Raw genomic sequence first — 72,089 nt, 5'->3', positions numbered from 1 at the left:
TTTGCCTAAGAGGTTCGATACTCTAATTACGAATTCAGTAGACTCTACAAGCGAAGTCTTACTATGTACTAAATTTATACAGATATAAGAATACGTTGATCCAGGATCTATCAATGCAATCACAGAAGTATCATAAAGAGTAAAAGTACCAGTAATCACGTCTAGAGACGAGGCTTCCTCACGAGCTCGGATAGCATAGGCTCTGGCAGCTGCTCTGGCCTCAGATCTAACAATAGTATCTCCAGTATCTCTTTGACCACCACTTGCATTTCTTGCATTTCTGGAAGGTCTACCTCTAGTTGAAGTGTTGCTCAGTCTCAGATTCTGTACATTCTCTTGCTTAGTAGGTTCAGAACAATCTTTTACAAAATGGTTCAAAGATCCACATCGGAAACAGGCTCAATCATTCAATCTACAATTTCCTGGATGTCTTTTACCATAGTGTTTACATTCAGGTCTCTTAGATCGAACATTTTTGACACTTGCAACAGAAGTAACAGGGACTCTGAAGTTTGAATGCGATCTAGCTCGATCTCGGTTTGAATGTCCCACATTAGCATTTTGACGGCTTTGATCATCTCAGAATTTCTTTGCCATAGACTAAAATGATCTACTCGAAAATCTCTTTCTAGCATATCTAGCTTCACAGTCAGCTTTTCTTTTCTCTTTACTTAATTCTTCAGCTTTATAAGCTCGCTCAACGAGCACAACCATTTCTTTAATTTCCAGAATTCCAACTAACAGACGGATATATTCATTTATTCAATCTTCAAACCTTTTGCACATTATTGCTTCATTCGATACACATTCAAGGGCATACTGGCTCAATCTCACAAATTCACGTTCATATTTAGTAACAGACATACAGCCTTGATTAAGCTCAAGAAACTCTTTGCGTTTCTGATCAATGAATCTATGACTGATATATTTCTCCTGGAATTTAGATTGAAAGAAATCCCACATAACTCGTTTACTCGGAACCACAGATATTAAAGTTTTCCACCAATGGTATGTTGTATCTCTCAGAAGTGAAACAACACATTTTACATATTCCTCAAGACTCAGAGACATTTCATCAAACACTCTTATTGTATTTTCCAACCAGAATTTGGCTCTTCTAGCATCATCATTCATGGTAGCTCGGAGCTCTTCAGCCCCATACTTTCCAATCTTATCAACTAGTGGTCTACTGAACTGTACCGGATTTACTCGTGGCATATCAGGAATTTGAGAATGAATAACCGGGGGTGGCGGTTGTTGTACAGTCGGATTGGTTCTAATGTACTGGGTGAACCATTTATTCATCATCTGATAGAAGGCTTGCTTAGCCTCGCTATCATGGCTACTCATAGTCGGTCGTGAATCGTCTTGCACCATCCTTTGCGCGGGAGCAGGTGCATTGCTTTCAACATCGTCAGCTACAGCTCTATCGGGATCCATTTGCTATATAAAAGCACATTTCAATGTCAGGAGTCATCACATTATCACAGATTCAGATATATGGCATGTATAGCTAGACTCAAATACGCTATGGTAATCCTAGAACCGACTAAACCATAGCTTTGATACCAATAAAATGTAAAACCCCTAACCCGTAACCGACATCAGATTAGGGTTACAAGGCATTACCAGACAGACAAAACATTTTGGACCAATTCAGAATCACAAATACTATTTAACATCATCTCATAAACAACCATCTCTAATTATGGTCTACGAGACCTAAAATATACATTTAAAGAAAGGTCGGAACTAAACCGAACTTATTCAGAATTTTCAGAACATAACCAATTCTTTCAAACTATTAAAGTCACACGCCCGTGTGACTAGGCTGTGTGGTGCACATGGGCACTAGACACGCGCATGTGAACTAGCCATGCCAAAAATAGGTCCTCTACTAACTTTTTCACACGGCCAATAGGCACGCCCGTGTACTATAGCCGTGTGATACTTAGCTAGCTACTGACTTTAGCCCACGGCCATATGACACACCCGTGTGTCGAGACCGTGAGATTCTTAGAAGAATACTGCTTTTCTTACACGGCCACAAGGCATGCCCGTGTACCCATACCGTGTGGCACCAAGCAGGCTTGATTAAAGCCAATTTACCACCCCTTTTTGGGTCCAATCCTACAAGCAATAATATACAACATTCATACCAAAATTTCCAACCAATTCCATGCTTAAGAATGACCAAAACACATTAGAACTTAACACATTACAAACATACACCAAAAATATACACAACTCATCATTGTTAGCCAACTCCCATGGCATAATATATACACATCAAAACTTATATACATAGACCTTCTAGCCTTACATGCCATACTTTAAAATATTTACACTTTCAAAAGTACCAAAATGAGATCGATAGCGTGGTGATGATCCTCGACTATCCCCGAGCCTTCAGTAGCTACGATAACTGTAAAACAGACAGCAAACACACAGAGTAAGCTACAAAGAGCTTAGTAATCCAAATACAATTGGTCAACTACTAAATCATATATATACAATTCAACCATATAGATTCATAACCATTTCATAAAATAATTCATAAACTTAACCATGCTCCTTTGTTGGCATATATGTCATGCTTCATTTCCATACATATTTCACAGAGATAGAATTTTTTTCATATTTAGAAATTTAGTACGATACAAACGTACCTGCATAGGTTATACAATTCGTATACTCAATCACAGATTTTATAAGCTATAATCAGACGGGTCAGAAACGATACAGATGCATATAATCAAGTACAATGCCGACGTCCCAGATGTGGTCTTACATGTAATTCAATATCGATGCCTCTGTCCCAGACAGGGTCTTACATGAAATTAGATACGATGCCAATGTCCTAGACATGGTCTTATACGTAAATATCAATCGAGGCTTGTGTCCTAGACACGGTCTTACACGATGTCTCAGACAGATGTCAACTTTTCTTTAGAAACATACAGAGCTTTTCGGATACAATCATATTATTATAATTTATTCAAAATCCATTCATCAGGCTCTCATGAGCATCCAATACAGATTACAGTTTATTTGTGCAGAATTTATTTCAATTAAAACATAATTTTAATTTGACTTACCTCGGATGGATTTCGGATAAAAGGAGTCGACTATTCAACTATTTTGGACTTCCCCCGATCTAAGTCTGATATTCTTTATTCTTGATCTAATACAATACAAATTCAACCATTCAATCATTCATTTCATTCAATTTAATTCATATACACTTAGTTACGGCACTTTACATTTTAGCCCTTACATTTTCACACTTTGACAATTTAGTCCATTTTTCACAAAATCACTAATATGAAAAATTTCTTTACAACAAGGGCTAGCCGAATTTTCATGGCTTCTATATAAGCCCCTACAACATGTTCAATTCATAATTTAGTCCTTCAAAACCTCATTTTTAAAATTTAACCCAAATAACTCAATTTCATCAAAAGCTCAAAGATAAAACTTATGAACCATCTACCAAGCCTTCATAATTCATTCAAAAACATCACAACACTCATGATATCAACAATGGCATTTCATGAAATCTTTAACAGAAACAAAAATTCAGACATGGGCTTTGAAGTATACGAAGCAACGATCACAAAAACGTAGAAATTATAAAAAAAACAGACGAAAATTCATACCTTAATCAAGGATTAGGCTAATTGATTATCAAAACCCCAATTTGATTCTTTTTCTTGCTTCAATCGGCCAAGAGAATGGTAAAAATGAATACCATTTTATGTTATAATTATTTAACATATGTTTAATTTACAATTGACCAAAATACCCTTTAGTTATAATTTATTAAAACTTACCTAACTTGTCCATAATTGTCCACCATTAACATAACTGGTAAATTTGACATGCAAAGAACCATATTTTAAAATCCAAGACAATTAAGTGCTTTAACATTTAGCACTCAATTTTTACACTTTACGCGATTCAATCCTTTTTCATGATTAAGCATAGAAACAGACAATTAAATCACAGAAATTTCACAGATGTAAATTCACATATCATAGACACAGAAAATAATATTAAAATATTTTTTAAACTCGGATTTGTGGTGTCAAAACCACTATTCAGACTAGGGTCAAAACCGGACTGTTATAATTTTATGTAATTTTGACCTCAAGCGAATTGACAAAAGTTTCTGTTTGAGGAATTAAGGTAACAACAAGCTCAAACACTATTAATGAATTCTTTGAATTACCTAATTTTGTAGACGACGAATATTCTTCCTTGATGAGAAATATTATGGCTGAAAAATTGCAAGAAATTCTCAAGGAACTTACAATTTCAGGTTCTTAGTGGACTTTGTCAAAAGCAAGGCATTCACACTTGTTGTAGAGAATACTTGACAACACCAGCGAAGGTATGGTTCTATTTCATTCAATTCTGCCTTATGCCTAAGACCATTAGAGTGAATGGTCTTATTGTACTCTATTTTAATGACAAAGATCATTGATGTGAGAAAAATCATTCTGAGGGAAATGTGGAATTGTACCGCTAGACATTCTGGCCCAGCTTACTTTCCCTTTTTGATAACAATTTTGTGCTTCAAAGATAAAATTCTTGCAAACGTAAAGAAGACAGGTAACAACCATTTTAGTGAAATCGGAATAATGGTTTCGGGACCAAAATCCAAGTTAAAAAGAAAATTTTTTAAATATTACTGTATGGTCTGCATTATGATAGGAATGTTATATGAAAATTCTGATAAGAAAATTTTATCGATTTTGTGTTTAATTAGGGAAAGACCCAAATTACATAAAATGCAAAAGTTGAGTTTTAGGAGCTAAAAGGACCAAATAGCTGCAGAATTCAAAATGAGAGGCCCTTATATGGTAATTAGACCATTAAATAAAAGTTAGTAGATATTTTTGGTGATTCATCCATGGAAAATTAGAAAAAGAAAAGAATGAAATTGGAAATGAGAATAATTAAAAGATGATAAATAAATTAAAAAGAAATATCATATCATATATCATCTTCTTCCCCAAAATTTCTATGGAAACCCTAGGACAGAGAAAGCAAGCTTTCTTGGCTTAATTAGGTAAGTATCCTTGTCTCGTATTTAGTAATTTTTATATTTTTGAGATTGAAATAGTTTAATCTATCTATTTTGAGGATTAATTTGTAAAGATATCATAGTATTGAAATATTTTCATGGATGAATATGCTGAAATTTTGAAATTTATGGTAGAAAATGGAAGTTTGTTGATAGATAAACAACTTTTGTAAAGTGAATTTTGATGAAATTATGATTTAGGGACTAAATTGTAAAGATGTAAAAGTTATGGAAAAAATTATGAATTTTGTAAAATACAAGTGCTGTAAATGTTATATGAAAATTTTGGTTAGGCTTGGAATAAGGATTAAATTGCTTGAATTTCATTTTCCGAGCCTAGGGACGGAATTGTCATTTGTGAAAGTATAAGGGCAAAATGGTAATTTTACCTAGAATGTAAATTGAATCCAATTGAGTATTAAGTGGATTAAATTGATGATTAAATTCATTTATATAGATCCAAAAAGACCAAATACGAAATTGGATCAAGGAAAACAAAAAGTTTCTAATTAGTAGATTTCCGTATACGAACAAGTGTTGAGGTAATTTCGTGTAACTAAATTGTGTTTATTTTTATGCTTGATTTGAATGTGGTATTTGATTACATGAATTATATAAATGTTATAAATATATGAAATAATCACATATGTAACGCCCCAAAAGTTCAGTATTTATTTTTGTATGACGTGTTGCATAAATGCATGCTTACTTCAGTGGTTGAATGTCCTAAGGAGTGTTGGAGAGGTCCTGAGTTCAAGTCTTGGCTTGTACAAAACTTTGTCTTTCCTTGAATAAAACCATGTCTCCTGACAATAGGGTTCTTAAATAGATACGATTAGGTTGTGCCATAGAAAGCCTATTGGTCTAAGGGATAGTGGCGTGTTATTTCTGCAAGGAAATTTGAGTTCGAATCCTGTGGCACACAAAGGGGATTCGTTTTGCTGCTTTGTCATGCAAGAGATTGAATGATAGTGGGATACTTATGCTTGGGGTGGTTGAGAGTGTTGAGGGAAGTGGGAAGTATGTAGTCAAATTCTAGGAGGGTTTTGGGGAGAGATTTTAGGAGAAAATAAAAGAGGTTGAGGTGTGAGGTAGTAGCATGCCGAAAGTGGAAAGTCCATTGTGTGAATTCGATTACTTTTTCTTTTTGTTCCAAAATAGTGTTTGAGTTTTGGCTCTCCATTTATGAACGATTATCTCTTGTTGTTTCTTTTCGAGTATTGCTTATTGGTGGCCGAATATCACTTGTGTCCATTCGGGTACTTTGGTTTTGCGCTCCTATATAGTGTTTTTCTTAGTAGACTTCTTCCCTCATCCTCATCTTTTTCCTTTTGAACATTATTGTTATTCTTTTCCTTGCTCACATTCGGTTTTGTGTGCTAAACACTTCCTCTCTTGTAGCCTAACACTGTTTTGTTCCATCAACCTTCTTCCTAGTCCTCATTATCGTTCTCTTTTGCTTTTCCACTTTCTCAAGCCTTGGTGGTTTACCCTCCCATCTCTCTAGATTCGGTTCTCTCTCTCCCTTTCACTCAATTACTTTTGTGTTGGCTAAACATCAGTTGGTAAGTCTTTGTTGTCTCTACTCTTTTGATTAGTCTCTCCTCTTCTCCCTAATGCCGATTTAATCACCTCTCTCTTTGGTTATGGTGCTTTTTGTTTCGGGGTGTCGTATTACTCGTAGAGTGAGGGAGTTCGCTTAGATTCCAAGAACAATCAAAATCTTCCTCTCATTTCTCATTCTAAGGTAACGTTATTCGTTGACTTTTTGTTGAACTGAGGCACTTTGGTTTGGGGTTCTTGATCTTGGCTGGATATTCCTGTCTATGATTCTTTGGGTTGTTATGCGATGTTCAACCTTGTGTAAGCAATATTATTAATGGGTTCGCTTTTCTTGCAGATAATCATCAAGTGTCTGATATTAACTTTCATCAACGTTCTAATGGGGCTTAAACTACGCTTGTTCAAGCAAGGCGTTAGTAAGTAGTCTTTTGGTACAAGTTCCAGTTGGGTTGTTTTAAACGTGTATGTTAGATTTTAACTGAAGTTTCTGTTGTGTTAGGTGCAATGCACGTGGGCTAATTCACTCGCTTTTGCAACCAGGTGTCTAATCACACTGTAAAGATTATTAATCGGTAAAAGCTGAAAAGTATGCTCATAGACGCTACACGAGCGTGCGTTCGCTCATGTGGTGAATCGAAAGCATACTCATAAACGCTACACAAGTATGTGTTCACTCATGTGGCGAATCAAATGTATAAACATGTGCGTTTGACGGTAGAGGCCACCATGAGTTGTCTCATGGGTTTAGGCCGTTTTAGGCCACGTTGGGCAAAAATGGGCTATGTGGGCCCACGGGTTCGTGGGTCTCGCATGGGAAAATCGCACGAATGTATGGAGATAATTGGGCTGGCTATGTAGTTTGCATGGCCAAGGCCATTATTTGGGTTTAATTGGGCCATATAGGTCGTATTATGGGCTTTGGGCCCATTTTCACTGTTTGACTATTAAGGTCGCATGGGTCGCCTAAGACGACTATGGGCTTACTGATGGGTCAGTAAGTACACTTAGACCTCATACTGATGAAATGACTGTTATACCCTAAAGGTAAAATAACTGATATACCCCTATGCTATATTTGACTGTATTCGAGTATGACATTTTGCATACACGTATATATTATGACATGACATGTTGCATGGGGGTAGGTTTGATATACTTGGAGGAAGTGTACTATACTGGCAGCTCTACTGCATATACTGTTAGTGCTACAACCGGTGCTATATTCTGGAGTGTAAGGATGGGTGGGTCGATTTTATCCCCACATGGAGTGTAGGGTTGGACGGAGTGAAGTGTAGAGGATGGATGGGTAGGATCTCTGTATGCATTTCTGATACTATACTGAATTGGGCTAAGGCCCACACTGATACTGTTACCGTAATAGGCTAAGGCTAACACTGATAATACTACTATTAAGGGCTTAGGCCCAGACTGTTTGCACTGCATGAGTTATTACTTGGTAAATAGGGATTACACACTGAGTTTCCATAAACTCACTCTTCTGCTTATCTGCGCAGGTAATCCTTAGGTGGGTCGGTGCTGTGAGGGACTCGAAGATGGCCACACCACTATTTATGCTTTTAGTTTTTGATTTCTAGTAAAGGTAGTTTTATTTGGATAAATTTTATGTAATAAGGCCGTTTTAAGTTTTTATTTTTATTTGGGGATTTATTCAAATTGACTTAAATCTGTTAGCAGTAGGACTCGGGTTTTCAAAAAGGTAAATAATTTTCAACTACCACACTACATAACTTGTTTTAAAAGCTTCCGCAACGAACAAAGTTTTAAAGTGTAATAACGGTTTAGTATGAAACATGTTTTGCTAGATAAACCTATCACTTAACAAATGAATAAATTAATTTAGCTTCTCAAAAAGATCACAAATGAGGTTCTAACTCAAATGGACTTTTCTAATAGAACTACGTGTTTCCAAAACTTACTCCAATGTGACATCACAAATTCAGCCATAATGCCTAGGCTAGGTTTGGGGTGTTACAACATATTTGATTATGTCCAAAAGATGTTAAATTCCATTTAAATAATGAAATTTGATGGATACAAGATTTCTCGTACTGATTATAGTCTTGCATATGTTGCGGACATTATAGCTCAGACTAGCATCCTGTTAAAAGCCTTCTCGAGCTTGTTATACAGTTCCTGTCAGCATCCTGATCGGTAGTGATTCTGCATGTGTTGCGCACTACTACAGCTCTTTATGAGCGTCCTATTACATAATTCGATAGGTTGTGATCCAGCATATATTGCAGACACAAACACAGCTCTACGTGAGCGTCCTAATATAGGTTCTTATGAGCTTCCTAACATGGCTCGCTTGAACTCTCTATTCATTTATCCGATGCTCCCTGATAATAACTCTTTGGAGTTACATGTAAAGCTCTATGAGCTCCCTGATTCAAACTCTTATGGGTTTCCTATTTAGCCCGGATAGGTGTCTTGTTACATGGCTCATCTGAGCATCCTGATGTGTGGCTCGAGAGTGTGCTCCCTGATTATGTGCCCTAATGGGTACCCCTGATTATGAGTTGACAATTTGCAGTTTTGTATACCTTGTGTGTACTACTTGAGTATCCATCGTTATTTCAATAATTCAACTGATAAAACTCCTGGCACGAGAAATTATGAGATTAAAAGAATTATGTCTTTAATGCTTCTGAAATACTTGAAAATGTGAAACATGATGAACTCATCCATGTTTATTTGATGTACATGTGAATTATGTAACTAACTTGCTTAATTAAGTCTATGTGATTAGGCAAATTGCCAATTTGTTGGAAAGCATGTTATTGTTATGCTTATTTAATTGAAAATGATTGGTAAGTTTAATTTTTGTTATACGAACTTACTAAGCATTAAATGCTTACTAGGTTTTCTTTTCTTGATTTTATAGTGCTCGAAAGCTCGCAAAGGTTGGAAATCGGTCAGAGTATCATCACACTATCTACCAGCTCATTTTGGTATAAATAGTAAACTTATTTTGGTATAATGGCATGTATCGGTTAACTTGGCCAATTGTTGGCTTGTAAATGGTTGTTTGTAATCTAGCCATTGGAATGGCTAGTGATGGTTTGATTTCGTATATTTATAAGGTTATATTATGGTAATTACATATGTGTTTAGTATGGCTTGATTGAGTTATGTTAAACATGAATGTCTATAAAAGGGTAAGATTATAAACATGAATGCTTGTGATGATATATCAAGTTAGATGTTAAAGTTGCTTGGTTATACTGTTTGAATTGGTTGGTATATGTTTGCAATTATTGATGTAGGTTGTTGGAAAATTTGGGTGAGAAATAAAGCTAGGAAATGGCTTTATTTTGTCCACACGGGTTGACACACAGGCATGTATCTTGACCGTGTGTGACACATCGCTTGGCACAGGGGCGTGTGGTTTGGCCTTGTGTCCCTTGGATCTTAAAATTTAAAAAAATGCTCAGAATTAGACACACGGGCAGAGACACGAGCATGTGTCTCAGTCGTGTGTGACACACGGCCTAGAACACGAGCGTGTGTCTTGGCCGTATGAATCTTGCATTTGATTTTCGAAAATTAAAATTAACCACATAGCCTAGCACAGGGACATGTGGCTGGCCGTATGGCACAAGTCAAAGAGTTACACGGATAAGGACATGGGCTGGGACACGATCGTGTGCCTCACATTGAATGCCCACACGGCCTACTCACACAAGCGTGTGATCGTTGTATATAAGAAAATTTTGACATTTATCGAAAAAAATTTTGAGATTTCGATTTAGTCCTAACTCGATTCTAATATGTAATTTGTAACGCCCCAAAATTTTTATTTTTGTTATTGTAAAAAGATGACACAATTGTGTATCTACTTCAATGGTTATGTGTTCTGGGTGTGTGTATGAGGTCCCAAGTTCAAGCCATGTCTTTGGCAAAATTCTAGTATTTTTTTGAATAAAGCCTAAACCCCGCCCAGTAGGCTTAAGTTTATGTATTTGTAAGTACATGTCAGAATTGGCCTATTGGTCCGGTGGTTAAGTGCAGTATTAGTATGCTGGAGGTCTAGTGTTCGAATCCTTACGTGGGCAAGGGGGAATATTTTTGCTCGGTTTGATGGCTGGGAGTTTGAGTTGTACTGAAAATCTGAATAGTGGGTGGTTGAGATAGAGTAGGTAGTGGGATTTGAGTTATCAATTTCCCAAAATTCTCCCCACAGAAAAACTGATCATCTCCCTTTTCACCCCTTTTTCCTTTTTCTTCTTTTTTTTGTTTTCCTCCTTTCGGTTGTCGAAACTCTACCTTTCTTCCACTCTCCGTTCGCGTCTGATAGGTAAGTTTTGGTAGGTACAGTTTTCATTTGTTTGACGAATCGTTTTGCTAAGGGTCTCTTTTGGTGTTTAAGAGATATTCGAGGGGCTGAAGGTCTAGAATCGTTGTTGTAGGTGCGTGGAATTTCCATATACAGCGTGGAATTTCCATTGTTCGAGTAAAGGTAATGCTTTTCGTTGGTTTAGGAATTGGTTTTCATCTCGTGTTTTCATTTATGAATCAGGTTGAATGAGTAATTGATAAGTTACTGGTCAATTTTAGGTTCTAGAGTGCCCAGGGGACGTTTTAGCATCAAATGATACCAGGTGTGTACCCGTAACACATTAAACAGGGTTCGATGAAAAGCTAAAAAACCCTACTTTAACGCCACACAGTGTGTGCTCACCCGTGTAGTAGGCCGTGTGCCTTAACACGAGCGTGTGATCGACGAGGCCAGGCCCTGCATGCAAGACACAGCCGTGTGCGACACACGGGCTAGATGATTTGGGCCGTGTGGGCTACACAAGCGTGTGGGTCCACACGGGTAGTCCACATGGGCATGTAGAATTCTGGGACATGCCATGTGATCCACACGGCCAATCCAAATTTGGGCCATGTGGGCCCACACAGGTAGGCCACATGGGCATGTGAGCCCATTTTCATTGAATTGATTGCTAAGGTTTCACGGGTTGCCCAAGTTGACTGTGAACCTACTGTAGGGTCGGTAAGCATTCCTTAGACCCCTAATTGTTTGAACTGACTGATTGATGGATATATATTGAGTATGATGATAGTATGCATGCATACATTTACTGATTATATGTACTGATATCATGAGATAGCATGTCATGTATTGTATGTTGCATTGCATGGGGTTGGGTTGATTTTATTTGGATGAAGTGTACTGAAAGGCTCTTCAATCTAATATATTGGTAGCTCAGTTGCATACTACTATTTGGTGCCGCGTTCGGTACTACTTGGAATGTAGGTGACGCGAACCTAGCCGCGTCATGTTACAAATCATCTCGACAACAACGAGCATAGCCTAAGCTCGAGGGGCTTAAGTGCAAAATGAGGCTTAATCTTAGCTTGTTGAGCTCAATTTTTCTCATCTCCATCTCAATGAGTTCGTGTGCTCATTCAATGAGCCTGATTCAGCTCAAATAAGCTCGTTTGAGCTCATTTCCATTTTTTTTTGTGATGGAATAAATTTAATAAGTTGTGTTAGTTAATTAGTTAATTGTCAGCTCAAATAATTAATTAATTTAATAGTGTCTTAAATCTGGACATTTTTAATTTAGTATATTAAATATGTCTCATATTAATATGTGTTTAATGTGTCTAGCTTAGGACATAATTTAATGTGTCTAATTTAGAACAAATTCATTAGCAGCTACTAATTTAATTTGCCCAGCCCTTATTTATTTTGTCCTAGCCTAGACATGTTTTTAAATGTGTCTTGGAGTCAGCAAAATTTAATTATGACCAGAATGGGACAAATTTAATTGATTTTGTCCAGCCAAAATTAATTTGTCTTGGCTGCTGCTGATTTTAATGTGTGTGTGTTTGTTAAATATGTCTTAACTGAATTTAATGTGTAGGTATTAGAAGAGCTGCTGGTACAGGAAACAGCATTAAAGAAGCTGTTGGTGCATTGTTTGGGACGCTACTGGTGCAGGAAACAGCATTAACAGAGCTACTGGTGCATTGTTTAGGATAGCATAAATAAGCTGATGGTTCAGCTCTTCAAGGCAACATTTCGTAGACTTCAATAACCAAAGTCCAGCTATTGTTCAGCCTTCCCAACAAGCTGATTAGCTTCCCAAAGCATCCTTAAAATGTTTCACATTGCTGGAAAAAAATTCCTTCTTCACTAAGTTGTCCATTCGGCTGGAGCATTCACATCCTTGGGTTGTTCGGTTTTATTTGTTCACACATAGGGGTTGTTTGCATTCGGTTTCACACTTTAAGTCTATTGCAATACTCAAGCTGATCACTAAATGTTCACAAACTTTCTAGCTGATCATGGCAGCTTATTTCCAGCACATTAAAACTACTTGGCTGAACATAGACAAGGCTATTCAGCTCACCGCCTTTTCAATTAATGTCCAGCTGAATGATCATCATCTAGAAGCTGTCCATTTGTGTTTTTCATGCTAGGAAACTTCAAGGAAGCTTGCAAGGACGTTCAAGAAACTTCAAGGAAATTTCCAGCCTCTTTTAGCTTTAATTTGCTGTCCATTCAACATCCCTAATAGTCCATTCAGTTACACCATTTTTTAGGCTATAAATACTTGTTTTTAGATGGTTGAAAAGGTTACTCAATTTTTAGACTGTCATTTTATGAACTTTACTGTTCTAGTGAGAATTCAATTCTCTTTATTCACTTTAGGACTGATCTGACTTATCGGGATTTCGTCTCGTAGCGTCAATATTTCCTTGTTATCCCGACTTTTTTGGTGTGGTGTTCAAAACTATACCGAGGTTCCTATCATCCGATAGTGGGTCGAAGTTTTCTATCAATTTCTCCATCCATATTTCCATTAACTTCTCAACCTAAGTGTCATCCAAGATTCAGGTCAACTTTTCCTATAATGTTGGTTCAATCTTAGCCTTAGCCGATTTTCATCCACCTATCACCAAGTTTTCCTTTAACCTTTGTTTGATCCCTTTGATAGCCATTTATCCATCCCTCTTTCATCCTTTTTGAATCAGACCATCAACTTGCTTCCATTTCCATTACGAAACTAGCCATTCGAACCTATCTTCCTTGTTTTCATCCCCAATTTTGCAAACCATTCAAACTTACCCAATTTATTGATCGGGTAACTATTACAACTCAAATCATCCCGAGGCGAGTTCGTATCATTTGGAATTAGAGATGGTTAAATTGATGTAAGTATCAACGTTTTTGGAAGTTTCGGTATCGTATTTGTAAAAAAAAATTCAAAAAAATTCAAAAAAATTTTGTGAAGAAAAAAAAAGAAAGAATATATTTATTTGAAGAGTAAAAAAAAGATTGTAAATAGTGAAAAAAAAGAATCTCAAAATAAAATAAAAAGAGAAAAGAATTCGAAATTAAAAAAAATTGTTCAGTTCCTTTGTCATCTGATTTTCTAAAAAAAAAAGTTCTGTTGATAGTGCTGAAAGTTGTACTAATCTTTTGTAAATCCCGATCACTAATTTCTTGCTACTATTACCATCTACCCAAACGGCCACACCTTCACCTTTTATTTTTTCTTCTAGCCCACCCTTGTCCCAACATCACTTCCAACCCAAATCAATTATCATTTTTGTAAGCTGACTCAACACCGACAAGACCGCTAAGTATAAGTAGTCCATCGTGAATCGAGAGAAGCGAATAGAGTGGAAAAAGGCACGAGTGTGTGGTGAGACTAATCGAGTGCATAAAAGCCAAACGTGTGCGATTTTTTTTCTTTTCGAGAGAATTTGTGAGGTTTTTTATTGATAAAATTTTTCATTTCTGTTTTTAATCACTTTCCTTTTCCCTCACTAAAATCATGAACCAAGAAGTGTTTTCAGAATACGATTATCAATATTTGATGAAAAAGATGCATAGAATTGTGAAATCCAAGTTTGACAAGTTGCACGAGCGTTTGGATCGAATCGAGGAAAGGGACCAATGAGAATAACTTTCTCCAACTCAAAAGATAGAGTCAAGGTCACCACGGAGACCTACATCCGATGATCATTCAAGGAGAGATTCATACCGAGATTCTTATCCATCAATAAAGCCGAAATGGTATGAAGCAATCCCCGAATCTAAAACCTTTCAAGATGACAAACGAGAATGTAGGAAATCCTCTTCAAGTGCCTTAAAGTGTTCATCTGCGGAGAAATCTTCACAAAGAAGAGAACGTATTACGTCTAAGTATTCACCTACGAATAGTCATTCCCGAAGAGATTCATACCATGATTTCTATTCGACTAGGAATTCAAGACGAAGCAAAGCAAACTTCGAGCTTGAAGCCTATTATGGTGACGAACAAGAAGGTCCGAGAAAGTATTCATATGCTCAAAGATACTCATCCATGAAGGAATGCTCGCGAAGAGATGATCATATTTCATACACGGATCTTTCATACTTTTTCCAACAAAAAGATTCTCATCATGATTCTTCTATGTTATCTTCCTCTTGTAATGAGATCAAAAAATCATGGGAGAAAGAAAAAGAACTTGAATGAGAAAAGAAAATTGAAAAAGAGATTGAGAATGAGTCTTTAAAATAGATGATTGAAAACGAGAGAGAGTTTGATCATGAGATTGCAAAAGAAAAGAGTGAAGAAGACAAAAGAGAACAAGAAAAAGCAAAGAGTGTTTTAACTAATTGTTCTATGAGTTCTCCTTGTATTGTTTCTTCTCAAGTTCCTGAAGATTCCATTGACAAGCTACAACTTCAATACCTTTTCGAAGAGAGATGATTCTGAATGATCGAGAAAGGTAATATCGAAAATGAAATTCTCCCTTAAGAGCTTAAAGGCAAGCAAGGTAAGGAGTCTGTAACAATTACATCACGACAAACTGATTTGAACATTGTTGAAAAAGGTACCGATGACTTAATTTTCGAAATATCATCGCTCTCTATGTCGATTAATTGTCATTCTCTCATTATTGATGATTTTGTTTTAAATAGTGGTATGAATTTTTTTTTCTAGTAATGAGTATAGTGTTGGCAAGCTTGTTGATGAAGTAAGATTAAGTCGGTACAAATAAAATTTGATCTTATGTGATAAAGAATTGTCACGTAAAATGCCTAATTTGTTTTGTTTGTGATGGAAATGTGAATTCTCTATATCGTTGTGCATGTTTGTGTAAGTCTGATCAAATGAGAATTACGATGTATGATTGTTTGAAAATATGCATGCTCAAATTTTTTTTGTTTCACTTGTGTGAATTGATGATGAAAGAAAGGTCATTTCCGCTTATAACAATGAACAACCAAAATCGTGTGTTTAAGCCCAGAGCAAGTCATCTTAAGTTGTTGCTAAGCAAAGGTGAGCATTATAATTTCTGTTTAAATAAACGTGTGAACAACATTTTCTTACTTGATGATGTGTTTCTAAATCTGAAAACAAAGTTGTTGTACCGTGATAATATGCAAATGCAAAATCAAATCTTTGATCCTAGAAATTGCACTATAGTAGGATTTGAAGGATTCGAGCATGTCTTGCATGAGTTTAACTTACAATTGTTTCATATTCCCCCTGTGTTGTTGTCCATGAAATTTTCAAGTCGAAATGAAACGATAAGATAAAACTTTGCTTCCGACACCGGAGATTATTGTCTTATATCATTTGGTATCAAGATGTTCAAAGGACTTGAATCAAGTACTTTTGTTGTCCAAAACCATAATTTTCAAGCACTTAATGCTTCTGTTCCGACGATTATGCTTGACCTTTTTTATCTATTGTGAAACAGTAAGGTCATTTTCCATATTTGACCCTGGTATTCATTTTTACAATAAATTCGTGAATGAGCTTGAGAAAAGTTCTTTGGAGATTTTAATTCCTAGTGTCACTAATTTGTTTTACTCTTTTGTAGGTGACACTTGGAGTTGGCGTCCCCCTAAAGAGGGAGGGCATCAAAATAACCCATTTCTTTCTCGAACCATTCGTGGTTCCACGAGTTTTGGAAATAACTTTGCTCTAATCATGAACAAATTGGTTTGCGATTTTGAAAAAAATTTCTCAAGCAAGTGGCCCGATTTGAGGACAAATCATCTTCAAGAGGGAGGGAATGATGCCAACCTAGCCGTGTCATGTTACAAATCAACTCGACAACATCGAGCATGGCCCAAGCTCGAGGGGCCTAAGTGCAAAATGAGGCCTAATCTTAACTCGTTGAGCTCAATTTTGCTCATCTCCATCTTAATGAGTTCGTGTGCTCATTCAATGAGCCCGATTCAGCTCAAATAAGCTCGTTTGAGCTCATTTCCATTTTTTTTTTTGCTGGAATAAATTTAATAAGTTGTTTTAGTTAATTAGTTAATTGTCAGCTCAAATAATTAATTAATTTAATGGTGTCTTAAATCTGGACATTTTTAATTTAGTATATTAAATATATCTCATATTAATATGTGTTTAATGTGTCTATCTTAGGACATAATTTAATGTGTCTAATTTAGAACAAATTAATTAGCTGCTGCTAATTTAATTTGTCCAGCCCTTATTTATTTTTTCCTAGCCTGGACATGTTTTTAAATGTGTCTGGGAGTCAGCCGAATTTAATTGTGACCAGAATGGGACAAATTTAATTGATTTTGTCCAGCCGAAATTAATTTGTCTTGGCTACTGTCGATTTTAATGTGTGCGTGTGTGTTAAATATGTCTTAACCAAATTTAATGTGCAGGTATTAAAAGAGCTACTGGTGCAGGAAACAACATTAAAGGGGCTACTGGTGCATTGTTTGGGACGGCATAAATGAGCTGATGGTTCAGCGCTTCAAGGCCATATTTCGTGGACTTCAATGGCCAAAGCATAGCTGTTGTTCAGCCTTCCCAAAAATCTGATTAGCTTCCCAAAGCATCCTTAAAATTTTTTACATTACTGGAAAAAATTCCTTCTTCACTAAGTTGTCCATTCGGCTAGAGCATTCACACCCTAGGGCTATTTGGTTTTATTTGTTCACACATAGGGGCTGTTTGCATTCAGTTTCACACTTTAAGTCTATTGCAATACTCAAGTTGATCACTAAATGTTCACAAACTTTCCAACTGATCAAGGCAGTTTATTTCTAGCGTATTAAAACTCCTTGGCCGAACATAGACAAGGTTATTCAGCTCACCACCTTTTCAATTAATGTCCAGCTGAATGATCATCATCTAGAAGCTGTCCATTTGTGTTTTTCATGCTAGGAAACTTCAAGGAAGCTTGCAAGGGTGTTCAAGAAACTTCAAGGAAATTTCCAGCCTCTTTTAGCTTTAATTTGCTGTCCATTCAGCATCCCTAATAGTCCATTCGGTTACACCATGTTTTAGGCTATAAATACTTGTTTTTAGATGGTTGAAAAGGTTGAAAAGGTTACTCATTTTTTATACTTTGTCATTTTATGAACTTTATTGTTCTAGTGAGAATTCAATTCTCTTTATTCACTTTAGGACTGATCTGACTTATCGAGATTTCATCTTGTGGCGTCAATCTTTCCTTGTTAGCCCGAACTCTTCACCTTTGTTGGTGTAACGTTCAAAACTATACCAAGGTTCCTATCATCCTTGATAGCAGGTCAAGGTTTTCTATCAATTTCTCCATCTATATTTCCATTAACTTCTCAACCTAAGTGTCATCTAAGATCCGGGCTAACTTTTCCTATAACGTTGGTTCAATCTTGGCCTTAGCCGATTTTCATCCACCTATCACCAAGTTTTCCTTTAACCTTTGTTTGATCCCGTTGATAGTCATTTATGCATCCCTCTTTCAGCATTTTTGAATCAAACCATCAACTTGCTTCCATATCCATTACAAAACTAGCCATTCAAACCTATCTTCCTTGTTTTCATCCCCAATTTTGCAAACCGTTCAAACTTACCCAGTTTATCGATCGGGCAACTATTACCACTGAAATCATCTTTATTCAAAAATAAAAATATGGAAATAAGCTCAAACGAGCGTATTTGAGTTGAATCAGGCACATTGAATGAGCACACAAACTCATTGAGCTAAAAATGAGCAAAATTGAGCTCAACGAGCTAAGATTGGGCCTCATTTTGCACTTAGGCCCCTCGAGCTTAGGCCATGCTCGATGTTGTCGAGTTAATTTGTAACATGACGCGGTTACGTTCGCATCAGTAGGGATGGGTGGGTTGATTTAATCCCCACATGGAGTGTAGGGTTGGACAGAGATGGTGTGTAGAGGCTGGTTGGGTAGGACTTTGTTACTGAATATTGTATATCTGTTATTAACACTGTGATGGGCTAAGGCCCTTGTGCATACTGATACTGATACTGATACTGAAAGGTGCTTATGCCCAAGACTTTTTTGATGATGCACTGTGTTTACTGTTGTTTGTTTTCTATGGGATTACACACTGAGTTTACATAAACTCACCCCTCTAGGTTTAATGTGCACAGGTAATCACCAGACCTAGACAGATCGGGCAGTGGAGGACTCGATGGTGACCACAGTTTTTGGACTTTTATGATTTATAATTTATGATTTATGTTTTATTGACCGTGGTTTATTTGGATGTAATTTGGGGACTTTTGGGGACTTTTGCTTAAATTTGGTTTTTATTTATTTTTATGGATTTATAACTGCTAGACGTAGGAAAACTCAGTTTTCAAAAAGGCAAAGTTTTCTCTAAACACATGATTTCCTCAAAACAGTTTTAAAAGCTTCCGTAACAAATTACGTTTAAAACAATTGATTAAACGAGTAAGGATTTTGGAATTAATAAGAGATAATAAAAGTAATTAAATGGAAATGGATTTATCGTAAAAACTTAGCTTTCAAACACCCTATCATGTGACATTGCCGGATTCGGCCATAACATCTAGGCCGGGTTTGGGATGTTACATAATTTGGGTCTCAAGGACCCATATAAGGGACATTATGATTGAATGTGATTGATTTTCAAATATGAATAGTAAATGACATAAATTAATTGTAATTAAACTGTAAACTCTGGTAACACTCCATAACCCTGTTCTGACGACGGATATGGGTTAGAGGTGTTACAAGACAGGTTATAGCAAAGGTACAATCATAGATTGGGACCTCTACCGAATAGCCGGAGGTTTCTTTCTCCAAAATAGAGTTGAAGAGAGTGAGGATCCCGAATAAGAAGATCCCACAGAGATCGAACCAATGCAATCAGCTGAAATCCCTAATAAGGTAAAACCAATGGAACCAATAACTGAACCTGGCATGACAGTTTCAATGTTCAGAACTCAATCGCCTCTCCTAGATCTTCAAGATGAGCTGTCAAAGTTTATGGACATAATGCAACATATGCAGTGGCAGCAACAAGCTTACTGGAGATATTTAAAAATACGGGATAACTCAATGAGAAGCTCTCTTACGAAAATATTCAATGGCCCATTTATTTTTGTGCCCAAGTTTCCAGATTTCATATTTGAACCATGGAGTCCACTATCGAAGAGGGAGCAAAGTGATGCATGCAAAAACAAATATGATGGAGCAAAAGATGAATTGGATTCAGAGGGATCTACAAATAAATAAAAAGGGGGGATCTTAACTTTATTTTATTTTCATCCTTCGGTTTTTTAATGTTTTATGATTAGGTTCTATTAAGATTTTTTATTTATCACATAATAAAACATGAGGTGGAAATCATTTATAAAAATGAAAAAGTTTTAAAATAAGAAGTGTGTCGATAGATATATACATGTCTAGGATTGGATCTAGAGGGAGCTTGGTACTTAAGCAGTACTCACCTCCTCTTTTCTAGAATCCTACCTGGTGTATAGTATCTACTCACTTTTAACAATGAGGACATTGTTCATCTTATGTAGGGGGACCAAAAAATTGAAATTATTTCCTCTCAAAATAATTTTTTTTAATTATGATTAAGATATATTTTGTTCAAAAATTTTGAAATTTTGTTAACTATGCTAAACTTTAGTATAAAAAAGTTTGATTATTTTAATAATTGTTATGTTAGCTAAATTATGACATAAATATATTTTTAAAAAAGCATGCAAATCATACCATAAAATTTTTAGTTCCTTAGGAAAGTTAGGCATGCATAAAAGTTTAAGTCTCTAGAATTGTCTTAGTAGTTTCTTGAGGCAAAATCCTAGGAAGCATGGAATGTTGAAAATGATTTAGGCAACTTTTGTTTAGACCATTTGAGCCTTTCAAGCCAACCTTGATGAATTTTTATCCCTTGAAACCCAACTTTGAGACTATATGGCCTAATTTTATTTGAATCCTTGTAATATTTAGCCATCACTTTTCTCTTAATTATCTTTAAATTGTCCCAAACACTAGACTCAGTTCTATTTAGAATGTTCTTTGAAAATAAGTTTGGGGGAGTTGAAAAGAAGTATCAAATGTTCAAAAATTGTAATACATACAGCAAAATGCTCGTGAAAAAAAAAGAAAAAAAAAAGAAGAGCATATGCACTTGAAAGAAAATAGATGTACAAAAGAGCATATGAAAGCAAAATAAGTTGGCGTATTGAAGATAAATATTCTGAAGGTCCGATTGAAGCTGAATCTAAGGTTTTAAGCCTAAATTTATCTATCTTGTACCTACCCCTAGCCTAGCTACGTTACAACCTCTTTAAAAGACCTATTGATTCAAGTTTCTATGCTACCTACATTAGTGGAGAGAAATTACTATGTTCAACATATGAAGGCATAAATTAAACTTGATGTTGTAGCTTAATCTTGAATAAGGGAATAGAATCAATTTGGAAAGAATTTAGCATGTCTTTATTGAGAAAGCATTTAGTCTATTTTTGCTATCATAAGAATAATTGACATTAATTTGAATGATATGTATGCTTAAGTAGCATAAATATGAAATTTCTTGTTCTTGAGCATAAGTATATTAAATTCATAATTTTGAGAAGAACGTTGTTTTGAAGGAAATTTTCAAAAGTGTTTTCGAAAAATCCTTTTTAATTTGTGCATTACTCGGGATGAGAAATGAATTAAGTTTGAGCTTGTGGAAACACGAAAATATACACACTTTTTCATGCCCTTTTTAACTCAAATTCATGCATTTCAATAAAATTTCTTGTCGAAAAATATATAATTATTATAAAATAATTAAATTGCACTCAAATTATTAAAATGTTGAAATTTAATTAATTTTATATCAAATTTTGATTAATTTTGATTATTTTCGACAGATTTGCACAAAGGGCAAAAAACGGCTCAGCGGACACTACTAGAAGCACAAAACCGATAAGCAATTTTGAAGCATCAAGGTGAATTAATTTTTCAGCCTAAGACAGTCCAAATTATGAATATGAATTCATAATACAATTAATTTTAATTTGAATCCAAATTATTTTGGGTTAAATAAACTATTATTAATTAATTATGAAAAGAGGCCTAGTTAAGCTGAATCAAAAAAATCGATCCGACCGAGCGCTTGGCAGCCCAAAATTGTCCCAGATGCTGACCCAATCAGATTGTTTGGCTGATTATTTGGCTTGAAAAATAGCCCTTGAAGAACCCTTGAATTTGCATTCGAACCCTTGAATTTGCATTCAAACCCCTCCACTATTCATGCCTTTTTAAATTTGCCCCTACCTTAAAATAGCCACATGTATGGCTGGCCATGGGGGACTCTGTGGCTACTTTTAGCAGCCTACCTTTCTAGATTTTTCCTATTTTTAGCAGCCTAATCAACCAATAAAAATCCCCCTTGGCTGCTCACTTCAAACACATCTCAAACCCTCTTATCCCTTCATTTCTCTCTCACTTTCTCTCTTCAAACCCCTTCCATTGTTCTTCATTTTCTTCCCCATTCATTTACCGATTTCACCTCTTGAAAAAGATCCCTTCAACAACTATTTGTAGCAGCATTCAAGTGTTTTTGGAAGTGTCGATTCAACAAGATTAAGCAGAGAAGGAGGAGCGGAGCAAACTAGTTAAGCCTCGGAGAAACACTGGATTTGATTTTTGTTCCTTATCCTTTTAATTTTATTGTTATTGTTATGAACATGTTTATGAATAGTTGTGATGTTGATATGTTTAATTTAATTAATATGGATTAAATTTAATTCGTGTTAGGTTGATTGCATTTTGTCCACTTAATTTATTAAAATTGTGTTTGTGTTGTTATAGGCCTTGGTAAGATGTTTGATTAAGTAAAACCATGACTAAGTTATTCTTGCATTACAACTGTAAGGTAACTAACGAATTAATTATTTAAATAGATTTAAATTATAATTAATTGACATGATACTTAATCAGTGCATGTTTAATCATCTAAGGTAGTTAAGGTTTAAATTAGCAATGGTATCTAACGATATATTAGGCTTGCATAACTTGCAAGATTATTGTGATTAAACTATTTCAAGGTAGGAATACATTGTTACCTCACATAATCTTTTATGTGCTTATGAGATTGAATTAATTGTTTGAATTAGCATAGAGATATGTACAAAAGATTATTTTAATTTCATAAGTACGTATGTGAATTAACACATTTGCTTATTAAAATTTGTTTAATCGATTGAATTGACATAGAGATATAGTCAAGAGATAAATGGATTTTGGTAGGTGAGTATGTTCATAAGTTAGCAAATTACCAAGTTGCCGTGAATTTATTAGTAACAACATGAACATGAGTTTAAAAATTCTAAGTTAAGAAATGTAATTAATCTAACACAATCATGTCATCTTGATTAAAATCATCTTTTGAAATCGTGCATTGGAACTTTTATTTTCTCTTTATTTATTTTACTTAGTTAAAAATCTTAGTTTTTAATCACCTCCTCAAATCAAAATATTTTTCTTCACCAAAGTGTTTTTAATAGCATTCATAAATAATTCTTTTCACAGTCCCTGTGGGTACGATAACTCGACATTTATTTGCCACTTTATTACTTGTTAGGACTGTGTACAATTGTACATTTCCGTCATTCGAATGGTCTACAGACTTTTTGGAGTCGAATGTTCAAGACTAGCCATGGCATGATCCAGTGGAGGACAGGTTCGTCCTTATGAAAAAAAGAAGTCTGCTAGGACAGTAAACATGGAAGCCTGTCAGAGCGTATATATCAAACCACTATTTGACTCGCATGATGAAATTCTCGTCATAACAATTATGGCACATATGGAATCGCTGGCGTGGATATACGTGAAAAAAGAGGCTTTCCTTCAAGTATTTGCAAATATGTATCCACTATTAAGAGTCCATTAGAGGTAACAAACAAGCCAACATTAGTTATGAGAAAGTAAGATGGTTCTCCAAATTCTATTTCTATGTTTTTCTTGGCAAAGAGGTCACCAGAAAAGAGAAGTTCACCAAGAACTATCTTATGTGGAATGTTTGCCAAAGACTAACTATTCTGTAAATTTCGTCAAGGACTAACGAATGAAGAGGATGTCTGTTAGGACTATCTAGGGTTGGAAAGTCCTCTAAGGACTATGTTATAAATGAGAAGTTTGCTAAGGATTATTGTAACATCCCGATTTTGGGCCTAGTCGGAACAGTGGTTTCTGGACCACAAATTCGACAAGGAAAAGTTCATTTTTATTATATTTTTATGGTCTAAAATTTCACGAGATGATTTCGTGAAAATTTTGTTTGAAAATTTTGACGTTTGGGCACTCAATTTAGTCAAAAGGACTAAATTGTAAAAAGTGCAAAAGTTGAGTTCCACATGTTAGAAGTGACAAATTGTTATGAGTTTTTTAATTAAAGGTCTTTAAATGGTAATTAGACCATTACTTAGTGATGGAAAAAAATAGACATGAATTGGGTGAAATAAAGTATTTTTAAGCTAGGGGCATTTTGGTAAACTAATAATTAAAAGAATTAAAAAGCCAAAATAGCCAAAATTTGGTCATCTTCTCCATGTATCAGCCAAAACCCCCATGGAAGCAATGGCTAAGGTTTGGTTCAAGCTTCCAAGCTCATTTGTAAGTGATCCCGAGCCCTATTTTTAATGTTCTATGCATTTTTGAAGTCCCAGTAACATGATCTACTTCTTTCTACCACTAATTTGAGCTAGGGTTCATGTTTAAAAATTGACCCATATGTGACATGCATGCATTTTCATGTCTAATGGTAGAAAATGAGTGTTGGGCGTTAGATAAACGACTTTTACTAAGCGATTTTCGTTGAAAATGTCCGAAAGGATCATTTTGCATAAGTTGTCAAAATGGTATAAAAGGGTGTTGTGATGAGAATTAAAGTTTGCTATAGTTATGAAAATGGTTCGGATAGGCTTATAGAGTGAGGAAATTGAATAAAAATCATTTTACGAGCCTTAGGGTAAAAGTGCAAATATGTGAAAGTTTAAGGGTCAAAATCAAACTTGTAAAAGTATGATTTATGGACCCATTTGAATAATGTGAGTAATAAATGAGCTGTATTTGTAATGTTAGATCAAACAGATTGAGATTCGAGCTTAAATTTGGAAAATACAAGGTTAAGGGCTAAAATGGTAAAAATGGTCGTTTTCGTATTCGAGGTAAGTTCATATGATTTTAATAATGCAATATTGAATTTAAATATTAATGCTTCGATATTACATGAGTTGTAAGTATATATATGTGAATAATTTGATATAATGTAAATAATGTGACATTATTATATGTTGTGGATGTCTTGGTAATTGTATGATTAAAATGCTTATGTGACTATTTTGATGATATAACAATGTTCTTTATGTTTTGCTGTTATGATGAAAATGTTGCAATGCCATGTGATTATGAGATATTTGCTATGTGAATGAAACCACAATTCGAGTACGTCTGACAAAGATTTGGAAGTCTGAAATCCCGTTTGAACCTTAGGAATAGTTGAGGATACAAGTGACATGTCACTAGGATAGCTATGTGTTTTATGAGCTCATTTGATATGTGATACATGCTAGAGTCTGGGTGTTGGGTATCCTGAGTTGTGTTCGGATACTCTTTAGCTCTTTGAATAGCCCCGTTGAGAGCAGCATGTAATTCTGTATTATGAGGCACTTCGGTGCATATTCTGTCAGGTAGCCAAGGCTACATTTAGGCACTTTGGTGCATTTCTTCCATGTGTCCAAATCATATTCCAAGTGTTCAACGCGTAACATATTATGAATTCCGAAAGTAATCCAAGTAAACCATGTGCGTGCAAGACGGCACAGGTATGTATTTGTGTGAGCATGTGCCAATAGATATGAACAGTAAGTTTATATGATTTGATGAAAGTATGATGGATTATGGCAAGAATGCATATGTGATAGTAAATCATGCCTATGAGATTGCATAATGACTTCGTGATTATGGGATTATGTCTATGATATATAATAAACATTTTTACCATGATAATTGAAATGGTTGTAAAGGTGATATAACCTTAATACCATTATTTTACATTAAAGTAGTTTTAGACAGAAGCAGTAGACCGATTTTGAAAATCCACCAAAAATTTTGGAAATTGAATTAGAGGCTGAATGATATATGAAACTAAAGTTATTGAGTCTAGTTTCACATAAAGGAAACAATGTACGCAAAATAACTTTTTATTATTAGATATTTAAATTCTTGTGAGATAGAGTTGGAGTGATTTTAGACTCCCCTATCTTAAATTTGGAAAATTACTAGAAATTTTAAAAAAATTATTATGAGTTATAATTTATATGGATGAAATTCTTAATGAGTCTATTTTCAATAAAAAGAGACAAAAATATTATCCAAGTCTTGTACTATGAGATATTTGATTTTTAGTAGATAAAGGTCGAAGCTGTCAGATAGATAAATAGGGCCGAGTTTAAAGAATAAACTGTACTTATTGGCTATACCAAAAATTCTGGAAATTTTATGGTAAAAATATATATGAGTCTAGTTTTAGATAAAATTTACGGATCTTAATTTTGAGTCTCGTAGCTCCATATATGAATAAATTAGTAACTATGACTCGAGAAAATAGCATAACCAAAAACTCAGCAAAGGTGTATTTATGATTATATTTCCATGAAATCATGTTGATAATTTTCTTATTATTTTCATATAGGCTTACGAAGCGTAAAGCTTACTCCCTCCTTTCCATTTCTTTTAGTATTGTCAAGTCAGCTCGAGGTTGGAGAACGTCAAAGGCAACATCACACTACCAAGCTATCACCTTGGGATATTGATACATGATTGAGAAGTTTCAACTGAGTGGCATGTATAGGAATTAGTTTTTATGATATGTGTTTCTATGATTTTGCCAAATGTATTGGCTTAGTTTGATTTATTGTATATGGCCGTAGGGTGTGGCTCATAATAAGGATGGTTTGTAAATCTATCTATTCATACTATGTTATAATGCTCGTGATGAAATGATGTGAGCATGATGGTTGGCCAGGCATGATTGGTGTTGTGACATGCATGTGTGATGAATGCATTATGACCATTCGAAGTGGTCATGAACATGGTTAATATATATAATAGGGAAAATAAGATAATAATGTCTTGAACGTGAATGCTAAATGGATAAGTTGATAATTATGGTATAAGAGAACAAGTGGTAAAGTACTTGACTTGGTAAAATAATTGAGATATGGTATGCCTAGAATCTGTATAATGTGAGAATATGTAAAACGTGAATGATGCCTTGAAATTGTCATGTTGTGTCTCAATAAAGAGTGTTTTAATCATTAAAACGCTGCTATGAATTGTGATTTGGATGTGTGCAAGATTGTAAGGTATTATGGGTAACATGAAGGCTTGGAAAATAGCCTAAGTGTTGGTACACGGGCAGAGACACGGCCATGTGTCTTAACCGTGTAGAGGACATAGCTTAGCACACGGGCGTGTAGCCTGGCCATGTGGTTCAATTTGTGTGTTGATGTCATAAACAGAGACTTACATGGCCTGAGGACACAGGCGTGTCAAAGGCACACGGGCGTGCCCTTGTGTCCACACGGGCGTGTGACTCTATTTTATGGTAAAATTTTCTAAGTTTTCTCAGAACTTTCCAAAGTTCCCCGTTTAGTCCCGAACACTCTCTAAAGTATGTTTTTAGCTTTGTAGACCCAAAAAAGGGACGATGTGTATGTGTATGAAAAGTTTTGAATTAAAAGAAATTTTATGGTATGGTTTTGTTTGCATGTTTGTGAATGTTTAAGTTCGGTAACGTCTCGAACCCTGTCCCGGTGTCGGATATGGGTAAGGGGTGTTACAATTATCTTATAAATGGTAAGTCCGCATTATACGATCTAATGAAGAGATAGTCCGCTGGGGACTGTATGTTCTTGAGAAATCCATTCAGACTATCTATTTAGGGGAATGTCTATTTGGACTATCTTAAAGAGAGAAAGTCTAGTGGGACTATCTTACATGTACAATTCCACAAGAAAAGAGTGGCACTTAAACTATCCGTCAAATCTTATATTCGAAGGCCACATACGAGATGTAAGTCTACAAGTTTTCCTCTAGAAGGGTATATGCACAAGCTAAGTTATAAGAAATTAAATGTTGGGATAATACAGTAAGTCCATATTGAGTGTGACACGGAATGAAAGAATCACGGTAGGAATCCGTCTTTTTGGCTAAACACCTGCAAGTCTGCCAAATTTAGTTGACAATCTGTATATTTGCTTGCATGGCTATCTTTTGATTAGTTAAACCAACAAGGTAGAATAAAAGTCTAAGATGAAACTTGACAAAGTCAAGTCTTAAAAGGGGGTTTTCAGAATATGATTATGTCCAAATCTGCCCCCAATATATTTGCCAATGATTCGTTCAAGAAGAACGTATAGACGTTGATCACGACAGTCAAATTGTGAAAACTTATATGAAACTTAGGGAGTTTATTTATGTGAATTAATTCTTATTACTTGTAATATCAAGTGTTATTATTTAACAATTGATGTATGATATCTCAATAAGTTCATTTGAACTTATGAGTGGTTTGCCTTGATTGCATGATCAAAAGCTGACATGGAAATTGTAGGGAGGGACCAAGCTAGACCTCAGAGAACCCAAGTGGACATTTTGATATGGTATCATCCATATAAAATGGCGCCCTTAGAGGCTATGCCTTGGGTTAGATTAAGCACATTTAGTAGAATTCAAGTTCGGAATACATATGATATATTTATATATTCGACAAACAAAATGATTGCAAGAACTGTAATCAACTTATTTTGTTACTCGTGTAATAAGAAGTTTTATTGGATGTTTATTCATAGAAAGTGATTGATAGCTAAGAAATTAGAATAAAGTTATATGGTAAACATGGTTTAAATTCAGTGTGGTCTAAGTATTGCGAATAGGCCAAGTCAATAATACTGTTAGCTAGAACTATTTAATTGTGACATTTGGAACCCGAACCCAGCGATCGCGTCAGGTGTAATGTGTTACAACTAGGCTATTGTGTGGCACCCCAAACTTGGCCGGAACGGTTCGACTCAAATTTCCAACATCACATTAGCCACCGAATTCAGTTTAGGTTAAAACATCTCGGAACACAGCAACCAACTATGCAGACCACACATTTGCAACATAAATCATATTAAAATAATCCTAATTGCATGCTTTTCTAAAAACATCATCAAAATAACAACACAATAATTTCAAGTTTAAGCCACTTGTGTAACAGCCCAATTTAGACCCTAATTGGAATGGTGGTTTTGGGACCACGAATCCGAGTCAAAAAATATTTAAAAATTATTTTCTGTGTTTATTTTGTGTGAATTTATATCTGTGAAATTTTCGTGATTTAATTTTGTCGTTTAGGCGTCCGATTAAATAAAAGGACTTAATCGTGTAAATTGAAATTTTGAGAGTTTAAAGTAAAAGGGCCAAATAGTTAGTGGTTTTCTAAGTTGGAGTATTTATAATGTAATTATTCCATTAACATGTGGCTTGTACGGTAATGGACATAGGTTATATAATTTTATTATTATTTCATTAAGGTTAGTTAGGTAAATTAATAATAAATTAGTATATGTTATTATATCATAAAATAATAAGCCATATTCATGTTATTTTCTTCATCTTTGCACCGAAACTAAAACAAAGAAAAAGGTAAGTGTTCAGCTCGATTTTTGATAATTTTTACGTTTTTGAGATCATTGTTTCGAGTACTACAAAACCCATGCTTGAATTTCTGATTTTGATGAATATTTTGAGTTGTGCCATTGTTGATAGCTTGTGATTTTTTTTGTTTGATGATGCAAAATGAAAGATATGTTTTAGATTAACATATTTTGTATTGGAGTTTTTGATGATTTTGAGTAATTAGGACTAAATTGCAAAAATAATAATTTGAGGGACTAAAATATGAAATAAATTGAATATATGGACTTGTTTGTGAGTGGGTAAAATTCAGCCCAACATAAGTACAGGGAAATTTGGTGTATTTTGTGTTTTATGCAATAGGGACTAAATTGTAAAAATTGTAAATGTTAGTGGTAAAATGGTAATTTGCCCATTTATGTGTTTTTGGACTAAATTGACTGAAAATATGTTTGGATGAGCTTAATTTGAATATGTTTAGATCAAGAACTAAAGAAATCGAACTTGGATCAAGGAAAAACAAAAGTCGTCGACTAGCTGCCCGATTCCGTTTTGTATCGTCCGAGGTAAGTTTATAAGCAAATAAATGTGTTTATTGGTAATTTAATATTATATTTATGTGCTGTTATGAAATGTTAGAATTTAAATCTACTTTGGTCAAATATGATTAAATGTGGCTACTACACTTCTCAGTTCGATTCGACCGAGATACGTCATCCGAAAGTCCTGTATGAACCTTAGGAATAGCTAGGATACGTATGTCAGGACATAGGATTCTGATATATGTGTGCGAGTAAGTCCATGGCAACAATTTGTGATTCTGATATGTGTTTACGAGTAAGACCCTGTCTGGGACAGTGGTATCAATATGTGGTTACATGTAAGACCACGTCTAGGACGTTGGCATTGTACGATTTATGTGATTATCCGAGTGTCCTCTCCAATTTCGAATGGTTCATCAGGCAAAGGTAAATTGTGTCCAGAGGTGTTAAACAAGCAAAAAGGGGCAGGTATGATCTAGCTTGTTAGTTATTAATGGTAAGGTAAGTATGTGACTTGTTTGATAATATAAGTTATATATGATATAAAGAATAAACTTCCAAAATTTAAATAAGTGTATTCGGCTTTGAAAAAATGGTGTGAATATTATGGAAATGATTCTTGGATATGCATTTATATGTAACCATGTATATATTTGGCCATGAAAGTAGTTTATGTACGTGATGTCATAATTAGATTTTGTTTTGAGCTTATATAAATATGCATACTTGTGAATCTGATTTCATAATGACAATTTAACTTAGAAAGCCGATTGATACTTAGTTAATATGATTATGGGAGCATTCGGCTAAGGTAGTATTGTGCATGAGAATGTAATATTTTATCTCATTTATAGATTTAATATTAAGTATTGATAATGATAATATAATCCGGCAAGCTTAATCAATCTGAATATGTTATTAAGTTGTTTATTTGCTTATGACTTAATAAGCTTTGGTAGCTTACTCTGTGTATTATATTATTCTGTTTTATAGATTTTGAAGTCAAGCTACAAGCTCGGGGACTATCAGCCAAGCTCATCACACTAACTACTGTTTTGGTACCTTATAAGCTAAACTTAAATTATGGCATGTATAGACTAGTTTTGGGATTAATTATTTTGAATGTGTTTGTATATTAGCCATGTGAAAATGGCTTGCTATTTATGTTTAAGTTTGACTTTATGTGGGCTTTGTTATAATGTCTTGTGATCTTGGTTTTGATAATTTTGGCTGTATTTTTGGATTGTGGTTTGAGCTCACTTTTGCTTAATGCTATATGCTATGCAAGAATAATTCACATGATAGATGCTATATGTGTTAGTAGTGGTTTGACAATGGTTGGTAAACTTAAAATGGATGGTGTAATGATCATTGTGTGTATGCATTTTCATAGCATGTTAAATTGATTTGGTCAAGGTTTTGAATAGGTAAGACATACATGAATTAGTTTGAAACTAATTCAATAATATATTGGTATATTCGGTTATAAGATGCATATGAATAAGAAAATTTGATTTATTTGTGGCTTGGCATTACTTATATGAATATTTTTGTATATGATAATTTGACTTGATATATTTGATATAAAATATGTAATAATTACGTTCTGTATATGTCTATATGTGTGATTAATATTTTGAAATTTCAGGAATAAACTCTTTTATTTATTTAGTATTTTTCGATCAATTAGTTGAACTATGCATGCATGTTTTTGGTTGGGTATAAGCTATTTAAATTCGGTTGTGGAAGCTAATCAATGCATTGATCTAATAATGACAAGTTGGGATTATTATATGAAATCATTAATTTATATTGTATCATATTTCGGTAAATGTGAGTAATATAGGTAGTTATAGTAAATTTGTATCCAACTGTAGCATATTAAATGTTGTAATATTATATTATAGAATAAGTATAATGATTTAGACAATTGAAGTATATATATATTTATAAGTCAATTGATTTGAACCGTGAATGAGTCATAGTTAAGATCAAACTTGGCTTAGCTAAATGCATGAAAGAATGACTAGATGAATAATGGCATATGCAATAATAAATTATAATAATTATATGTGTTTTGGTGTGTTGAATAAGTGTTTAACTTAATATTAAATGAATGCCGAATTTGATATGATTTTTATAAAAAAAAATAGTGGTACATTGTGTAATGTAATTGTATATGGTTACTGTGTGCGATTAAAGTGTAATGAGGTCTGTAAATCTGCATGTATTATGAGTTTGAATTAAAAGTATATTCAACACTGTAGTACTAGTAATTAAATAGACTATGAAATTATTTAACGATTGTTTATATTTTCTTTCTTTTATTTATTATAAGTGTGCGTGTAAGTGATTATCTGAAAATGTGTTTTTGACTGGTGATACCCTGTAACCCTAATTCGGTGACAAATAAGGGTTTGGGGTGTTACAACTTGCAAAAAAAAAATATCAGCTCGCAACAACCTGCTGAGCATTACTCATGACTGGCAAACCCCCAAATTTGGCAAACTAGTACCCTCCACACTGGCGAACCTAATGGTTAGCAAACTCCTTATTGACTAGAAAACCTATTCCAACGTTGCGATCCCTACTAGCGAGCTCCTAAGTGGTAGACTCACATGGTTTTCAATGAACCTTATTTAAGTTGGCAAACCCTTCACTTGGCGAACCCTAAATGTGGCGAAGTCCTAACCCTATTGCGACTCCTTTAACACTAGTGAGATTCCCACTCTTGCACTACTCTTAAATGTGTTCGTAGGTTTTATTCACCTATTATTATCCTTATTACATGCATTCTAACCTAAGTCTTTGTTCCAATTGAACCAGAGGTTAAAGACATGACTTAATACTCGGCGATCACCTTGGCTACATAAGTATATTAGTGCAATAACTTAACAAATCAATTAAGCATTCATTATGTAGCATCTTCCAATCAAGATACACTCAAACAAAAAATTAAAAAGTTCGAAATCCAAAATGAAACAGTCCGTAGTGTCCGTTTACAACCCATACAAATTTATTTAAATGTCTAAGTCTAAATCTATTCCCATATGATAGACCTACATTGCCTTCCGCTATAGGGTTTGAAAACATGCTACATGTTCAGAAGGATTTACCTTAAGATGGACCATCGGGTTGTCACACTTCACTACTAGTCTCACGAGCTACTTATCTGTAATGTATATGTGAAGAATGTGTGAGCTTATTGATGTTTAGTGAGTGATCAAACATATAACACATATGATTAGTGAGTGATCAAACATATAACACATAAACACATCAATCATGCTAGCAATTAATCATGTTGTAACAGACCATATAATATACATTATTCAAGCACATTATGGTGATATATTGGAAATTTCTGAATGTGAAACATAAACATAATATGTACACATTTGATAAGCAGGTCTTCAAAACACTCCAATTGACTCAAAGATTCATATGTTATCTTCGATAAGTATAGCACAAATGCTTACACTCTCTAAAACACTCCATACAATCTACAGTGAATTGAACTATGCTCAATATTCTCTTATCTCTACAACACTATCTTCGAGCCGCAATGCCCTAACACATAATATAAAGGGTGAGTACTCACAATCCTATGGCATGCCAATGTTATCCAATGGTTTCAAGTGTTCACAATGCCAACATATCATTTTTAACATATTCACAGTACATATAATGTAGGGCTCTCATATAGCAGCAGAGCTCACACAGTACAATATGCAATAACACAGTTCACTTTGGTAGAGCTCGCAATATTGCAGGGCTCACATTACTCTTAGCATCACAATAACATGTGGGTTCGCACAAGTATATGGTCTTGCATATTACACAGGTACGTCTATATATAAGCTCACATACAACATGTGATAAAGTTCATATATCATAAGGTTCGCACATACATATAAGCTCGCACATGTATATGGGCTCGCATGCAAATCTAAATACACTACACACGCATGATATTAGGGTTCACAAGTCACAAGTAAGGCTCGCATAAGAATATATCAGGGTTCACATATCGCTCACCAGGGTTTTCACATTTAATTAAAGGGTTCGCATGCCTACTTGGCTTCCCTTAGCACTCGAACTCATGTTTAAGTGTGATATGCCAAAACACTCACATGCAATTTGTAGTTTCTGTCAAGCCTGTACCACCTGCTTGCCCTTGTCCTTGCTCTTGGATATACCTTCACGATGAAAGGTTTCACATAACACATGAAAACATTTAGAATACTAACATTTAAAACAAGATAGCCACGAAGCAACATAACTACAGCTCGATTCCTCCCTAAATTGGCGAGCACAACTTACCTCGCCTTAAATCCTCTAATTACTCCATTTTAGCTCAATTAAATCTTTTATTTTCACTTCCTAACATCAGATTTAATACCTAATTATAGATCTAGGCCGTTAATTTTACAAAATTTCAATAATTAACATTTTTCAAAAAATCATGTTCATCTTCATTCTCATAAAGCAAAAATCATTTGATTCATACATTTCCTTTAAAGATTTGTTAAATCATGTTTTAAACCTCTTAATCATATTAAAATAGGTTGAAAATTGTTTTAAAATCATCACTTAGCCTGCAATTACAAGATTCACCATTTTTAAGCAAAATAAAAATTTAAAATCATAGATCTTTAACTTCCTCGCTTAGATCTATAAAAATCTGAATTGAAAGAACCTAATAAGACTTTAGTACATAAGAAAACAATATATCTACATCTAATTCATCGATCTCCACGAAACTTTATTGATTTGAGCAAAAACGAGCTAAGTGTTGATGAGAAATTGAACAAGAAAGAGTGGATTTCTTTTAAAATTGAAAAGGAAAAATATGTTTGGATGCTAGGAAAGTCAGATGGATGAAAGGAATTTGAGAGAAAACTCTTAACTTTCATATATAACAAACTTTTGAAATGGTTGAAAGTGTAGAGGGAAGGGACTATGGTTGATCTTATATAGCTAACCAAATTTCAAAATTTGGGCTATTTAGCCCAAGCCCCCTCCTATTTCCTCCATTGTTCTAATAGCACTTAAGTCACTTAAATCTCTTAATTTACACATTAGACCCTTACTTTAACTACTATCCCATTTTAATATTCACTAATATATATTGTTTTTTTAACTCAATTAATTTTTTTATTACCTAATTAAATATTTTGTTTTATTAATTTCTAACTTCTAAAATACTAAACTCAATATCTCCCTTGAGCCCACTGTCAAATTACCCGATTCTACTAACTCGGATTTTGGGGTGTGATAGATTGTCCGTAACTATAACCATTTTATTAAATAACATTGGAATTAATCTTTGTATCAATGATCAAACCCTCGAATCAAACAACGATTTTGCTTTGACTAGAGTTTTTACTCATTGATTTTATTATATTTTATTTCTTATTTCTTTTAACTTTCTTTAACTTTTAATTTTAGTTTTTATTTCTAAACCCTCTTTATTTATTTTTATTTTACTTGTTTGTTAAAGAAATAAAATTATCATCGGTCTTTATAGATATTATCCTACTTGTCGCTTTCTACTAATTCATATTTTTCAATTAGGTTTTATTTTTGGTGGATTTGACAACCATACAAATGCACTCACCTATATACACAAGAATCCTATGGCATGCCAACTATACCTAATCTTTATCCGATATTGTTAATAGGGAATACTCTAATATCAATTATCATTAGTATAAATTTCAAATCATATCATGGCTCAATTCAATTTCTAACATCATAACATTATAATTGATAATTGATTCTTTATATATATCTACATATACATATACATACCATCTCATCAAATATTATTAAAGTAATTAAGGCTATTACAACTTCATAATAGTTTATATCATAGCTTTATATTGTTTCATAAAACAAAGTATAGTAACTTAATAATTACCTCAATTTGAGTATAGTATAAAGCATTGTTACTTACCTTGTTCTCTTATTAAGCCTTGAAGTTACCACCTAACTTTTATACTATTATTTGATATTTAACAAACATATGAGATAAGTTGTGTTTTTATTCATATTACCATTAAATTAATGAAATTGACATCAATTAAAGACATAAAATAAGAACATGTTTAGTTAGCACAACCGAGTTAGCTATCTGTCGTTTGAATTCACCTTTATCCCTCGACGTTCTGACCTCGTCTTTATCTACGTATGAAAATTTTGATACTAACACATATTTTGCACTCCTTTCACTTTATTCCCCTTTTAACCTTATTGTCCAAAATTTTTATATCTTTCAATTTCCCCAATCGAATCAAAGTTCGACATGATAACTATTCTCTAAAAGACCTCAAACCAACAATTTATAACATTTATTTCCATCAGCTTCCTTTCACAAAGGTCTCTAAAACTAATCAAGGGCTACATTAACAAACTTAAGCAAACCTTAATCCTACGCAACTCAAAAATATGAAAACGGGCCACTTTGTTGCAGTGCTTAAGGAAGTTGGCACTTCTTCAAACACATCACAGTCATTCCAAAACTTTTAACACTATTAAAAACATAAAATAATTAGACTTATGTGCTATCTTTCATTTTACTCGATATATATTAGAATCTTGTTACACACCAACATTAGAAGGGAAACAAACAAATGCTTTATGGTTTAGTTGATGATTTGTTGAGAAAAATTATAAATTGATTACTTGAGTGAGTAGGGTCAATGGCTATCATAATCATATTATTGGTCTTTTTAATGTAGATTTCACGGTTCATAAAATTAGTTTAATTTTTTGAAATCTAATCAACTGATGCATTTATTAAGAAGAAGGTTAAAGCAATTTCCTAAATCCCCTGCCTCGCCTATAGCCTTACAAATGTCCCACAGTTAATGGCTAACGTGGGCGGTGCCTCGGTAATTCTAATTGCCGAATATAGTTAATACAGAACTTAACAATTAAGCCAAAGAACAGTCACAAACTAAGACTTAAACAAAAAACAAGTCCTAAGAAAACCTTTAATCTTCTCTTAAAAACCTTTCCTCTTTATTGCATTGGAGAAAACTCTCTAAGAAACTAGCTTCCCTCGAAGTCTTCGTTGGTACCTTTTCACTTTTGTCCAGCCCCTCAGTCCACTGAGCACCTTGGAGATTAACCACCAGCACTTTCTCCGAACTCAGAAAATATCAACCTCTACCTATCCTGTTTGAAATCCCCTCCTGTCTCTAATGATGAGATGCTCCACTTCCGCTGGGACTTCTTCTATCCAGTAAATCGAGGAATCATATCGGCGTCCTCTCGTTTCCAACCCATGCGCCGTTTCGTTCGCCATCCGAGATACATGCCGAAAAGATAAGCTTCTAAATTTGGGGATTCTATCTTTTATTTCTTTGATTATGTTTCCAATTACTGATCTATCATTTTCTACAGATCTCAATTTCTTAATCACCGTTAACGCGTCCCCTTCCACACATACTTCTCTAAAACCCAAATCTTCTGTGAAGATGACTGCCTATAGGCACGCCCGTGCTTCTGCAATGGTCGGATCTCAAATGTTCTCCCATGGGTGAAAACACGATCCCATTAGTAATCCTTCATTATTCCTGATTACAATCCCGGATATAGCTCTGATTAATTATTTCTGGTAGAATGCATCAAAATTGGCTTTAACTAATTCGCCCTCTAGTGGTTCCCAACTTTCTTTTCCTATTTTGTGTTTAATCTTGGGTACTTTCCAATTGTTTGACTTCTGATATGTATGCTTTGATGAATCCCACTACTTCCTGTGCCCACTCCCTTACTTCCTTGTGATAAAGCTTATTCCTATTATACCATATCGCTCAAAATGAATTAGCTAGATTTGTGCAATACTGTAAACTGTTATTTCCTAATTCTAGTAGTAACTATTGTTTCCAACTTTGATTCATGTTTGTGCTCGAGGGTGCCACTCCTACCTCCTGCAGAACTGGTTTTGTGAATGCGCAATCTCGACACAGATGGGCTACTGTCTCTTCCTCTTCTTTACAGATTGGGCAAAGTGCATCTTCCCTAAGCCTTCGAGACTTTAGGTTACCTAGAGAAGGCATACATATATTCATTAGTTATTTTTCCATAGATTTATTCGAATCTTGCTGGGAATTTTGAGGCTCCAACTTTTTGTAAAGTAGCTTGTATCTTCAGATTGGAATGTGTTGTTGTTTCCCAACAAATTTTGGTCCTCTGTAATGAGCCATTTGTACTTGCTCTTTGCTGTATAAACTCTAAAACTGTCACCTCTCAATATTATCTCATTTGTCTACATACTGCTCACCAGCGGGATGGATAATATTCTCTCAGCTTGCTCATCACTGAACAGCCTGTTGATGACCTTCTTTTACCAGGTAACCGACTCACTATCAATTAAATCTACAACAGTTAAGTATCTTAAATCAATATTTTGACTTTTTACTCTTCCATCACCAGGACTCGGCAACCACACATCATTCCATATGTTCATCGATTCACCATTCCCAATCTTCCACCTTGTGCCTTTCTCCAATAGATTACATGCACCCCAAATACTATGCTAGGTAAATGAAGGGTAAGACCTTAAACCTTTCTCCAATAGATTACATAGTATCCCAACTACATCAATGTATGCCTTTGTTAGATTATAAATTACGTCACCAAAATCTACACATCAAATTTTCTAAGTCTCGGCATAATGATACAGACAACATAAATTACTGTATTGCATAAACTGGAATGACTTATAAAACAATTTAATAAATATCTCATTTCCTCGTATCAACAAATTACGCACACTCTAAAATTAGTTTAATTTTAGAGGTAAAACATATATGAGGAAAAAAGGGAGATACAGCAGTTGGGAATGATGATTTTATAATGATGTGATTTAAAAAAATTTAAACTGTAAAATGAAAATATTAATACTAATATACATACAAATAAATGAAATTTTATATAAATATATGTGAAACAATTTGGTTGTGGGAACTATTACTTGAGTAGTATAAATAAATCCAACTAATAATGAGATCATGGATAACCCCAACGATTTATAATTAACTTTAGTTTGAATTTTTATTTTCCTCATGATTTTTGAAAAAAAAATTAATAATTTAAAATTTAAAATTCTTTTGCTCATTGAAATTTTTTAAAATTATTTGCTTTTTATTTTTAAAATTTAAAGAATGTTTTCTCATAATTTTTTTAAAATTTCTAAAATTTTGAATTTTTGTAAATTTAAATTGTTTTTTTACCTAACATGTAAGCTAAAATAGTGTGACGTAAGTAATGAAAAATTTGAAGCAAGGTCTAGAAGAATGAGAGAGGAATACAGAAAGCTTGAAGTGAGAGAAGGAATTGGAAGAAGAAGAAGACGCAACAGTGTTTGAAGGGATATCTTCTGCTTCAAACATCCCAATCTTTTAAATATTAACACTTCAATAAACTGTTTTATTTGGATGGTTAATGAGTTTGTAGAAAAATGTATTAAGCAACCATGCCAACGTTAAAAGTGATGTAGACTATTGGGACGTGGGAATCTTAGAAAAGGATTTAGCAAAGGACTTGAGATTCATGGCTCCCTTTCACGCTTCATTTACTCTTCTGACTCTTTAGCTTTATCTCATTGTTTGCGAAAAAAATGTTGGCAACCCAAAAACTCCATCTGCCTAACAAATTTCCCCTGTAAAGGACGAGGTTGGAATATCACAAATTCCCAACAAAATTATCACAACAATTTAATCATAGTTATATGCAGTTTCAGTCACCGATAGAAAACAAATGTCAACTCTTTTCCTCTCAATATAAATCTAAATTTATGTCCATCACTAAAATACCATCTAAATGAACACTAATTGTCAACTTGTGGACCCTCAAACAGAAAAGAAGAAGAAAGATGTTATCTCTCTCTCCCCGCGGATGCATATGGATCACTTGATTGAGTGCTTCTATGACAGGATGTTCCATTATCTTTTAATAAATTTGCACCATATCCTACTAAAATCATTCCCATTGTTGCAACCACTGGAATTTATATCCCATTCCGGTGTTGATCAATAAAGAATATAAATAATGATTGAAAACCAAACCCATAAAATTGTTATTATAGTTAAGGTTAATAAAACAATCCAAATATCAATGTATCTTACAGCATATTTTCTTTCAAAAATCGGATTATGAGATGGGATGGACATGGATTTTATTTAAAAATGTTAAATTTTTTAGTAGGGGTGGTTGCCTTTGTCCTTTCTTGAAATATTTGGCTCATATTTTAAAATATTAATTAACTATTTCATTGGTTGCAGTATATATAAAACTTCAACGGTATAGAGATGAAAAGAAAAAGCATGCTAGTCCCTCTACAAATCATTGTCACTATTGAAATATTTCCTCACCGGGAATCTAGTTCTACCTTTAAACAACTTTATAAAATGTCACTCTCAAATCCACTTCATTAGAAAAATCATAGTCTCTTTTTGTTTATCTCAATTCACAATTCCTCAACTTGTATTAAATTCTTGTTATAATGAAGGCTTGGAGATGAAACAAAGGTGACTCTCACAAAGCGAAAGTTTCTTATGCACTTGCAAAGGCAATGACAATGGCATTCATTAGACTGTTTTTCATTCTTCTATTTCTACTCCATTTTATTTTTGTCTCCAGCAATACGGGTTCACCTTATCCAAATCGTCGTCGTTATCCTTATCATGATTGTCTTCAGGGCCGATCTTTGGTTCAAGACAAGGCTGCACTTCTAGCATTCAAGAAGTCGGTATTAGTGGATCCAAAATCGACTCTTGCGAACTGGGAAGATGGTGTTCATGTTTGCAACTTCACTGGTGTCACATGTAACGAGCAACATCATCGTGTGACACAAATTGATCTCTCTAGCTCTGGACTTGTGGGGAAGATATCACCTTCCCTTTCAAACCTCACTGCTCTTCAACTCATAAACCTTTATGAAAACCACTTCTTCAGCAGCATTCCACCACAACTTTCCTCCCTCCCATGCCTCCAAACTCTTGTACTTAATCAAAATAACTTAAATGGTCCAGTGCCCGATAGTTTCGCCCTCCTCACCAGCCTCATCGTGTTTGCTGTTATGGAAAACAACTTGACAGGCCCCCTGCCTCCTTCCTTTTTCTCTAACTGTACTCAATTAAAAGTTATAGATTTGTCTTTCAACTACATCACAGGTCGAATTCCTATGGAAATTGGAAACTGTCCCGGTTTATGGACACTCAGTTTATACAACAATCAATTTGTTGGCCAGCTTCCTGCATCCTTAACCAATACTACACTATACAATCTAGATGTGGAGAACAATCATCTATCTGGTGAACTGCCTTCAGATTTAGTAAGCAAGCTTCCGAATCTTATGTTTCTTCATTTGTCATATAACAACATGAGAAGCCATGGAAATAACAGCGATCTTTATCCCTTCTTTGCTACATTAGGAAATTGTACTGGCTTGACGGAACTTGAAGTGGCTGGCATGGGACTTGGAGGAAAATTACCGAGCTCAATTGGTCACCCTAGTCTGAAGCGCCTCGAATTGCAGGAAAACCTCATAATCGGGTCGATTCCACCAGAAATTAGGAACCTCTCCAACATTACAATGTTGAACTTGACATCCAATTTTCTAAATGGAACAATCCCAGAAGAGTTGAGTTTATTGTTAATGTTGGAACGACTTCTTTTGTCCCACAACTTGTTCAACATCAGAATTCCTTTAGAATTAGCAAAATTGCCTCATCTCGGTCAGCTTGATCTCTCCAACAACAAATTCTATGGAGAAATCCCTGCCAGCTTTGGAGATTTACTTGCACTTCGATATTTGTTTCTCAATAACAATCTCCTTTCTGGGACAATACCGCCACAACTGTTCAAATGCTCCAATCTTTACATGCTTGATCTGTCTTACAACAAGCTAACAGGGAGGATCCCTCAAGAGATAATCGAAATACGTGAAATCAGAGGATTCATAAATTTGTCACACAATCTTTTTGAAGGGCTTTTACCAATTGAGCTCAGCAAGCTGGAAAATGTTGAAGAAATTGATCTCTCATCAAACAACCTTAATGGGAACATCTTCCCACAAATATCGAGCTGTATCGCAGTGAAAGCGATAAATTTCTCACATAATTCCCTCCAAGGCCAACTTCCGGAGTCTCTAGGTGATCTAAGGAACCTCGAATCATTCGACGTTTCGAGCAACAACATAGCTGGAAACATACCGATGAGTTTGAGCAAAATTAACCTCACATTTCTGAATCTTTCTTTTAACAACTTTGAAGGAATGGTTCCTACTAGTGGCATCTTCAATTCAGCCACATATATGTCCTTCTTAGGCAATCCGCGTCTATGTGGACTGGCGTCTACTAGGGCGACATGTCCGCGGAAGAAGCATTGGTTTCAATCACGTGCATTCTTGATTATTTTTATCCTAGTCATATTTGTCTCAGTGTTCTTATCAGCAATACTCTGTGTGATTGGAGTCCGTCGCACTAAACTAATGATTTCATCCAGGAGAAATGAAAGATTAAGAAAGCCACCAACACCAGATATAATGCACAAGTTCCCCAGAATCAGTTACAAAGAACTGTTAAATGCCACTGGAGGATTCGATAACCGGAATCTAATTGGGACAGGTAGCTACGGACGTGTTTACAGAGGAGTTCTTCAGGATGGAACAAGCATTGCTGTAAAGCTATTACATTTGCAGTCTGGGAATTCAACCAAAAGTTTCAACAGAGAATGCCAAGTTCTAAAGAGGATTCGTCACCGAAATCTTATTCGGATTATAACAGCCTGTAGTTTACCCGATTTTAAGGCTTTGGTTCTTCCGTATATGGCAAATGGAAGCTTAGATAGCCGTCTCTATCCACAATCTGAGTCAAGTCCGGGTCAAGGCTCCCCCAATCTGAGCCTAATTCAGAGAGTCAGGATTTGTAGTGACATTGCTGAAGGGATGGCCTATTTGCATCACCTTTCCCCAGTTCGAGTCATACACTGTGATCTAAAACCAAGCAATGTTCTTCTAAATGATGATATGACGGCATTGGTTTCAGACTTCGGGATTGCAAGGCTGGTTATGACAGTAGGTGCTGGCAATGGAGGTGGGGCTATTGATGACATGGGAAATTCCAGTGCAAATATGTTAACCGGATCCATTGGTTATATTGCACCAGGTAATCTTCATAATTCACTTATTCTCAAGAGTTAGTGTAGACATTGGATTCGGGTTGCCTATTAAAACTCATACCAACAACTTTTGCAGAATATGGATTTGGATCGAATACGTCCATCCGGGGAGATGTATACAGCTTCGGAGTTATAGTTCTTGAAATGGTGACAAGAAGACGACCAACTGATGACATGTTTGCTGGTGGATTCAGCTTGCACAAATGGGTAAAGAATCACTACCATGGAAAGGTTGAAAATGTGGTGGACCCATCACTGATTCAAGCATCAATGGAGCAGTCCTCTGAAGTGAAAAGAATGTGGGAAGTTGGCATTGTAGAACTGATTGAATTGGGTATTCTTTGCACTCAAGAAATCCCCTCGACTCGGCCAACCATGCTCGATGCTGCCGATGATCTCGACCGCCTTAAAAGATACCTTACGGGAGATACGACTGCCGCATTTGCCTCATCACTGGGAATTTCTTCCTCCACCATTGGTGCTAACTAACAACTTCTTTGGGAACTTTTGACTTTGAAGTAATCAATTAGAAGATGGCTGCATCTCTAATATTACAACACTAACTATGCCTTTTCCCAGCATTTCTTTGAAGGGTATTTGTATGTATGTTACTTGCATTGTTAAGTAGAAGCATTTTTAGTAAAATGGAAATTGAGTTTCCACAGAGTCAGAACCTAAACGGATTTAATTAACCAAAGCGCGGTATAAAGACGATTAATAATATCTCGAAATCAAGCCATTCGTTTTCTATGAGATGAAATTGATTTTTAAACTATATAAATTATTATTTTTAAGACATTATATTAAATAAATAAAGCTCTTCTTTTTATACATGGTATAATAACCTGAAATTGGGTGATCAATTATCTAAAAAACTTAAACCCATAAAAGTTTACCCTACCACTCTCATCTTAACATTTAAGTTTCAACAATAAAGTTTTTATAAAAAAAAATTAAATACTTAATAAATTACTATACTTTTCATGACTTGGGAATTTAATTTTTATATTTTTTGAAGAATTTAATTTTTTTACTCTTCACATCTTAAAATTCATATTCAATTGTTAACATTTTTTATAGTATTTCATTATAATATTATTTTTTTTAATTACATTATTATCAAGTAAATATTTTTCTTTATTTTAAAATGTTATACTAACAAGTTTAATAAAAAATATTAATAATTAAATTTAAAATTAAAATTTAAAAATAAAAAATAAAAAATAAAAAAATTAAATATTTAAATATTTAAATATTTAAATAAAAATAAAAAGATTAAATTTCAAATTTTTGAAAACTAAGAGAAAAAAGAATCATTTTCATTTCTCCTATGATGTTCCATTTCTTTAAATAAAAACTAAAAGATGGTTATGATGTGTTAATATTCAAAGTGGAAATCCCACAAACACATAAGTATATTGCAACAGATTAAAAGTAATAGAAATTATGGTGTATGACACAACCCCCAGTTCCCAATTTAAAATGCAATGGCGTGGCACCACCATTCTTCAACAATCATTTGGTTTTCGCTTTTCAGGAATCACGTTTGCAATTAATTGTACAACTCCCCTCAATTTGTCAAAGCTCAGCTCCAAACAAAAAAGAAATATTCCAGCTTACTTGAGTAGTAATTGCAATGCAGACAACTGAATCAGAGAAATCATTCAGATGAAGTATTCATGGACTGCAGGAATTTGAGTGGGGACTACAAGTGTCACGTGTGTGTTTGATTTTTTTCCCAATATCATTATAATTACGGCTTTACTGAAGACGAAAAGGCATTCATTTAGGGTTTTTAATGAATTGGCTCTGCAGCTAAGCACTGCCCTCTCCAACAATTTAAATTCAAGGGAAGCAATTATTTTGTTTATGCAAATTATAACAGTTTTATTTAGTTTGGAGGAAAATTTCAATGAAAATAAAATTGAAACACATTATAAAAATTATTGATACAAAGTATAACAAGGAGAAAATTACAGTAGTTCAAAGGAGGCCGATTCATTTCGAGAGGCGGAACGTTAGAAAAGAAAAAAGGATATAGAGAAAGTTGAGGAAGAGATTGAAAAGGATAATTGCTCAAAGGTCATTTAAAGGCTCAAAAGATCCTTTCTCATTGTTCGGAAGGGTATTTATAAGAGTGGCCCTCTTATTTGCTAGTGTGACGTGACAAGCCATTGCAAAGAGGTTGTCATCGGGGAGTAAGTGAAGGATGTGCATCCTAGGCCCCATTTTGTTATGACAATATGAGTTTGTTATGCTCATGTTAGGCTCAATGGTCTTCAAGGGTGTGTTCACACTTGAGGAAGGTTCACACCTAAAAAACAAGTGCATGTAAGGATGCTTGCCAAATGGGTGGACTATCTTGGAAGCAGGAGGTCCAGCTATTTCAGAAGGAAGCAGGTGGTCTAGATCCCTTGTTGAGATTGAGGGCCAAATAGAGAGCAGGTATCCAATAAGGCTAGTCACCAAGGCGTCCAAGCAGAGTCGAAGAGCTAGCTACAGACGTTTCTTAGGTAACCTATCATGATGACACATGTCCAAGTCTAGAGAAGGTATACCAAAACTTAACACAAATTAAATATATGAATACTTTCTAAAATATGTTCAATTTATATAAAAATAAATTTGTTTAAATACGATTATAATATAATAAAACATACACTTATATAGACACTTTGAAACAAGTAATTAAGTTAAAATATATTTTTGAATCAATGCAAAATGATTTCAATATGTTTTTAAGCATTTTCAAAGAATTCTATAGGGCAATATTGATCCCCGATAATAGGATCGATCTCCCTCAAAGTTAATAGCCATAGCCAATTCTAAAAGGGAAAAGGATCAATCCCTTTTTTTAAGGGATAAATTCCCTCTTTGTCTAAATAGCAAATTAGATAGTGCAAGGATGGATCCCCCTTCTTAAGGAATTGATTTCACTATGTCTAACGACTACTTTTTAAAGAGATCAATCCCTTGAAGTGAAAGGTTGTTCAAAATTGTGGACTTTCATGTCACAACAACTATATTTTGTCTCCAATAGCTATAAATGTAACTCCCCTTTCCAACTTAAACCGATAACCCAAGTATAGGATGCCACATTTGGGCACTGAGTTCACAAACTTTATAAAACTTTATAAATAATCTTAAACACTTAATTTGAACTTTATTAGAATATTTTGCAGTAATTTGAATCATTTTTAAGTTTCCTTTAAAGTTTGGTTGCAATTGAAGGTTGTTTGGGGCTTGTTCGGGCCAACTTAAGCAAAAACAAGGTAAAACAGGGATTTGTACTGATACTCATTATTCCAAATGTTACTACAACTCCCCTAACACTGTTTATTTTTTTTCTTTGGAGTACTTGCACCTATAAAAGTTCACTTGGTATGGATACAAGGGTGAAAGAGACCTACAATCAAGCAAACACCTCAAGTTCATATATAAACAACCTTTAACCAATTCTTATCATTCTTAAACATTTTTAATTCTTAAAATACTTCAAAATGTCATCCAAAAGCTCTAATTTTCACGACTTGGCAATTGTCCACAATGTAGTTGAACATTTATACTTAAATTAAATATTACAATTCATCTAGACACTATCTTTCAATTTCGACCAAATTGTATACCTACGTACATGCCACTTTAATTTCATAATACATAATTCATAATTCATATATTGCAAGTGATGAGATGTGATTCATCTAGCTTAATCAAACTCTTTTCTTCTTAAGCACCATTTGCATACTACATGTTAGAAACAATGTGTTAATCTTCACGGAAACTTAGTAAATACTCATATGAATTGTAACTTTAATCAAGCATTATAAATTTAATTAATATTTCAACCTATTTTTTTAAGTTGCTTTAATTTAATTAATGCACCATAATTGTAACACCCTTAATCTGATTCCGTCGCTAGAACTCGGATACAGAGTATTACTAGAGTTTACGGGTCAAGTAACAGACATTTTACAAGCATTTAGTATTCAAATCTGATTTCAATCAAATTTAAATCATATAATCCCTTACATGAGCCCTCGAGGCCAAAATCACGCATTAGAATTAGATCAGGACTAAACTGGGTATTCAGAGAATTTTTCACGAAATTTCAAAATTTTTCTTAGATGCAGGACAAACACGCCCATGTGGTCAAGGGACACACCCGTGTGGTCAAGGGACACACCCGTGTGACCATAGGACAAGTCCGTGCTGCAAGCCATGTCAGACCCTGCGTAACTCTTTAACTTGTGCTATACGGCCTGCCACACGCCCGAGTGCTAGGTCGTGTGGTCGATTTAAATTTCATAATTTAAGTGCAGGTTTCACACGGTCAAGATATACACCTGTGTTCTAAGTCGTGTATCACACACAACTGAGACACATGCCCGTGTCTTTGCCCGTGCGTCCAATTCTGAGCATTTTGTTTCTCAAATTTTAAGATGCAAGGGCCACACGGCCAAACTACATGCCCATGTGCCAAGCCGTGTGTCACACACGACTGAGACACATGCCCGTGTCTCTACCCGTGTGGATGAAAATAGGCTATTTTCCAAGCCACATTTCTCACCTATCTAGTCATATACATACACCAACACTTAAACACATTCACAAATCATTTCAAAACAATTGATTTAAGTAAAATCCAAGTCTCATGCATGATATAATATCACATACAACTAATGTACTCTTCGGTACCTCAGGTGACAATTTATTATCATGTTAATTTATCATTCATACTTACCTATTTATCAAATGCACATATATATGTATGATCATATTCATTCCTCAAACATAATAAATTCATTTATAATTATATCAAAACATGTTCATCACAAGCCATTCCAATGGCTAGCTATAACCAAATCATTTACATACCAATATGGCTAATTAACCTATACATGCCATTATAACCATAATTGATTTACCATATGTACCGAAATGGGCCAATGGATAATGTGAGTGATCTCCGCCAAGCTTCCAATCCAACGAGCTTCTGATTTACTATAAAACATGGAAATAAAGAAAAGTAAGCATATAATGCTTAGTAAGTTCGTATAACATAGTACTTAACTTACCATTCATTCTATTTCAAGATAAACATGTAAGGTACATGCAATCAATTTGATCTCAAGCCCTACACATATCCTCATTGCCCTTCTTGGTCATACATTCCATAATAACAACAAGAAACATATATGGGTTCAACAACAATCAAATTTCTAGATATATATTTTCCATATTATATTTGTATTCCAAACACATATTCATAATAATTTATCTCGAGTTCAGATTATTCCATGTCAGAACTTTACCCATTAAATCATTCAAAATATCAATGTTAGATGAGTAGTACACTCAAGATGTACAAATCTATAATCATGGATGGACATATTCATCAAATAAATTCCATGTACATATATCATCATCTCATATTTATATATCATGTATCATCATTTTCATATATTTCAAGCAGATACGTATAATAACTCATTTCTTATTCTTAACTTCTCATGTCAGGATTATTCCCGTTGAATTTTATCTAAAATATCGATGGATACACTGGTAGTACACTCCAGGTGTACAAATCAAGATCCGTCAATTCATTTTCAGGGGTACCCGTTGGGACACACAACCAACAAGCACACTCTCGAGCCACATATATCAGGATGCTCAGATAAGCCATGTAACAGGAAGCTTATCTGGGCTAAATCAAGAGTGCTCATAGGAGCCACAATTAGGAAGTTCACAAAGAACTTTTAATTAGGAAACTCACGAAGAGCTTATCAGGATTGCTCTTGAAGAGCCATTTAACAGGAGGATGGGACAGCCATATCTCAAGGAGTTCAAGTGAGCCATGTCAGGACGCTCACAGGGTACTGCGTTTGTGTCTGTAACATATGCCGGATCACAATTGATCAATACACAGGACGTTCACAAAGAGCTGCGGTAACGCTCAACACATGCTAAATCACTACCAATTAGGATGCTCACAAGAACTATATATTAGGATGCTCAAAAGGGCTATATTAGGATTACTCGTCTGAACTAAATCCCGTTCGCAACATATGCAGGACTATATTCTTTACGGGAAATCATGTATCCATCAACTTTCATTTATTCAAACGAGATTTAACATTTTTCAGGCATTATTAGGCATGTGATTATTTCATACATTTACAATATTCATATAATTCAAATAAGCACATTCCACATTCATTTCAAGCATAAAAGTAACATTTTTATCATTTATCATTTATCAGGCATTATCATTTATTTCAAGCATTATCATTTATTAGGCTTTGTCGGATATGTCTCAAATGTCATATATAAATATATAATATTTATACAATTCACATACACAACATTTAATTCAAGCATATAAATATACACAATTTAGTTACACAAACTAACCTCGACAAATGTTCGTATACGTAAAATCTACTAATCCGACATTTTTCTCTTTTCCTCGCTTTAACTCCGAATTTGATCTATCCGAGTCTATACGAGTAAATTCAACATCAATTTAAACTCAATTTAGTCCAACTCACATCTTAGACAAAATTACCATTTTGCACCTAAACTTTTAATTAATGACGATTTCATCCCTAAGTTCGGAAAATGAAATTCATGCAATTTAATCCTTATTCCAAGCCTAGCCAATTTTTACATGTAACATTTACAGCCCATGTATTTCATAAAATTCAGAATTTTTCCATAAATTTTATAACTTTTCAATTTAGTCCCTAAATCATGTTTTCATAAAAATTCACTTTGTAAAAGTTGTTTATCTATCAACAACCTTTTATATTCTACCATAAATTTCAAATTTTCAACATATTCATCCATGGAAAATTTTTCATACTTTGATAAAATTTACAAATTAACCCCCAAAATAGATAGATTAAGTTATCCTGATCTCGAAAATATAAAAATTACTAAAAATGGGACAAGATTACTTACCCAATTGAGTCAAGAAAAGCTTGATTTCTCTTTCCTAGGGTTTCCATATATTTTGAGGAAGAAGATGCTATAAATTGATGATTTTTTTATTTAATTAATTTATCACATTTTATTTTTCATCTTTCTAATTTTATCTTTTTCTTTATTTTATTTTCCATGGATGAATCATCATCCTTAACAACTAAGCATTTTTAATGATCTAATTACCATATAAGGACCTCCAATTTAAATTTCTATAGCTATTAGAACTCAACTTTTGCACTTTGTGCAATTTTGTCCTTTATCAAATTAAACATGTAATCGATAAATTTTTTTTACGAGATTTTCATAAAATATTATTATCATCCTGTAGATCGTAAAATAGTATTAAAATAATTTTTCTCTCTGGACTCGGATCTGTGGTCTCGAAACCACTGTTCTAACTTTATCGAAAATGGGATGTTACAATAATATGTAAATTTATCTTTGGTATAATATGTTTAGATATAATAATGGTCTAACTACTTGTTCCACTTACCACTTATCTTTATTGAACACTTATTTCATTACAGTCATATCTCTCTTTCTCAAGACTCTTTAATCACTTACCATTTATCTTTATCTTGAGTCAATAGCTAACCTACCGCCAATTGTGGTGGTAGTTTTAATACATTTTGGCATTTAAGAGCCTTATTTTCTAGTTTTTTTATATCTCACTTTTAGCTTTCGTAGTTTATGTTTAATTATTTTCAAAATAAGTGTTTTTACGCAATAATTAATGTTACTTGACCAATTAGGCCAATATGAGCCTTAGGTAGTTTTAATCTACTTAATTGATTGTGTAGGAGGTGTAGTTATAAGCCAACAGCCTTATGAATGACTCCTAAGTGTAGCACAAGTTTCTCGAGACGCAACATCTAAAAACAGGCTTCAAAGCCTAGATTTAAGTTGGCATGTCGTGACACACCTTTGGCTATGTCGTGATACAGGCTGGACGTGGGACGCAAGAATCGACAAGGCTAAAATCATCTGTACAATCAATATTTTTCGAGTTTAAGGCCTATAACATAGCTAATTAGGTTTTCTAAACATCTCTATAAATATGAAGGTTATTTCCAATTAGTAAGCAAGCCTTTAGGAGTCATAGTTAGTAGATTTAGGTTTTCATTAGTTTTATTTTCTGTTTCTAAACACTTTGTTATTTTCGACTAGGTCCGAGTTGAACCTAAGTCTGTTTTATTAAAGTATTCATCAGTTTTCTTTTATTATCTTTTGCAAATATCAAGATCAATTCATTGTCAAGAGATTTTACAATTCTGAGCGCATTCGATTCATCCAACGAATCAATTTCTTAACCTTTCTCGTATTTTAATTATTTATGTTTTCTTGTATGTTTAAATTAAATATAAGAGTTATGAAATCTAGATCCATGAGAGGCTAAGTCATTAGGGAGATTAATGAGTGGATGTGAGGTAGTTAACAGAGGAATGTGGGTTTCCAATAGGAATCGACTGGTTTTAAATTATGTGTGCTTAAACACCAGGAGTGGCAACCCTACGAAGTAATCTAGGTTAAACAAGGTCGGGAGATAAGTTTGCCATGAAGGTCATAATTTATCCTGATGGGGAAAGGTAAGGTCAGGAGATAAGCGTGTACTTGTCGATTAGTTAATTAGTACAGGTCGAGAGGTAATAAAAGTTAATTAATAGTTAATTCCATCTCAACCCAAATTTTGAAGTTAATTACAACCACTAAAATGAGTTAATCTTATGCTTGTTATTATGATTTGGTTGTTCACTTTCTGCTATTTATTTCAATTTAATTTAGTTTATGATTTTTTTATCTCTTTTATTATATGTCGTAATATTATTTTTAATTATTACTATTTAGACTTGTTATTGTAAAAGTAGATTTCTAATTTAATTCATCCTCTTTTGGGTATGATCCTTAGAATACTTCTCTAAGCTCTGTTGTACACATCTATATTACAATTTGACCTGTATACTTGTGGAAACCGCTGATTTAATTTAATATATTTTTGTTGGTATTTTCTAGTCAAACGTTCGCACATTTCTAGACTAAACCTAGGATTTTTTACCTTAACACTTTCCCCAGTCCAAATTCATAGTTCTAAACATGATAATAGCTAACTAAATAGACACCTCATCTTCTTGGCAGATTTGTACCTCACAACCTAGCCCTAAGATATTAATTCGTGTTGTTCCAATCTTCTATGAAATTGAAATTAACAGATAGTTCCTAACGAACTATTACTTTCGCTACTTTCTAGCGGATTGTCTGCCTAAGGTAGCCATTGGTAGACTTCTCTTATGTTAGCCTCTGTGGACTATCTTACGTTACATAGTTTTAGTCATTCATCTTTTCTCTCTATAGATTTCTGGTGGACTCTACTAGTCAGACTGTAATAGCCCGATTTAGAACCTAATCGCAACAGTGGTTTCGGGACCACGAATCTGAGTCAAAAAAATATTTAAAAAATTATTTTTTGTGTTTATTTTGTGTGAATTTATATCTGTGAAATTTTCGTGATTTAATTTTGTCGTTTAGGTATCCGATTAAATAAAAGGACTTAATCGCTTAAATTGAAAACTTGATAGTTTAGAGCATAAGGGCTAAATTGTTAGTGGCTTTTTAAGTTGGAGTATTTATGTTGTAAATAAACCATTGGAACATATGTTGGCCGGTTGTGCCCTTGTTAAATATGTTTTAGTTATTAATTATGAAAGGTTAAAAAGGTAAAATATGAAATAATAATATGTTAGTATATATGTTATATTATATGATAATTAAAATAAGCTTTTCATACTTCATCACCTTGCCGGAATTAAACAAAAGAAAAAAAGAAAGAACAAGAGCTAGGGTTCGGCCAATTTTAAAGCTCAATCAAGGTATGAGTTTAGCTCAATTTTTTATAATTTCTACGTTTTTGAGATCGTTGCTTCGAGTACTACAAAACCCATGCTTGAATTTTTTATTTTGATGAATATGTTGAGTTGTGCCATTGTTGAGAACTTGTGATTTTTATTGTTTGATGATGAAATATGAAAGGTATGTTTTAGATTAACATGTTTTGTATTAGAGTTTTTGATGATTTTGAGTAATTAGGACTAAATTGAAAAAAAATAATTTGAGGGACTAAAATGTGAAATAAATGAAATATATGAACTTGTATGAACACTAGGAACATTCGGCCAAACATGGGTATCTTGAGAGTTTGCATATTTTGTGTTTTGTGCAATAGGGACTAAATTGTAAAAAGTGTAAGTGTCAGGGGTAAAATGGTAATTTTCTTGGACTAAATTGAATGAAAACATGTTTTAATGAGCTTAATTTTAATATGTTTAGATAAAGAATTAAAGAAATCAAATTTGGATCGGGAGAAAACGAAAATCGTCGACTAGCTGCCATTTTCCGTTTTATATCGTTCGAGGTAAGTTTATAAGTAAATAGATGTGTTTAATGGTAGTTAAATGTTAAATTTATATGCTGTTATGAAATGTTAGAATTTATATTTGTTGTGGCCGAATATGAAAAAGCTTGATTACTATATTTCTGAATCCGTTTCGACCAAGTTACGACGTCCGAAAGCCCGGTATGAACCTTAGGAATAGTTAGGATACATATGTCATGACATAGGATTTTGATATATGTGTGCGAGTAAGACCATGGCTTCGATATGTGATTTTGATATGTGTTTACGAGTAAGACCATGTCGGGGACAGCGGCATCGATATGTGACTACATGTAAGACCACGTCTGAGACGTTGGCATTGTACGATTTGTGCGATTATCTAAGTGTCCTATCCAATTCCGAATGGTTCATTGGGCAAAGATAAGTTGTGTTCGAACATGTAAAACAAGTCAAATGGCCAGGTACGAATTGGTTTGATGTTTACTTAAAATATGGTAAGTGAGTAATTTGATACTTACTACAAACTATGTGTAATGTAATTGAGGATTATATGTGAGTTAGATAAGTATATTCAGCCATGTGAATGGTAATGAAATGAGTTTAAATTAATAGAATGTATGTTTATATGTATTCGGTTACAAGTCTAATATACGTGTATGAAATTATTTTGTAACATATGAGCTTGTGCATTTATATGTATGTGAATTAGGTTAATAATGGTCATCTAGCTTTGGAAGTTTAAGGATAATAAGTTAACTTGGCTATGTGAGCATTCGGTCAAAGTGACTTTTATGTATGAATATTTAAATGTTTGATATGAAATTTATATGCTTGGATCTATATGTATTATGATAAAATAATTTGGTTTAGTTAATAAAGTTGATGATGTTATTAGGTTACTCTTTTGCTTATAACTTACTAAGCTATAAAAAGCTTACTCTTTGTATATGTATGTTTCTGTCTTATAGATTTTAGAGTCAAGCTACGAGTTCAGGAACTGTCAGCAAAGTTCATCACACTATCAGCTATTTTGGGTACCTTTATAAATATACTATCAAAACTATGGCATGTATAGGCTAGCTTATAGTTGGCTTATTTTGGAAAGTGAATGTATAAAGGCCATGCGAAAATGGCTTAAATTTCCATGTTAGTTTTGGTTTTGTTGGACTATGTCTTAACTTTTTTTTTATTATGTGATTTGTCATGGGTGATTATAATCTATGTTATGTCTTTGTACCTTGTGGTTAGTAGTTGAATTCTAATGTGGAATGAATGCATCGTTTAGCTTATATATATATATATATATATGTTTGGTCATGTACTGAGTTTATATCGAAAATGTAATCTAAATACATGTTACTTGTAACTCGGTAATTTTGGTTATACAATTAGGTTCAAAGAGCAAGAGAATATATTGGTATGATCATTCCTTAGTATATATAAGTTGAATGTGAGTAGGTGTATTGAAATTAGTTAATCGATAAAGAAAATGATGGATGCTGATTTGTTGTATTTAAACATTTATGTTCATGATTTATGAACAGCGGTTAATTCATGTTTTATTGAGCATAAGTTGTGCATGTAAAATGAATACACTTTAGGCTTAGGGTTTTGATTTAAAGTTTTGATTTTGTGCTTGCATGCAAATATTATGAGTAATAAGTATATTCAGGATGTATGTAAATGTGATTACATAATTTGCCCTAAATGTGACATGACATATTGATATGTGCAGATGTGTTTAAGTATACATGTATAGTAAGACAATAAATTTACTTATCGTATAGAGGTTTACTAATATTTTATTACATGAGGTGTGTTTGACGGAAGTTTAAATCCCTTAAATATTATGATTAATGAATGTATGATTTGGCTTTTGGAATAATAAGATATAGATAATTTTACTATGATGATGTTCGATGGTTTGAGTAAATGACTAAACAAAATAGGTTATAAATTATTATGTGTGTGATGAAAAATTTAACGGTTAAGCAGACAGATATTAATCGAGTTATATTTATGTTTGTTATAGAAGTTGACATAATTTTACGCATGTTTTGTATTGAGTAATTGTATCGAACTGTGTTATGATTGGTAATACCTTATGACCTTAATTCGGTGATGGATACGGGTTAGGGGTGCTACATTTTATTGGTATCAAACCTACGGTTTAGTTAGTTCTAAGACTAACGTAACGTGTGTGAGTCTAGCTATACATGTCATAATATATACTGCGGTAGTGTGATGACTTCTGACATTTGAAAATGTGTTTTCATATAGTAAATAGATCCCGACAGAGCTGTAGCTGATGATGTCGAGATTGTAGAGCCTGCTCCCGCGCAAGGGACAGCGCCAGTTGATTCTCGACCGATTTCGAGTAACTAGGAGGGAGAGACTAGACAAGCCTTTTACCAAATGATGAATGACTGGTTTACTCAGTATATCCGGACTAACCCGTTGTACAACAACCTCCACCCCCAACTAATCCATCTTCGATGCCTGTTGTACCTCAAGTAAGTGATCAGTTGAGATTGTATAAGCTACCTGTTGATAAAATCAGAAAACATGGGGCTGAAGATTTTAAGGCTACTGATGATGATGATGCAAAGCGGGCTGAGTTCTAGCTTGATAATACTATCCGTGTGTTTGATGAGTTGTCCTCTACCCAAATGAATGTTTGAAATGTGTCATATCATTGCTTCGAGATACAACATATCACTAGTAGAATACCCTAGTATCGGTAGTTCCGAGAGAGCGAGTGACTTGAGAATCCTTCTAAACTGAGTTCCGTAAGAAGTATATCAGCCAGAGATTTATTGATCAGAAGCGAAAAGAATTTCTGGAGCTGAACTAGGGTCGGATAACCGTGACAGAGTATGAGCAGAAATTTGTGAGACTCAGTCAGTATGCCCGAGAGTGTGTTTCGACTGAAGCTATAATGTGTAAAAGATTTGAAGATGGGCTGAATGAAGATATTAAATTGTTAGTTGGCATACTTGAGATAAAAGAGTTTGTGGTACTTGTTGAGTGAGCTTGCAAAGCTGAAAAGCTCGGGAAAGAGAAAAGAAAAGCTGATTTTGAAGCTAAAGACTCGCGTAGTAGATCATTCAGTAAGTCAGGTCAGTCAACACCAAAGAAGTTTTGAGATGATTTCAGTCGTTCTAGAGCCACTTCGGGTTACTCCAGACGGGATCAGAATAGACCACCTATGAGCTCGAGAGTTACCTCAGTAGCTAGTGTGGGGAATGTCAGATCAAATCAACCCGAGTGTAAACACTATGGTAAACGACATCTCGACAGTTACAGATTGCATGATCGGGCCTATTTTAAATGCAAATCGATAGATCATTATATTTGAGATTGCCCAGGGTTAGCTGAAGAAAATCCAGTGCAGAACATGAGATTGGGAATACTGCGGCTCGGGGTAGACAACCTAGAAATGCAGGTAATACGAGTGGTAGTCAGAGAGGAATTAAAGATACAACAGTTAGATTTGAGGCTCGTGCACCTGCCAGAGCCTATGCTATTCGCGCACGAGAGGAGGCTTCATCCCCAAATGTCATTACTGGTACTTCACTCTTTATGATACTAATGTAATTGCATTGATTGATCCTGGTTCTACTCATTCTTATGTGTGTGAGACATTAGTATTCAGCAAGACTTTGCCTATTGAGTCTACTGAGTTTGTGATTAGAGTGTCAAACCCCTTGGCCCAGTGTGTTATGGTTGACAAAGCGTGTAAGAATTGCCCCTTGATAGTTCGAGATTCGTGCTTTCCAACGAATTTGATGTTGTTGCCATTTAATGAGTTCGACATGATTTTGGGTATGGATTGGTTGACCCTGCATGATGCTGTTGTAAACTGCAAAAGAAAGACTATTGATTTACGGTGCCAAAATAATGAGATTATCTAGATTGAATCAAATGATCTGAATGGGTTACCAGCAGTGATCTCTTCGATGCTAGCTCAGAAATATGTGAGAAAAGGTTGTGAAGCTTATTTTGCCTATGTGCTTGACAGTAAAGTGGTTGAAAGAAACATTGAATCAGTACCAGTTGTATGTGAGTATCCAGATGTATTTTTTGAAGAATTAACGGGTTTGCCATCTATTCGGGAGGTAAAGTTTGGTATTGAGTTAATGCCTGGGACGACTCCAATATCCATAGCTCCGTACAGAATGACACCTTCAGAATTAAAAGAATTGAAACCTCAGTTACAAGAGTTGACAGATAGAGGTTTCGCGCGACCAAGTTTCTCTCCTTGGGGTGCACCAGTACTGTTTGTGAAAAAGAAAGATGGAACTATAAGAATGTGCATTGATTATAGACAGCTCAATAAGGTGACCATAAAGAATAAGTATCCGTGCTACGGATTGACGATCTGTTTGACCAACTGAAAGGGGCTACAGTATTTTCGAAGATAGACTTGAGATCAAGCTATTACCAGTTGCTAGTTTAAGACTTTGATGTACCTAAGACTACTTTTCAAACAAGGTATGGACACTATGAGTTTTTGGTTATGCCTTTTGGACTTACTAATGCACCTGTTGTTTTCATGGATTTGATGAATCGAATCTTCAAACCGTATCTGAACCAGTTTGTAGTTGTATTTATAAATGACATTTTGATCTACTCTCGTGATGAAACTGAACATGTCGAACATTTGAGACTTGTGTTACAAACTTTACGAGATAAGCAATTGTATGCGAAGTTCAGTAAATGTGAGTTCTGGTTAAGCGAAGTTAGTTTTCTGGGCCATGTTGTATCAGCATCGGGTATTTGGGTGGATCCGAGCAAAATTTTAGCTACACTTGATTGGAAACCTCCTAAGAATGTTTCTAAAGCCCAAAGTTTTCTAGGACTTACTGGTTATTATAGATGATTTGTGAAAGGCTTCTATATGATTGCAGCCCCGATGACGAAGCTATTACAGAAAGATATTAAGTTTGAGTGGTCAGAAAAGTGTCAGAAAAACTTTGATCAGTTGAAGCCACATGAAAGGACTATCCGACACACGATTTGGAATTGGCAGCTATCGTGTTTGCATTGAAAATTTGGCATCACTATTTGTTTGATGAGAAATGTCACGTTTATTCAGATCACAAAAGCCTGAAATACTTGATGACACAGAAAGATCTAAATTTGAGACAATGTCGATGGCTAGAATTGCTAAAAGACTACGAGCTTGTGATTGACTATCACTCGGGAAAGGCTAATGTTGTTACTGATGCTCTAAGCTGAAAATCACTATTTTCTTTGCATGCAATGAATACGCATTTGGCTATGTCTAATGATGGTTCGATAATAGCTGAATTAAAAGCAAGACCATTATTTATTCAACAAATTTGTAATGCCCAGAAGGTTGATAATGAGTTGTTAGCAAAGCGAGCTCAGTGTGATGCAGACGCTGAATCAGAATTCAGAGTAAATGCTGAGGGTTTTTTGAGGTTCAAAAACCGGATATGTGTCCCAAGAAATTCAAAGTTGATTCAAATGATTTTAAATGAAGCTCATAGCAATCAATTATCTATTCACCCAGGTAGTACCAAGATGTATAGATCTGAAACAGCTTTATTAGTGGCATGGTATGAAACGAGACATTCTAACGCTGTTGCAAGATGTTTAGTCTATCAATAAGTAAAAGCTGAACATTAGGTACCCTCAGGATTACTTCAGCCTATTATGCTACCTGAGTGGAAGTGGGATAGAGTCACGATGGATTTTGTATCTGGTTTACCGCTGATGCCAAGCAAAAAAGATGCATTCTGGGTTGTTGTGGATAGATTGACTAAATCGGTCACTTTATTCCGATACGTACAGATTACTCGCTTGATAAACTGGTCGAATTGTATGTTTCTCAGATTGTGAGTTTAGATGGTATGCCTATATTTATTATTTCGAATAGAGATCCAAGGTTTACATCGTGGTTTTGGAAGAAGCTGCAAGATGCACTAGGTACGAAATTACATTTCAGCACTGCTTTCCATCCGCAAACAAATGGTCAGTCTGAGCGAATCATTCAAATACTTGAGGATATGTAGAGATGTTGCATTCTCGAGTTCGAAGGTACGTGGGAACGATACCTACCTCTGATTGAATTTTCGTTTAATAATAGTTTTCAATCCAGTATCAAAATGGCACCTTATGAGGCTTTGTACGGTCGTAAATGTCGTACACCGTTGTATTGGACTAAGCTCAGTGAAAATAAGATACACAGAGTTGACTTGATCAGAGAAACTGAACAGAAAGTGAAAGTGATTCGTGAAAGTCTAAAAGTAGCATCAGACTGTCAGAAATCATATGCGGACTTAAAATGTAAAGGCATAGAGTTTCGATCGGAGATAAAGTCTTTTTGAAAGTCTCACCATGGAAGAAGATACTCAGATTTGGTCGTAAAGGCAACTTGAGTCCCAGATTTATTGGGTCGTATGAGGTAATAGAACGCATCTGACCGGTTGCTTATAGACTGTTGTTGCCATCTGAACTAGAAATGATCCACAATGTATTCCATGTTTCGATGCTTCGTAAATATTGATCTGATCCTTCACATGTGATTAGTCTGGCTGAGGTTGAGATTAAGCCCGATATAACATACGAGGAAGAATTGGTTCGTATTCTAGCTCATGAGATTAAAGAGTTGCAAAATAAGAAAATTCCGTTAGTTAAAGTACTATGGCATAAACACGGAGTTGAGGAAGCAACGTGGGAGCCAAAGGATGTCAATGAGAGAATGTTATACGAACCTATTCAGTTGTAAGATTTTCAGGGACGAAAATCCCTAAGAAGGGAGAGTTATAATAGCCTGATTTAGAACCTAATCGGAACGGTGGTTTCAGGACCACGAATCCGAGTCAGAAAAATATTTAAAAAATTATTTTCTGTGTTTATTTTGTGTGAATTTATATCTGTGAAATCTTTGTGATTTAATTTTGTCGTTTAGGTATCTGATTAAATAAAAGGACTTAATCGCATAAATTGAAAACTTGATAGTTTAAAGCATAAGGGTCGAATTGTTAGTGGCTTTTTAAGTTGGAGTATTTATGTTGTAAATAAACCATTGGAACATATGTTGGCCTGTTGTGCCCTTGTTAAATATGTTTTAGTTATTAATTATAAAAGGTTAAAAAGGTAAAATATGAAATAATAATATGTTAGTATATATGTTATATTATATGATAATTAAAATAAGCTTTTCATACTTCATCACCTTGTCGAAATTAAACAAAAGAAAAAAAAGAAAGAATAAGAGCTAGGGTTCGGCCAATTTTAAAGCTCAATCAAGGTATGAGTTTAGCTCGGTTTTTTATAATTTCTATGTTTTTGAGATCGTTGCTTCGAGTACTACAAAACCCATGCCTGAATTTTTTATTTTGATGAATATTTTGAGTTGTGCCATTGTTGAGAACTTGTGATTTTTATTGTTTGATGATGAAATATGAAAGGTATGTTTTAGATTAACATGTTTTGTATTAGAGTTTTTGATGATTTTGAGTAATTAGGACTAAATTGAAAAAATAATAATTTGAGGGGCTAAAATGTGAAATAAATGAAATATATGAACTTGTATGAACAGTAGGAACAGTAGGAACATTCATCCAAACATGGGTATCCTGAGATTTTGCATTTTTTGTGTTTTGTGTAATAGAGACTAAATTGTAAAAAGTGTAAATATCAGGGGGTAAAGTAGTAATTTTCCCATTTATGTGTATTTGGACTAAGTTGAATGAAAATATGTTTGAATGAGCTTAATTGGAATATGTTTAGATCAAGAACAAAAGAAATCGAATTTGGATCGAGGGAAAACGAAAATCGTCGACTAGCTGCCTTGTTCCGTTTTATATCGTCCAAGGTATGTTTATAAGTAAATAGACGTGTTTAATGGTAGTTAAATGTTAAATTTATATGCTGTTATGAAATGTTAGAATTTATATTTGTTGTGGCCGAATATGAAAAAGCTTGATTACTACATTTCTGAATTCGTTTCGACCGAGTTACGACGTCTGAAAGCCCGGTATGAACCTTAGGAATAGTTAGGATACATATGTCATGACATAGGATTTTGATATATGTGTGCGAGTAAGACCATGGCTTCGATATGTGATTTCGATATGTGTTTACGAGTAAGACCATGTTGGGGACAGCGACATCGATATGTGACTATATGTAAGGCCACGTCTGAGACGTTGGTATTGTATGATTTGTGCGATTATCTAAGTGTCCTATCCAATTCCGAATGGTTCATCAGGAAAAGATAAGTTGTGTTCAAACATGTAAAACAAGTCAGATGGCCAAGTATGAATTGGTTTGTTGTTTACTTAAAAAATGGTAAGTGAGTAATTTGATACTTACTACAGACTATGTGTAATGCAATTGAAGATTATATGTGAGTTAGATAAGTATATTCGGCCATGTGAATGGTAATGAAATGAGTTTAAATTAATAGAATGTATGTTTATATGTATTCGGTTACAAGTCTAATATACGTGCATGAAATTATTTTGTAACATATGAGCTTGTGCATTTATATGTATGTGAATTAGGTTAATAATGGTCATTTAGCTTTGGAAGTTCAATGATAATAAGTTAGCTTGGCTATGTGAGCGTTCGGTCAAAGTGACTTTTATGTATGAATATTTAAATGTTTGATTTGAAATTTATATGCTTGGATCTATATGTATTATGATAAAATAATTTGGTTTCGTTAATAAAGTTGATGATGTTATTAGGTTACTCTTTTGCTTATAACTTACTAAGCTATAAAAAGCTTACTCTTTGTATATGTGTATTTCTATCTTATAAATTTTGGAGTCAAGCTACGAGCTCGAGAACTGTCAACAAAGTTCATCACACTATCAGCTATGTTAGGTACCTTTATAAATATACTATCAAAACTAAAGCATGTACAGGCTAGCTTAGAGTTGGCTTATTTTTGAAAGTGAATGTATAAAGGCCATGCAAAAATGGCTTAAATTTCCATGTTTAGTTTTGGTTTTTTTGGACTATGTCTTAACTTCTTTTTATTTATTTATTATGTGACGTGTCATGGGTGATTATAATCTATGTTATGTGTTTGTACCTTGCGGTTAGTAGTTGAATTCGAATGTGGAATGAATGCATCGTTTAGCTTATATATATATATAGATATATGTTTGGTCATGTAATGAGTTTATATTGAAAATGTAATCTAAATACATGTTACTTGTAACTCGGTATTTTGGGTTATTCAATTAGGTTCAAAAGAGCACGAGAATATATTGGTGTGATCATTCCTTGGTATATATGAATTCAGTGTGAGTAGGTGTATTGAAATTAGTTAATTGATAAAAAAAATTATGGATGTTGATTTGTTGTATTTAAGCATTTATGTTCATGAATTATGAAAAGTAGTTAATTCATGTTTTATTGAGCATGAGTTGCGCATGTAAAATGAATACACTTTAGGCTTAGGTTTTGATTTAAAGCTTTGATTTTGTGCTTTCATGCAAATAAGGTTGTGGTTGAGATGATAAGATACGCATGATTTTGGTATAATATAATATCATATTTGACCATGTTGTAATAAGTATATTCGGGATGTATGGAAATGTGATTACATAATTTGCCCTAAATGTGACATGACATATTATATGTACAGATGTGTTTAAGTATACATGTATAGTAAGACAAGAAATTTACTTATGGTATAGAGGTTTACTAATATTTTATTACATGAGGTGTGTTTGACGGAAGTTTAAATCCTTTAAATATTTTGAGTAATGAATGTATGATTTGGCTTTTTGAATAATAAGATATAGATAATTTTGCTATGATGATGTTAGATGGTTTGAGTAAAATAGGTTATAAATTATTATGTGTGTGATGAAAAATTTAACGGTAAGCAGACATATATTAATCAAGTTATATTTATGTTTGTTATAGAAGTTGACATAATTTTAGGCATGTTTTGTATTGAGTAATTGTATCGCATTGTGTTATGATCGGTAATACCTTATGACCCTAATCCGGTGAAGGATACGGGTTAGGGGTGCTACACAGACTGTTTGGGCAATCACGACCTCCAAGTCGACCTCTGCGGACTTACCTCTTTCTGGTTGCCTCTTTACCCATAGACCTGTAGACTTAGGTTCCGTTTAATCATGTCATTATCAACCTGATTACAGGTTTACTCGCCAAACACCTGTGTACTCATACTAGCAAATACTTCATACCTCGAATAAGTTATCCCTCCTATTTTTATAATAACTTGGCAAATTCCCTCATCAACAGGCTTAGTCACATTCTTAGACATTTCTACCAGCTTTTTTTATCTTCATAGTTTGGCGGATTCTTTGACTATTTCATTTATCCGCATTCTCTAATGCAATGTATTCATTTGATCTTGCTACTCTCTACGTGAGTCATACAATGATCTCTCTTTTCTTGTTTTATCAGTTTCCTAATTAAATATTTTGGCAGACTTTATCTGACAACATAGCCCAACTATGGTCTTACATGGTATGAACCTATGTTTAATGTCCCGACGGACTCTATATCTTGTCAAAGTGTAGTTATGGTCTTATACAATATAAACTCATGTTTGTTGGAAAAAAACTCGATTTGCAAATGATTTTCTTGCACAATGGAAAATTAAAATTTTAAAAACAGTCCGACTTGTGATATTTATAGCAATAAACCTTAACCAAATTCATACTTGTATTTTTTACTTAGTATACATTTGTTGTTCCTAATTTTCAACCAAACGATCTTCTCTACCATTCTCGTATCATAAACTGCTTTGAGTGTAGGCTCAAACCAATTGAATCGGAACACAAAACTAGAAAAAGTTTCCTCTCATTTTGGGGTGAAAACGAAAATTCTTTCTTCTTAATAAAAACTTGTAGAATTGTTATTTCAGAAAATATATGTAATAGTTGAGAATAAATTCTCTTTATTTTTCCGCAGAATAATAATGTTTCAATGTTTTGTTAATAGCTCTATTTGTGCCATTTGTAACACCCCATACCCGGTCTAGTCGCCGAACTCGAGCTATGGAATGCCACATTAGCCAACTAAGTGACTCTTCATTAACACCCAACATATCCTCCAACACAAAATAAGTTAAAATATAAAACATGTATATATTTAAGAAAGCACAAGCTCACAAACTCACTTCGCTTGTTTCACAATACGTAGTGGTAGTAACATGCGAACCTACTTCGCTTGCAAGAACTTAACTATTCTTTACCTGAAGTCATAAATATTTGATGAAAGAAAATGCGAACCCTAAGTTTTGCAAAACAATGTACCTCGTGGAACACAATAGTTCAACTATCACACCATTGCATGGTTCGTGCATTCTAAGTCTTCACAAAGTTTCTTTAAACACGGTAAGTTTTATGAACAACTCATATTTAGGTACTGTGAACATGATACGCAGGGTTTCTCCTATTCCATATATCAAAAGTTATTAAGGGTTTGCAAATACCAGTTTGCCAAACATTAGGGTTCGTACTTTGCATAGTTCGACAACCTTGTCACTTCACAGCAACTTTGGCGAACTCTATATAAGTTTGACAGTTTTGATTATTCCATGCTATTGCTTTTGACGAACACTATGTTAGAAAATAATTACTTAAGTAGGAACTTGTAAATTAAGAAAACATCAATCAAACTTGGACTATATTCATATACTTAAAATTCAGATGTGTTTATAAAGTATTATCGGTTCGCAAATAAAAACATAAAGAAAAACATAAGAAAACATAAATAACTAAGTCCTAGGAAAATCAACAAAGTCAATAGAAAGGTATCTTTAAGCCCAAGTAGAAACCCACATTGCCTTTAAATCCAGAATTCGTTGTATCACCTTTCTAGTGTTTATGCTTCACTTGGATCACTCGTCTAGCCACTACGTACCGTGCAATCTATCTATCTGCAGTGTTTAGAAGGAGTGTGTGAGCTTTTACGAACTTAGTGAATATACAAGAAAGAATAACCACATAACACCCAAAAAACATAAGTTAAAAAAAAAGCTTTGGCAGTGCCACTGAACTTTGAAATGAGTTCGCCATACTTATGCGAAGTCTAGTGCACAAATTCTTGTTGTCAGTTAGCTTAAATTAGTAAAACATATTGTTTCAAAAAACACAATCTCATTCACATGTTCATCTATGTATTCTATTTAGATTATTTATTTATCTATTATTAATTATAAAATAATAAAAATATATATTTACATATTGAAGTGCTATAAAATTAAATATATTCGATTTTTTCATTAAAAAAATCTAACTTCACTAAAATTAAATATTTTAAATTTATGTTTAATTAAGTTATTAGATGAATTCGTTAAATTATTTTTATGTAAAATTATATTGTTTCAATGGAAAATGAATTGATTAAAATATAGAATTAAAAAAAGAATTCATCTTAAAGTCAATATTATTAATTAAATTAAAATTAAATATTTAACGTGTATTTTCATAAAAAACAATTATTTAAAAGAAAAAAAATAAAAGAGAAGACAACAAAATATAACTATTATTTACAATAATTTGTAAAAAAAATTAAATTTACAGTGAATGAAGTTTTAACTTAATAGTAAGTTTGAATCCTTTAGAAATTTTAAGATCTCAAGTTCGAGTCTAAGTGTAAACCATATGTAGGTTCTCAGTCTATTTATTATAGTTTATGTCCCACCATAGGTGAATCGTGTTATAAATTAAATCTAGTATAGGTTTAAGTCTTACTATGTGTACACTATGTATGGGTTCTCAATTTATATTTATTCTAGTTTATATCTTGGACCTTGTATCTATTTGTTTTGGTATAAATTTAGATATATTCTAGTTATCGGTCTAATCGTGATCTATAATAATTAATTTAGATCACAATTATTTAAATTCATTCTTCGTAATTGCAATTATGATGTATGTGTAGCTTCCAAAAAGATTACATATATTATTTGAAAAATATATTATGTTTAACATATGCTTATATTAGAATAAAATACTGCATGTGAAACTTTCAAAAAGAACTTACATATGTTAATTGAAAATACATTATATTACGTTTAGGATGTGATTGTAACATGATATGATACGGTATAATATAATATAATATATAGTTTAATTTAATAATATAATAATTAATAATAATTAAATATTTTAATTCTAATTAGATTTTTATTATTTTTAATTGAATATAGATATTGAAGATAAAAAAATAGAATAATAATTAATTAATAGAAGGCAAAGTTTTCATTTTATGTAAAAATCATTTAACAAAAAAACCTTAAATAGGTTAGTGGATATTTTTCAAATCATAAGAGGTAAAGTGATTTTTTGTCTCAAACGAAAAGGGGTTTTGATAAGTGAATAATTGTGCTTAAATGTTGTTAAGTCCTTTACCTTCAATTTTGCATTGTTTTAAGGCAAAATTCGAAGTTCGAAGAGCTATTTTAGTGTTTAGTGTTGTTTTGTATCTTGCTATTTTGTAGACATTTTTGTTGTAACACTCATTACCCACACATTGTCGATGTTACATTTGATGCCTGAATGTCCGTCATAGAAACAAAATGTAGCTAGCGTAAGGTGTTCCACCAAAACACGCTTCTGTTAACTCCACAATTGTCTAACATATTACTCACACATGTGATCTGAATACTTGGTATACCTTATGCTTCTTGTCTTAAAGATGATCACTTTCGACTAAACAACAATTATTATACCTCATAAAGTATATCCTCTTAGGTTAACCTCGATATATATCTCGCCAAGTTAATCTCATCTGAAGACGTCTCATTAGAGGACCATACTCTGCCTTACATAATCAGCGTCACCAAGGACTTCGCATGCTCCCATCAAATTTTACTTGAACCGACCTACAAAGTCAAGACTCTCCATGATCATTTAAGTCCGTTGTCTAAAAGACACTTAAAAGAACTTTGTACATAAAAGAATTTGAAGACTTCATGCAAGGGACATGTGCGGAACATATTGTTACTACCCAACTCACTTCTCACCTTCTACCTTGCACCTTAGAATTCTCTGCACCATCACCGTGTGAAAAACCAGATACTGATATCACAAGCATTTTTCAACTAAGCCTTAAATCTTAATACTAAAAGAACACATGAAATTCAACATACAAAATTTATTGGACCTATTCAAGTAAATTCAAGATCAAACTATTGTCCAGTTCATGTTCTCTAGCTATTGACCAGAAAACCAAATTCAGGAGCAGTTATGGAGTGTTACAAATAAAGTTATCCAAAACAATTCAGTCAAAGAAGCTCACCCTCATTTTTAGCTTTCAGTTGTATCCTGATAAACATAGATTTATTTCCAAATTCACAACAACAAAGGAGCCCAATTGTCACCATAGAAACGTTTTTCAGAAATAAGTAAAGAGCCGACTGCAACCTCCAACTATTAGGATAAAGGCCTTGCACGTGTTGTCACATCCTCAGCTGATTCGATGTGGATCATAAATAGATAGCCCAACGACCAAAGGAGAATATATTGAAACGGTACCCAAGATAGACAAGCTACAAGACTCATGATGCTCCCAACATACTGTGGATCTTTAATGAACCCAAAAGGGAATTCCCTTACCCATGGAATATTCTTTCCAAAGCGTACACCGTAATAAGTGCCAGATTCACCAAGCAATTGATACACCCTATAAAACTGAATTCAGTTAACTTCTGCAGGTAAGATCTAGGCTCCAAGCAACATTGCACCAAATTAATTCAATCCAACAACCTAAAGATGCTAACATACCCTCATAAAGGACATTCCAGAACAACACAACATACAGAGAAATATAAAGTAATAGCAGAATAGCACCATATCGATTCACTAAACCCATCAAGCAAAATCCACAAGGAAACTGACTAAATGGAAGATAAAAATAATTCGTTATATGAAGAGCAATCAAGTAGTAAATTCCTAAAGAACTGCCTAGAATTGCCATGGAATTCATTTCTTAGAATGAGGCCATCAGATTCTTTGGACACTTAATATATATTCGGTAAATTGATAACGACTGTAACAATATGGTATCACAATTAACAATGTGTAATTAGAAGCTAAAATCCGACAATCATGTGGAAAAAGATATGGAAGAAAACTTTGGTGATGAACAATGTGAACCAGTTTTACTTTTTGGAGGCTTTCAACATCAAATAACGAGTGCTCTATGTACCCCCAGAGTCATCTATCTGTCACTGCATCTTAATCCTCATGTCTAAGATATTATCATGGGAAGCAAACCAGTCTTAGAGCAATGCCTCCGCATTTGCCGTGATAATCAATAAACTCTCTCTCCCCAGTTTCACGATAGAACACCAGGTGATCAAATAGTCAAATCAAAGCATATTATCCGTACACCTAATCGTTTGCCAGTACAGAGGAAAGCAAAATCTTAACCCCGTAGGAAAATGAGAAAAGTAAAAGTTGACACTAAAGGGGGTTTGAAGCCCCCATCGTATCCCAAAACATGTAAGAACTCGGGACTTTCCGCCTAGGGAAACCTTCACTCATATCACTATAATGAGAAAACTTTCGGACCATTGACACTTTATCTACCTTCTTTAAGTGCCCTAACCTTAAGGTTCTTCAGCTACCTATATTTTTTAATATTTTGTTTGCTCCTTCAAATTGGAATATTTGGTATTTCAATCTAAAGATCTCAGACACAGAATTCCCCCAAAAGAACTGTTCAAGGCCTGCTTATCCACATCTTCTAAACGGCATACCTAGAAAGCTTTTCCAATAAAGCCAACCGGATAGGATAGCTCATACACTGATATCCAGGCAAAAAAATTATATTTTCTGATCCAAAAACTGGCTCAGGGATGAACCCCCCAAGTATCATAAAAAATGAAACTCTGTTCCATCAATATTTGGATAGAAATGAAAAATAGGCTCCTCAAATCCGCCTAGAAATGCTTATTTCAAAACCAATAATAACAAAAATAGAAAGGAACTGACCTGAAGTTGAGGAACTGACCGAAGGCAAAGAGGGGCCAAAAGTAAAGAGGGGGAGGCCAAGAGAACGAAGGAACGGAAAAGAGAGAAACGAACTGAATTAGCTTGATGAAATGGGAGACAAGGGCCATCACCTTTGATGGGTCCCTTCCTTTCCCACAAAGGTTCACCCATGACTGTGGATATGTCCATAACAAGTAGTAAAATGGGAATGGCAACAAAACCCCTATGCCTGCCACAATTCCCATTTTTTTTCTTCTTTCTGCTGTTTTCTTCTACTTAGTTGACATGCCAAACCATACCCAACGAAATGTTAGCAATCTGATTTTTGCTATCTTGTTGGGTATTTTTTTGTTTGTTTATTGTGTGTTTATTGTGTGTTTAAGGGTTTTCTGGTCGGATAAAGATTTGGGCCTTCTTGGAATGTTACAAGTTCTACTAATGCTTTGTCGGCTAAGCCTTTCAACTTCCTTGTAACCTCCCCAATAAATAATAACTCTGATAACTATCGGTCAAAGTCTTATGGAGATCCATGTATTAATAGTTAGATTATATTTTATCTTTTTACTTAAAAATAGATTAATTAGCTCATATATATTAGATCAAAGAGCAAATTAATTCTTTATGTTAAAAATTTCATATATTTTTATAGTTAAAAGCTAGTGGAGTTGACGAAATAATGTACCAGTCCGTTTTCAGTGGTACCAGAAATAATGATTTCGAAACCCTATTTTTGGATGATCGAGTCAATAAATATTATTTATTAATATTTACGAGTTTATGATAGTGTTATATTGAATTTTAGTCTAATAAATTTGCTAATTTGATAGTTAGTTAAAGTACAAGTGGTTTGACCCTAAAGTTAGTGATTTTGAAAAATGAGGTATTGGGACCTCATTTTTGTAAACTGAGCCCGTAAATATTTTATTAAATATTTTTTAGATGGGTGAATTGAAATTTTGGTCCGAAAAGTTTAGTGATTTGATGGTTAATTAGAGTATAAGAACTAGATCGTAAAAATCGTAAAAATTAATTTTTATTAATTTTTATTAGCTAAAATATTTATTAAGTAAATGTTTAAGGATCCGTAAGGCAAATAGACCCTAATGCTAAAGTTTGGACGGTTAATGCTTGTTAATTAATGATTTTATGTTAAAATTAAGTCAAAGTAGTATTAACAAAGGGTTAAAACATAAAAATCAGAAAATCATCATCATCATTTTCACTTCATCACCGAAATTCAAACCAAAGCACCATTGTTGAAGCTTCAAGGCTTGGCCAAGTTGTTCTTGCATGAAGGTATAATCGAGGTCCATTTTAGTAAATTTTATATTTTTGAGATCATTGTAGCTTTATTTAACGAGCCCGAGTATTAATTCGTAAAATTGTTAAAGATTTTAAAAGTTATCATTGATTATTTTTGAGGTTTTTGATGTTAAATGGTAGATTTGTAAGCTTGGAAATGATTAAAAACTACTTTGTAATGTGAATTTGGTTAGTTTTGAATTTAGGGACTAAAATAAAAATATATTGAAATTAGCGTGAAATTCTTATAAATATAGATGCTTGAGAGCTGTATAAGGATGATTTTGAAGTTGGGATTAAATTTTGGGGTTTAAATATGAAAAATAAGCTTGTTTTGATTTTAGGGACTAAATTGAGTAACCTGTAAAACTTTTAGAGAAATTGTAAAAAATGTTAATAGGATATCATATGCATTAAATGTAACATCCCGAAATAGGGCCTAAACGGAACAGTGGTTGTGAAACCACAAATCCGAGGTAGAAAAATTTATTTTAATATCATTTTAAGGTCTATTGCATGATTGCATGATTGTGTGAAAAATTCGTTTAGAAATTTTATCGTTAGAGGGTCCAATTTGATATTTAGGACTAAATTGCAAAAGTTGTAAAATGTGTGTTCTAATTCACAAAGGTACTAAGTACTTGTGAGTAATGGGTTTTTAAAGTGGAGGTCCTTGGATAGCAATTAGACCATTATACTAGTTTGGACAAAAATACCTAAAGGAAGATAAAACACCATAGTTTTTAATTAAGGGCATTTTGGTCATTTACTTATTAAAATGAATTAAAAACAAAATTAAAAGCCAATTTTTGTCCATCTTCAACCCCTTGGCCGAATTTCACATGAGAAAGACATAGCTAGGGTTTTTCAAGCTTCCAAGCTCGATTGTAAGTCCGTTTTAGCCCCGTTTTTAATGTTATTTATGTTTTTGGAGTCTGGTAACTTGATTAAGCTTATTCTAGCAATAATTTAACCTAGGGTTTATATTTGGAAAAGTACCCATAGGTGAAATATGTTTATTTTGATGTTTTATGGTAGAATATGAAGCTTGAAATTGTGTTAAACAACTTTTGCTAAGCAATTTTACGTGAAAACGAGTAAAACG

At 33.9% G+C, this 72,089-nt stretch overlaps 2 protein-coding genes and 1 long non-coding RNA gene across 4 annotated transcripts; 2 read left to right on the top strand and 1 right to left on the bottom strand.

Moving 5' to 3' along the window:
• The first annotated feature begins 36,975 nt into the window (after nt 1–36,975).
• On the top strand, nt 36,976–38,815 carry LOC107962279 (uncharacterized). Its single transcript, XR_001701572.2, has 2 exons — nt 36,976–38,505; nt 38,588–38,815. It is a non-coding gene; the product is annotated as an uncharacterized lncRNA (long non-coding RNA).
• A 1,688-nt stretch (nt 38,816–40,503) lies between these two features.
• LOC107962278 (putative leucine-rich repeat receptor-like serine/threonine-protein kinase At2g24130) lies at nt 40,504–44,047 on the top strand. The gene is made up of 2 exons (XM_016898593.2): nt 40,504–43,323; nt 43,413–44,047. Exons 1-2 carry the CDS (start codon nt 40,728–40,730, stop codon nt 43,823–43,825), a joined length of 3,009 nt encoding a protein of 1,002 aa, XP_016754082.1. The 5' UTR covers nt 40,504–40,727; the 3' UTR covers nt 43,826–44,047.
• Nucleotides 44,048–67,270: 23,223 nt separating this feature from the next.
• LOC107962277 (phosphatidyl-N-methylethanolamine N-methyltransferase) lies at nt 67,271–70,141 on the bottom strand. Of its 2 annotated transcripts, XR_001701571.2 has the most exons (3): nt 69,683–70,133; nt 67,986–68,369; nt 67,271–67,569 (listed from the first exon to the last, which is right to left on the bottom strand). XR_001701571.2 is itself a non-coding variant. In XM_016898592.2 (2 exons), exons 1-2 carry the CDS (start codon nt 69,925–69,927, stop codon nt 68,120–68,122), a joined length of 495 nt encoding a protein of 164 aa, XP_016754081.1. In that variant the 5' UTR covers nt 69,928–70,141; the 3' UTR covers nt 67,824–68,119. The 2 variants fall into 2 exon arrangements, 1 of the variants encoding a protein (XP_016754081.1); XM_016898592.2 differs by lacking the exon at nt 67,271–67,569 and having other exon boundaries at nt 67,824–68,369; nt 69,683–70,141.
• Nucleotides 70,142–72,089: the final 1,948 nt, after the last annotated feature.

This window comes from Gossypium hirsutum, chromosome A06, assembly GCF_007990345.1.
Source record: "Gossypium hirsutum isolate 1008001.06 chromosome A06, Gossypium_hirsutum_v2.1, whole genome shotgun sequence".
In the NCBI taxonomy this organism is placed as follows: Eukaryota; Viridiplantae; Streptophyta; class Magnoliopsida; order Malvales; family Malvaceae; genus Gossypium; species Gossypium hirsutum.
This window is presented reverse-complemented; position numbering and strand designations above follow the sequence as displayed.

Coding starts and splice junctions, on each gene's coding strand:
- LOC107962278 (XM_016898593.2), top strand. CDS start 40,728: ATGACAATGGCATTCATTAGACTGTTTTTCATTCTTCTATTTCTACTC. Junction 43,324..43,412: donor CATTGGTTATATTGCACCAG/GTAATCTTCATA, acceptor CAACTTTTGCAG/AATATGGATTTGGATCGAAT.
- LOC107962277 (XM_016898592.2), bottom strand. CDS start 69,927: ATGGGAATTGTGGCAGGCATAGGGGTTTTGTTGCCATTCCCATTTTAC. Junction 68,370..69,682: donor GGTCAGTTCCTCAACTTCAG/GTCAGTTCCTTT, acceptor TCAGTTTTATAG/GGTGTATCAATTGCTTGGTG.